Here is a 68738-nt window from a genome sequence, read left to right on the forward strand (position 1 = left end):
CACCATCATTTATTCATAACCATCGTCACGATAATTATTGCCTACGATCATTTGTCTCCAACACCACCAAAAGCCTTTTTTTCCCTTTTCACAGACACCAGATGGGTTCATCAACTCCCGCCCGAGGAAAATAGTTTGTCAAGATCAAGACTTCATATCAAAGATACGAATTCTTGATCAATGGAAAGCACATAACCTATCATTATCACATTGACATCAGAGTTAATCTCAGGAAGGGCGGGCGAGCATACCGTATTTGGGCCAGAAATCTCAGGCGATGAACTCACAACAGCATAGTAGTACCATCAACTGGGCAAAACTGACCAAATGCCACACCCACACAGCATAAGCTGCCATTAAGTTCAACATCTGACGTCCACAAATCTGCAAAAACAGAAGAAAAACCAATAACCTAAAGAGATCTCATTGCCATTCCAACGACAACAGACATCATAGCTCTAAGAGAAAAGCAATTGTTTCTCCATTTGTCAATCAAAGCCGCCAAACAAGCATGTAATCCAAGATTAATCTAAAGAAAATAAGGTATTCTCGCCTTGTAAAATAACCTCAGATACCTGTACATATTCCTTCATCGAGAAAAGAAGTTGTAGCTTTAATGGCAGAGACAGATTGTTTCACAACTGCCGGGTACCATGAATATAACAGGGCAGCGTACATATATGTAAGGCAGGTATATCAAAGTCTGGGTTGGACAACTTTAACAGTGATTCCACTAATTATAGTGCCAATTAGAGTAAGGATCTCCATATTACAAGTTGCTTGAGTTGGAAATTGAAGGACTTTTTCTGAGGAAAAAGTTGTGGTTTAGCAATTTCACCATCGAAGTAAGCCTAATCAACCTTTGCAACCTTTCTCTTCTCAACTTGGCCAGTCAATGGGCATTGCATCTCCGTCCAACTGATTGGAACCATGGTAGCACCTGGACAACATCGCGGAAAAAGTTCATCAGCTAAATTTTGTATGACTCCTGGCTTTAATGCATCATGCCACACACAACTGTTATTTATGGCATCAATTTATTGTAGGGATTGAAAGAGCATAGTTTCTAAATAGCAACAAATACAATACAACGAAGCATAAGTCCCAACAATTTTGGGTTGACTATATAGATCTTTTGTCGCCACTGAAACCTATAAAAAGTCATATATTTAGTTAAATTCAAAGTATTTAAATCTTTATTTATAATTTTTATTAAAATCATTTTATATCTTCCTCCACCTCTCATTGTACCACTAATATTAATCATTTTACATCTTCTGACTATCGCATCCGGAGATCTCGTAAGCTCATACCATCTTAAACGATTTTCTCTTCTTTTTCTGTTTTTCGTAGTAACTTTACATATTCATCTTAACATTCTCATCTCAGCAACATAAAATTTTTGTATATGTTATTTCTTAATTGTCCAACACTCAGATTCATAAAGCATTGTTAATCTCACAATTGTCTTACGAAATTATCTTTTTAATATCAAAAATATTTGATGATCACTTAAGACTCTTGACGCTCCTCGTCATTTTAACCATCATGTTTTTTATTTTATAAATAATATCTTCATTACTCTTTATATCTTGTTAAATAATTAATCCAAGATACCTAAAGCTTTTACTTTAAAAAAAATTTTATCCATTCAACTTAACTATATTTTCCTATTTATTCATATAATTATTAAAATTACATCTCATACGTTCAGTTTTAGTTATACTTAATCTAAAACCTTTAGTTTCTATGGATAACCTCTATAACTCAAGTTTATAATTAATTTTATTTAGACATTCATAAACTAAGACAATATCATCAGCAAATAATGTAACATACATCAGGGAGGTCTATCATGTAAATACCTAATAAGTTTATCCATTATCAATATAAAAAGACAAGGACTTAATGCAGATCCTTGATATAATCCTATACTAATAGGAAATTCACCAGACACACTCTCTATAGTTTTAACACTAATAACTATATTATCATATATATCTTTAATAACATCAATATAATTAGTGGATACACATTTCTTTTCTAAAACAATCATAATAAATCTCTAGGAACCCACCATATCATAGGCTTTCTCTAAGTCAATAAAAATCATATGTAAATCTTTCTTTTTCTCTTTATACATTTTTCATTAATTGTCTTAATAAATACATAGCTTCTATAGTTGATCTTCCAAGCATAAAACCAAATAGATTTTTAAAGATATTTATTTCAAATCTTATCCTACTTTTAATAACTCTTTCTTAAAGTTTCTGGTTCATGATTTAATTCCTCTATAATTTGAATAATTTTGTAGGTCACCCTTATTCTTGTAAATTGACACTAAAAATCTTAAGAGTATAGCCATGCAAGTCATGTGTTACATATATAAATCTAAATCCTACACTCACCTGCACCAACAAATGGCAGCAAGTAGGTAAAGTAATCATAATAGAAGTGTTCCATATCTAGTGACAACATAATTTGCTACATACTTGTCATTGAAAGTATTTATATAAAATAACCTTTGGTGCAAAACCAAATAAAAACAGCCTACGAGCATGTTTTGAAGCTAATAATTCGCACAAAAGAAGATAAATTTAAGAATTCCCTTAGGCTAGTTGACCCCGTGTATATATATATATATATATATATATATATATATATATAAACACACACACACAAAAACATCCTTAATTATTATTTTCTTGCTTCTGATGTCCTTTTGAGATCTTCGACTTGCTGTCAGTCTTCATTCCCAAACTTTTATTATCATGCTATCCTAAATCATATAGCTTAAGTAATCGAATGTGATTATTAGGCAAAGCCAGTCTTTGACTATTATGATGAAGGCCCAGCAAGAGATGGGGTCCCCAGCTTACATCATTTTTTTTCTATAACTTCAAATGACATTGCTTTAGCATAACCATGATAATCATGGTGTGACCTTTGTACTGTATCTAGATTTAGGCTAATTATATATTACCCCTTGTTGTTAGACCTCCTTACCATCCTGATCTCTAGACTTAAAAAATTTATATTGGAATCCCTATAGTTACGAAAATGAAATATCTAGCTCCATTTATCTTAACACCATCAGTTTTACTTACGAAAGCAGTGGCACCGTTCCGATTGACAATAGGCAAAAAGATAATTTCAACGTTCCGATTGATGATGACATACGACATCGGTGGTGGTGAACAGTGGCACCGTTGGAGGCCACGGGTGGCTAATGTAAAATATACAGAGCGGCAACAAGAAGTGAGGGTCACTCTACATCTACGTCGACGCCGACGCAATTGCCTAGCGATGAAAGAGTCACTCGACATCTACATCAGCACTAACGCAAATGCAGAGCAGTCCTCACCTCTCGTCGTCGCTCATCTCATCCACAACATCCACCTGTGACCCTCAGCGATATCGTCGTTCGCCATCACCAACTAAAACATTGAAATTACCTTTTTACCTATTGTTTTCATGTTTTTGTCGGTAAAACCGATGGTATTAAGATAAATAGAACTAGATGTTTCACTTTCATAACTATAGAGATTCCAATATAAATTTTTTAAGTCTTAAGGACCGGAATACTAAGGAGGTCTAACTACAGGGGATAATATGTAATTAGTCCACTATATTTCTATATAAGATTACATATTGATTACATACTGGTCTAATCAATTAAACTAAATTATTTCCCAAACTTGCATTTTCTAATTCTTCAACAAACAATTTTCATAATGCTCTCTTGTGTAAAACAGGACATTAAAAAAGTACAGTAGCATGAACACTATCAGTTTAATTGATTAGACCAGTATGGAACAACTGAAATATAGCTCAATACATGTGAAAATTGTATCTGTCCAATAGCTTGTTGAAATTAGTACTAGACTGGAAATTGAAACCAGATTTAACATTGGCATACATGCCTAACAAGCACATGTTAGGCTAATAGACAAATAAATGTCAAACCAGAATGAAGAACAAAAACATCTTCCAAGCTTTAATACTTGCTAATGATTGAATATACCATATGTCTATACACCAAAACGGACTAGACTAATAATGGTCCAACCATCAACATAGGTCTTGTACCCGAAATGAAAACCATGCTTGAATAATTCATTAATTTGGCTTGATTAGTTGATAGAACCTGCATGGGTTCAATAATTCATTGAATCCAGAGTAAATTAGCTAAAATGTCTTTAATATTCAAATCAATAACATTGGTTTCCAATTGGATTATCTTTTATTAATTACATTTCCAATTAGAGGAAATTGAATTTTGTCAATTGATTATATTAGAAAGTAATTGAATATAGGCAATCACATATGTGAAGAAAAGGATGCGATAATTAAGATTAGGGAGCAAGATAACTGCAGTAAGTGATTGTTGTCAATTATATATACAGCCAGCTGAAGCAACAGAGATTTGCAATCTAATCAAAGTAATATTAAATTTTGGTAGCTAAAATTAGCTTCATATTTATCTAGAAAAGGAATTAAATCATCAAATTAAAACAGAAATTCCCTTCTAGAGTTCTACATTGTACCTGCTATGCTTTGAGCAGAAACTACTCCCAGTTCATTCTTTGCAGTAGAAAGGTAATATGCCCTTGCATCTCCAAGAGAAAGCTTAAAGCCAGAGTTAATTTTCATGTGATTTTATCAGAAAATGATATAAAAAGATAAGTGCAAGTAATTATAATATAGTGAGACAGTTATGATATCAATAAAAACACAGAGCGCTATCACTGTGGTCCGATTCAAATGAACTCATAAAAATAGAAGATCTAGCATAAGTTGGATTAACAAACAAACAAAATTGTATAATGCCATATGAAACTGCTGAGAAGTTCTTAAAACATTCTACCAGCAACAACAAATAATGCATTAGATGATCTAAAGGAGTTGTATACCTTGTGTGACTATTAGGATAAGAAAAATCCAACAATGGCCATAAACCTAACTAATTAAAAATTATCCACTGCCCTCACTTCTTTTACAATATAAAATTCTACGAGTTGTTGCATGCACTGTCTCTCTGATAATTACCAAATTACCAGCAATGTCATAAAAATCTTAGGTAATATAATTTCTCTAGTTATTTTTTTCTAGTTGACTCGTACTTGTATTCTTCGGAGTGTTTTACAACTGCTAATTCAATTTTCACTGTCAAACCTGTAAATTTATCTAAAGACCTCTGATTCCAAATGCCATCTAACTAGTTACCCATAACATTTATTTATCCTCACTAAAATGAAAGGCAAGAGAGATTTTGTGATACCCTGGCTGCTATAGGTGCAAGAACTTCTAGTGCATTTTATATTTCTTTAAGATCAAACTCTTCTTTTCATTGAGTAGTTTCTTTAACCAATTAGCTAATGTAATAGTATTAAAAGATATAACCAGTAGAATTTCTAAATTAATCACTTCCTAATAACATCTGACACTGCTTATAAATCTATAATTCAATCTACAGCAGAATAAATAAAGTCAGGACATAGAGCTGACTTCAAAATTGTCAAGAAGTCTATCCCTTATTTCCCACATAAGTAAGATCTATTACTTAACTAGGTGAAGATGCCTGTCTCTTTAAATTGATCCACTGTACCGTACAGAATTTTGTTTCAAAGACCACCACAAAATTTTGTGGGGCAATGGGCATTTACCAAGTCAACAAGGTCAGCATTTGCAAAGTCTTTAGTACACAAAATGACTGCATACACAGCAATACCAATACTACCAGAAAGAAGTATCCTGGACATCATAGTATAACAAAATAAAACAAGACAAATGAACTAAAAATGATTTGCATAAGTAACATGAGATGCAAAGTGCTTCAGGATACAACAAGAGCTCGAATGATGTCACCAGGATGAAAAGAGAGGTACATGTCCACCTTATCAATTTCAGTTGCACGAACATCTTGTTGCCTGTTACAGCAAGAATTAATAACACTGCAACAATAATTGAAGTCTTATTATTGTGGTAGCATATATCAAACAAATTGGTACACTGTTATTGCTGTTATGTTACAGAGGCACCTTGCTACCTTTCATATGATAAATCATGTAGCATCCCTATCCCAAATCACAGTAATTACACAATATGATCATATATCTGTAAGTAAACCTCCTGAAACATTTTCTAAAATTATTTAAAACATTGATAATACATATATATATGTAGTATTTTTGATTGACTTGATATTAGCAAGGTTGCTTGTCTATCACCTACATGCCTAGGCCACCTCTTGTGCATTAGGTTAGACCCATCACGTAATATTGCCCAGGCTAGTTGATAACTAAGTTGTCACAGAAGTTCAGATCACAAAATTAAGTGAACTTTGCTCAAAAATAATTATGTGACCTACATTTGCTTGAAAAAGTTTCCTTATTGTTATCATCCATACTGGATATAAAAGTTCAAAACGAAATCAGTAGATTATAGAACAGGCACAACTACTGCTCAGGGGGAGAATATAACTAAAAAGAAAATAACAAGAGATACAAGTTACTGCCATTGTATATGCTTCGCACAGAATAAACAAATACTTAACTTAAGGAAACACAGGAGAAGAATAAAGTCAGTGGCTATCCTGATTGTCTCTTCTAGTTGCCATAGATTCTGGACATTCAAAGTTGAAATGAAAAGTTCATAAGAGGATTACCTTAATCTATCTTAAAAGTATCATAGCATAGCAAAGTGGACAAGCATGCAAGTTCTGATGACACTAAGAAGGAGAACAAAACAATCAATAATTGTGAAATGAAGTTGACTTTGTAGATCAATCAAATAGCAAAAGCAAAGATCAGTAAGAATTAAAGAGATATTGCAGCTATTAGCGAGAAACTTTAGGAAAAAAAGTTGTTAGCTTTAGCAAGTATAGAACACTTAGCTACCTAATTATGCCAGTAAACTTTTCCCTCACAGCTTTGGACTCAACACACATTATATCAGCTGATGCCATACGGGCCATCACTTTTGTTACCTGCCGAAAAACAGTAACATACTTGTGAGTGCAACAAAAATGTGTACATCCACATATAAATAAATTTTATTTCTTTGATATGCAGCTGGAATAACAGGATGATGAACTCCTGTAAGTTAGTTTGGAATTAAAGCAAAATATCACAAGGAGAAAATAAAATATGGATTTTCCAGTCAGTAAAAAGGCAATACAACTAAGCTGAAACAGAAATATCACAGTTTGCAAAACTTGATCTGACAAACTTACTTACATTCCATATTATGAGGAATGGTTTATGTCTAATAAAATTTAGCATCAGAGTTCTTTCGAATAGATTACCAGAAAGGTGGTGTTGTGGTGCTTTCCACTAAGATTGTGATGTTAATAGCCTAAATGGTAAGTGACATTTTGCATCTTGCCAACCACAGTTCAAGATCAAGTTCCAGACAAATGAATATGCAAATATCTGTAAGAGAATTTGGGTGTAAACTGAAGAACTTGTATGGAGAGCTAGATGGATACAATAATAAAAGTCCTTGTGTGTTTACCCTGTTTTCTTTAATCAACTCTACACATGTATAACCTGTTAAGTAGACATCCTAAGGATCAATGATCATTAGCAAATAACATGAGTTTTGGATTGAAAAGAGGTAGCGGGACATCATATCATTGATTTAAAAATTAAATATACCAGATATATGATCATGGTGAAAATTCAAATATACCAGTGCTTTATCAGTAACCACAAATGTACAGTGACAAAAAAAGTTCGCTTTATTGCTTCAATACTTACAACCACACCTTATAATATTCTTTCATTAGAGTTATCAATGACAAACTATGCTTGTGAATAACTTCAGTAACTTGACCAATCAAGTGCCGCACCTTCTGCAAAGTCTATCTTGGAACCAACCGCTGTCATGCATGATATGCAATTGAAGGCTAATGTACCAAGTATAACGTTTCTACGTCTAATAATTATTACCCAAAACCTGAAATCTATACTATCCCATTGCGAATCCACCGATTGTGCCTCTGACAGAGTAAAGAAGAAGGGAAGAAAAATCACGTCTAGGAACTTACGATGATAAATACACAAGAAAAAGGAAAGGGAAGAAGGCTTACTCGAGCAATAACCACAGAACCGGGCTGTGGAACAGCACCCTGGGCCTTGTGCCCGACAACTTCCACGGTCGATCTCTGCGAAGCAAACGAACCAAGAACAGTAAGAACTCCAGTAATAGACCCAAACCCTAAATCCCTGACCACCAAAGAGGATAGAAGGGTAAAGAAGGAGAAGAGAGGAGAGGCGACCTGGTCGGCAGCATCAGATTGGGGAGGGGTTATACGGCGGATGCCGGCAAGGGAAGCGCGGATAGAGCGACCGTTGGGAGCGACATAGGCTCCCGTGCCGGCGATTAGTCCGCTGGAGTCGCCGAGCAGCTCCCCAGGGGTGACGAGTTCGTCTTCGCCCTCGCCGCCGCCTGCCGCCATGCTGCTCATCAATTTTGTTCGTGCTCTCTCTCTTTCCGCTACTGAGAATTATAAACAAGGGAGGCGATAACAGGTCGGATGTTGGAGAAACCATAACCATATCCATCTTAGGGATTGGGTTTTCCCCGTATCAGTGACTGCGTTCGGACCGGACTTAGGAACGCAACCCTACCCGCTGCCCTACTTGAATATCGCTAAATTAATGGCACATCATTTATTATTTTAAAGAAGTACTTCTAAAATTCTAGAATAAAACGTGGTAACACTAAATTATCTTATATAATTAGTTATTTTTAATCTTTAATATTTCGATCTTTATATTTAAAAAAAAAATATTAACATCCATATAATTATGTATATGAAACAACTAGATCTATTTATCCTAACGACATCAGTTTTATTGACAAAAATACAAAAACAAAGGATTGAAAAAATAAATTTAACATTCTAATAGTGCCAAACAACAACGTTGGTGGGTAGTGGACGACGACGTAATTGTTGAGTGGCCCTTTCTCCCTCGATGCCCTCATCGTCGGCCTCCGCCTCCTCTTCCCCATTATTGCAACCCTTTATAGCAATGTTTTCACCTTGCTTTTCCCTCTCATACTCACCCCGTTGTCATTGTTACTAAACTTGGTAAAGAGCGATAGAGATGAGTAGTGGGGGATGTTAGGAAAGTGGAAAAGGCGAAGGCAATCGTACTAATGGATGAGTGGTCATTAGAGCTCTGGCTGCCGCCTTCTCTCCCGATCGTCTCCTCTCCCACTCGCGCTCACTCATTCCACTGCCACCATTGGCCAGAGACCTCACGGTCGCCTCGACCCCGTACACCTCTCCCCCTCGCACTCACTCCTCCCGCTATTGTCGTTGTTGCTATCAGCCAAAACCCTCACAAGTGCCTCCGCCCCATCCACCTCCTCTTCCCCTCGCGCTTACCCCATCCGTCGCCTCCGATGTCGTCTAACACCATTCGAATATTAAATTTACATTTTACTCTTTATTTTTATATTTTATTAATAAAACTGATACCATAAATAGATTTAAATATTTTACTTTCGTAATTATAAAAATACCAATGTAACTTTTTAAAATATAAAAATTTAGATATTAAAAGTGACTAACTAAATGGTAATATATAATTAGGGAAAAGTTATATAGAAGCATATACTATCTCTCTGCAATTGCATGCGCATCGATCATACATATAATAAATCTAACAAAATATTATTCAAATTATATTTGATCGATGCAACTCTAATAAATTAATAAATATGAAACACTGTTGTCTCCCTACAAACAATGGGATTTGCCAAACACTAAATGTCGTTTCATCCTCCAATTTGTTTGTTTTTCTTCCAAACACAAAGACCATCGTCTTCCGTTCAATGAACTTTATCATGATATTATATTACCATAATTTTCACTTTTATTGAAATGCATATAATAAAACTGTAGAGGCGAGAATTGTTTATGAATCTTAATAAAGAAAAAGCACATTTAAATCCATAACCTTACCGAGAATTCAACTTCTAATAAGAAAGGCATCCGACTTGCTCATGGTAGGAAGTTTTGTTAAGATCAGATCTATATTGGAAGAGACTATATTATTAACTGATCAACTGAGACTTCTTTTATTAACATTTAAATATCTATAACTATTTTAAAATCTATAGCTTCTGATACTTTTTTCGGAATTCACATACACAATCAGTAATATAACACAAAATATACTTGAAAATAAAACATCAACAGTATAAATACCTCAAAGATCAAATATTGAGAAAGAATAGGTGCAACACCGACTCATACTTGGGAACACGGCAAAAACATGATTTTGGATCTGCTGGTAAATATTTATAAAAAAATCGGCATCGTAAGCCAACAATCGATACAGCCCACTTCTGCAGAAAGCATACCATATGTCACGAAAACACCACACAAAATCTAAAGCCAAAATGGAGCTAATCTTGGATCTGCACGCCAGGGCAAACCACTTCTAGCGCCCAAAGCCCGGCAATTTGCAGCCGCCTGCAATAGTTGCACACTAAATATTAGATGCATGTGGCTTGCAAGGAATTTAACAATAACCAATACTTGTGTTTGTCAGAAGGAATGCTGGTGTTTATGATGCCTTGAAAAGAAAGTCTTATTGACAGAAAACTGGAGTATAAAATAAAGAGGAATAGGAGACATACCACTTGGGAGGCAAAAGGCAGCATCTTCTCAGGTGGCATGCCAGCACAAATTGCTGAAAGGACAATAAAGAAACAGTAAATCATATGGAAGAGTATGGATAACAGCAGCTCAACAATATAAAACCATGAGAACTACTATAATAAACCCAAAGCAGTGTATTGGCAATATAAATGAGACCAACAACATGGTTATGAAAAATCATCACTAAGCATCCAGAAACCCAGATCCATGCCTGTTCTTTAGTATCTAAAATATGTTTTTAACACAAATTTACCATTAGGTTGTGCTAAGCAGACAACCCAATGTACACTATAAATTGATGAATTGACACATTATTTCTTTCCACATGTTAATGTTTTCTTCAGGCAATATAACATAACAATTCCATTCCAAAATTTAAAAATAGAACAAACTCAAATAATTTCAACCATAACTGGAAGGTGTCAAATACCAGAGGATAAGAGAATCAAAGCAGCTTGAATTAATTAGTAAAACTCTAAAGAAGGAACTGATAGAGATGAAAATAAAGGATGAGATATATGTTACATGCTTTTATACGACAACGACAACAAAACTGTAATATCCCTACTGTTTTGATCTGCTATATGGATCTTTTATCATAAAAAATTTAAATATTTTAATTAAATTAAAAGCATTTAGATCTTTATTCACAGTTTATAAACAAGGTCCTTTTAGGTCTCCCTTTTCCCTGTTCGTATCACTAGTTTCACATCTTGTAAGCTGTGATGTATACATTAGGTCTCCTTAGCACGTCCACAAATATTAAACGAATCTTCAATATTAATATGCTTTTATATTTCAAGTTATCTATAGGAAGTATCCTAAAAATTAATACACACCATAGAGAACAGCTCCAATAAATGCATCTCCAGCACCAGTCGTGTCAATCAGCTCTGTAGGAGATATGATCTCTGCGGTTCCTACATGTAACCGCCCATTTACTGCACCAATTCCTCCAGCACTAATTCTCAGGCTAGCCTGGAATTGGAATAGAATATACATCAGCAACAAAATCAAAGGATATTGAATGCTGAAAAAAATTAGTTCAGCAGGAAATATTGGAGATGAACTAAAATTTCCTGGTATAATGTTGTAGAACCTTAGAATAATAATATCAAGCAGAAATCAAAATTTTGATTATCATTAGCTAGCATCTCTTATGCAGGCAAGATTATTGATGGTGCCAAATCATGAAATATTTCAGCATAATTGCTGAAAGATATGTAGACAACTGGATTTATTAAATTTGAGAGAGCACTTGTGATAGCAATTGTCAGAACCATAGGAAGTGCTGCTGGAGGTCCACCATATATGTATATATGTATATATGTACATATGTATATGTATATATATAAATAAGTATATATGTATGTATATGTATATATATACATAAGTATATATGTATGTATATGTATATATATATATATATATATATATGCATGTGTGTTTTTGAATTATTTGAAGTTCCGTGTCATCTAGAAGGAACATACCTCGGATGAAATGCAAGTAGGGATACCAGAACTTCCACCAACTTTGGTCCTTAGAGACTCCAGTAAGCTGTCTACTTCAGTTTCCTCCATTTCAGAAGCTTCTGTTCAAGTAGTAACAGAAAAGCGTATAAATGGTGTCACTATCTTCAGTTCCACAATGATCAAGATCAGTCAAGTTTGTCCAAACTTGATATGATCTTTCAATACCACTCAGCGAGAGGCCAGTGTCTTAGTTCATGCACTCACCAGTTGTGCTTTTCTCAAGCAATATGCAACCTTTCTCTCCAAGAGTCACAATAACAAATTTCACATTGGGTAACCTCACAAGAATTGAGACCAGTGCACTGGAAACAGATGGCGCATTTGTCCACACCTGAAAAAAAATCAGAGCAGTAGTAAGTACCAAACTTATTCTTATTATCTAGTGCCTACTGGTTGCACCAACTTCAAGTGGTGGTGCCTTATTGTTATTATCTAGTGCCTATTATTATCATTCAAATCATAAAATGCAGTGGTGCAATGTGCATGTACATTATAGACAAGAATTTTACAAGAAGCATTCTACCCAACCATTTCATGTATTCCTATCATCAGCTACAGTTGACATGAAGTTTTGCTACATAGCATCAGGTAGCCTGGTTAAAAAGAACAGTTAGTAGCATTATCATTATAAAGTGGCAAGTTGTGCTAACGCATGCAACAGAAAGAAATTGAAAGATAACAATAACTTCTAGGCTGCCATTGCAATGCTGTGCACCACTATGGTGAAGAACATATTGAGTTTTGTCAGGTAGAGGGGGGATGTCTACAAACAGAGAGATGAAATTATGGTGAGGAACATATTGAAGCTATATGTTTACATAAATAATCAAGAATACAACAAGTTGAAATAATTTACTCTCTAATGTTATCACGAGGAGTTCATGATAATCAAACAAGATGGCACATGCAGAGAAGTTACTCATCCCAATTATGACATGGCAAAACCTAATACTACAATCTAAATCTACTGAGATGAGTAACCTACAATCAACCACAGATATTGAGTCAGCTGCCAACAGTCATCTTTGCACAGATGTCTTCAGCAAAAAGTTTTCAAACAAAAGAAAATCATAAAGGATCATAGCAAAATAAGTGAAACAATACGAGCATCACCAGAATAAAAAGACCCAGAACATGTTTCAATACTTCGCTCGAGAAAACTAAAATAACTTGTGTTAATCAGACAGTGGGGATGTAATTGTTTGAGCATATTGAGAATTCATTGAAGTTGAACAAACATTAGATTTCGTAATTACTGGGTTGTTTAAGTTTGCTTAAAGAATATGCTTACCTGGGGAAATTTTTCAGAGCATACAACATAAGTTGCCAAGTTAAGTAGATCGTCCAATCCTTCCCTAGGTCGTTCTGCATCAATTAAAATAGGAATTCTCCTTCGACTTGCCTGTGCTGAAAATTATCATAGGAAACAATTAGTTGGATTCAGCAACAAGAAATGCATATTCTAGAAACTAAAATAGAGTATTGACGACCATGTTGATGACAATCATGCATGTGCATTTCCAACCTTCTGTAGTTCAAAAATCAAAATTTCAATCATTTATTTATGCATAACAGTTATTTCAAGTCAATCTTGATCAGGCCAGGTGTTAAAACCCAGAAAGCTATTCACCTTAACTATATGGAACTATATGAAAACTGTACTTGCATAGTTAATTATAACAGAAGGGTGAAACAATTAGGCTAAATTGAGCACACCAAGTATAATAGAATCCTTGATTTGAGGTGCGAGAAATAACCAGTCTATTTCATTTGTGATAGTATTAACAGTGAGAGAGATTTTTTGCATTCTGCAGGAATTATGCATGTCAACTGCATAAATGTATACAAACATTAGTTTGAGTCTGCAACAATAGCGTGCTAATATATGGCAAGTGGCATGGTTTCAGCTGAATAGGTCTGTCCATGCATAGGGAAGAAGCCAAACTGTAACTTTTAAGTGAATAGATTGGAATGAGCAAAAAGGACCACATGAATGTCCACTTCACCATCATGTCATCATAGTTATATATATAGCTTTGGATGAGAAATACGAGGACTATGGTTAAAGGGGAACTGGAACCCTTGGTTAGCAAGAAACGAAGGCTTTCAGTTTCATGAGAAACAACTGGATATCACGTTCTAACTCCAACTGCATAGAACTTTACTTGACAGTCACACTTACCCTGATGGTAACATGGATCCATTTTACATATTTTGGAAGTGTTAGATTCTTCAGCTTGTATCATGATGGTATGAGTTAGAAAGCATAGACAGAATAGAAACTTAGAAAGTACTGTAACCACAATGCTAGGACGCTGATGATTACCTCTTGAGCAACAACCAAAGCAGTTTCCCATAATCGTCCATCAAAGTATGCAAGACTCGCACCATCTAAAGCAGATGAAAGCTTCAACTGGGCAAGCTCTTCTGGCACCATTGCAGGATTCCCAGGGGTATGTATACATGTACGGGTTTTCCTGAAAAGATCCAGAATTATCCGCCATTCATGCTACAAAAGAAAGTAAACTAAACAATAATTAAATTTGAACATATCTCCACATAAACATTGTATGTGCCTCTGGACCACATAAACATGAAAGGTGGCCACATATACAACTACATATACTAATGTGATCACATGTACGTTCAACACAAGCATTGAATGTGGCCATATATATAGTTTAACTTTCCTCCGTATTATTGCTAGTTTTAATATTATATTATCTTAACATCATAAAACTATGGTCAGTTGTAATATAATATCAATATCCTACAGTTTTAGATAATCTCATATCACTAAAAAAACTTCTAAACGGTATATATATCATTCTTTAATTCATGTTTTGAACCTAGGATATACTATATCTATTTAATTTCTGAATATATATATATATATATATATATACATGAATTTTTAATATATGATGAAGTGCTTGTATGTCCAGATATGCATTCACACACAAAATATATGCTACGTGAGACTTCTATCCAAGGTTTTTAATTTCAGATACTGGACCCATATGGGTCCAAGCCATACTAGCATACCATGTCTCACACATGATGCTGAAGAAAGGGAAAAGCAAGGTCAGGCATTTAGACATTCCAGGATTAAAGCATTAGTTTCACACTGACCCACATGAAAGAACTGAAAATAAGTGAGGCAATATATTCAGATGTGTATTCTACCATGTAAAGTCAACACACTCATTCAGTGCCATCAACCATGGAAGTACTGCATATATGATGAAAATACTATTTAAGGATTATGTACCAAAAGGTCATTTAGCATACGTAGAGCTTCAAATACAACATAAGAGAAATTCATACGTTTGGTTGTCGACTATTATATACGTGAATGGTGAATTTCCTTCCTCTGCAACCTGAAAAATGTACACGGAGATGTGAAAGACATCTTTCAATAGCTTAATCTATGACAAACGTATGCTCAACGGACCACAATATAAGAAGTATCTACTCCATCTCCTTCTAGCTCTGCGAGCAAACTTCTCCCTTGAGCATCATTAGCCACCTTGGAGTGATAACCAGATAAAGACAGTTAGGAGATCAGACGATAACAGAAATGTTCTCATGGGATATCATAGTATAATATTTAAAATTAATTTCTTCTTCAGAAGATGGGAACAGATCAGCAAATAAATGCATATTGAAAATTCCAGCCTCTTAGGACAATGGCACATTTTTTTTCTTTTACATGGAAATCACAAAATCTAATACAGCAACATATATGTGAAATAGACAACAGAAGGCAAAAAAACCTTTGAAATCACCCTAGGTTTTAAACCCAAGCGACATGCACCAGTCAAAGCATTTCCAGCATTTCCACCTCCTTCTACCTGTACAAACAGATGGGACTAAGGATTTATTATTTATTAATGACAGATAGAGTAGGAATAGTGGAAAAGAAAAGTCAGGAACTTTTATGATCAGATCATCATGCACATTGTCTGATGAAAATGGTGATATTCAGAAACCAATAAGGATACACTTGAGTAACAATTTGAGAACATGAACAGTTAAAGTTAGAAAGAATATACAATTCTCCCATATCATTTATCTTTGTGGCATTGAGGGCGGGGGTTTTTATTTTTATTTTTGGGAAAGAAAAATAAGGAACAAGAGACCTGGGCAGCTGTTGGTCCTGCTTGATTGGCTTGTGATTTCCCAATTCAAGACAGTTTGGTCTTGCCACATTGCAGTAGCCCAAACCTGGCTTGACTGCATTTGATAAGACCACATTATTAAAGCCATTGATCATGACATGAATGGTTAGTTTCTAATTAGATTTGTAGACTTCCACTAGTTCCACATTCCCAACAAAAGAGTAGATTAAAGTGTGACCCAAAATAAAATGTCAATATCCAGTGTTACTTATCTTAGATTTGGTATCATGAAATCTGCTAGTGTGGAGCAAATGAATCAGCTGAAACAGAATTTTGTAAAGCAAATTATCAGCATGATTTTCAAACTCAATTGAGCCTTCAGTGGGGTTTCAGACAAACTCCACAAAAAATTGCAGTTTGCTGAGCCACACACCCACCTATTATGGTTGTTCATGCATGCATCCATAGAATCTGACCACCTGGAAAAATCCACGATGTTTTACTACATGTTGCAGATTCTTCCTCTTCAATCTTATGCCTACTAGGAAAAGGCATTGGCAAAGGTCAGTTCCTTCTCTGTTTCACATAGCAATGTTGCTTTTCACTATTATTTGTTCTTTCACATGACTACTTTTGGAGATGCACCACAATGAATCCTACATCCATTAACTTAGTCCATATGTTGCACCTCTATAATAATACAATTTTACATAGAAGTCCATTCTAACAGCTCTTTATGAATTAGGCCATTATTTCCAAACATTTGCTCAAAACTTTCATTTAGATCTATGCTTTGAGTTTCATGATATCATCACCTGAATTAAACCACCATGTATTGCATCCAGTAGCTACCTCCTCAAACAATGCTCTTCCATTACCAATATAACATTCTTTCTGTTAAACCAGATAGCAGTAATTATTTGTTATTAAGGATTGTAATTTCCAGGATAAAGACCTGTTGATACCTTTTAAGCATTCTCTTGAGCCAGCAAGCATATACTAATAATTGGCTTGGATATAGTGCTAGTATCTTTGGCATGAGTAGGCATGGCACATACAAATATATTTCAGGGATGATATGTTGAAACCAGTGCAATTGTGTTGATCACAACAACAATACTTACTAATAACAAGATCATATTTGTCAACACGGATTTAATAGGTTATGCTGCTGATCAATAAGACTCCTTCACATGGTTGTTTCATCACTTCTTTAGAAGCTAAGGTACCCAATCTTGACTACAAAACACAAAGAAAGTTGATAGCTTCATTAAATCTTATGTATATGCTATACTCATAAATCAAATACCTAATCTCAAAAAATACCAAGGAAGCTTGGGATGCTCTTGAATGACTCCAATAACAAACTATAGAAAGGTAATCCTATCTTCAAAAAGTTCAAAAATTTCGAAAGGGAAAAAATGTTACAACAAACTATCTTAAAGAATCAAGAAGGTTCCTTTAGATGCTTTTGCAGCGTTCAGTAAATGTGTGTTTAACATTAATTTGGTCTATTTTGCACTCAATGCCCTTGGACTGAAAATGGGCCCTATATCACTACTAATGAAAATCCATAACCACATCTCAACTTTGACAAAAATCAAGCTGGTCTACTTGCTCATTGACAATGCTTAGCTCGTGGTAGGCCAATGCTAAAAGCATGTTTTCCTTAGGAAATTAGTAGGCCATTAGATATGTTGAACAAACAATCTGTTATCAGGCTAGGATGGACATATTTCTGCTGTGATAGATAGAAAAACAGTCCAATAATATATTGAGTGTGTGATGTGGTCCTTCTCGATAAACATATTGCGAGAATGAATCCATCCCGAGTGATCAGGCATCTCGATTTATAACCACCATAAGATGAGGAACGGACTAAACGAAGGAATTGATGTGATGAGTTCTCCATCTTCATGTATCTTTTCCACTGTTCAGTATTTAAAATACTGCACTTCGATATATGGTGCATCATTTCTTTAAGAGAGGCATTTCCAATTTTAGGGTTTCCTACTCAACAATAATTTTTCTTTTAGCAAACGATAAGTGACGAAGGCGGGATTCGAGCCTACGGTCTTACAATATACTCTCAAAATCTTTATCAACTACGCTAGCTGGCACCTTCAAAATACATCGGATGATATTTTGAACCCCCTACCTTTGGTAAATGAGTTTGGTACACCACCACCAGACCAGTGTTTCAGATATAAAAGTTGTTTTAAGAATCATTTTTTAGAAGTACCCAACAATGTTACTAGAGTATATTGATTATTCCATAGTTACAAAGCAATAGTGGACATCGAAGAGAAAGCTAAAGTGCACAAAACTCTCATGTAACATCTGGTATCAGTTTGATCTCTGTAAATTTAAGACTAGCAAAATTATCATTTTGTTAGAGTTCATCCGTGTAACTATCAAAATCTAGTTCTCTGTCAAATATCGTTAATGGCCATGATTATTTGTGCCTTGTATATTTAAAGGATATGCTTGCAGGTATATCCACTCTGGGTTGGGCACATCACCTCTATTACACCTATATGAGTAAAGATCAATCATAAACGACACCCTACCACACCTGCCATCATCGGCCAAATGTAACCTATGCATCAATTTCGGAATCAAATAAATTAATCTACAAACAAACTCCCAATGCCAAGCAAGAAACTAAAAAGGAAAAAAATATCAGCACTTTATCCGTTCAAGTCTCAACCGGCATAATTTGCATCCAAGTTCAACAATAACTCTACCAACCGATTGAAGCATTCAGAAGCACCCATACCTTGAGGCTGATGCTACGGATCTTGTCATCGGGGTTGGGGAACGCGGCCACCGTCGCCAGATAGTCCACGGACACCGCGCCGCAGCCCAACTGCCAGGGAGCAAAACGAAATCAACAGATCACCAAAACATGCTTACCAAAGAAGCAAATCGGGCGTTCGCCGATGCAAGGAAAACGGAAGCCACACCACGATTAGGTTGTCAGGAAGCGGAGGGATAGTTGGCGAGGCTGCTGCGCGTTGCAAAGCCGAAGACGACATCTGAACCCTGCCGACGCGAAAGAACGAGGAATCAAACAAGGAGGCGAGACACTGACCAGCGATATTACATACCTCGGGAGAAGCCTAGCTGCAGTGAGAAGAGAAGGGATGGGGGGGAGGGAATGAGGGTAGTTGGGGAAATGGATGGGAGATGGCTTCATTAGGTGTTGGGAATCCAAACTATGAAGCGGAAGGAACTCGGTTGCGGAGTCCACCGCTTAGCGGCACAACAGTGAAGAGATGGAGAGATGGGAGGCTTGTGGTGCGTGCGCGTGCGTGCGCGTGCGTGGCGAAGAGGAACACGTGGCTGCGTGAGCCACGACGATAATTAACCGGAGTGCGTGAGCCACGAGGATAATTAACGGGTCGGACTCGGAACGGGTGACCCGTTCCGAGTCTTGATTCGTTGTCCCTCAATACAAGCTTTTTCTTAAGACAAAATTACATATAAAATTTTAGATTAATCATTTTTTGGGAGGCAAAATAGGCGTGTAAATGAAGAAAAATTCTATGCTAAGTAATTTAAATCGGATTATTGTGTGATAAAAATTGAAATCTGGATTGCACCCAAATTATATTGGGCCAAGATGGTGCCGGAGCTCGGCCCAAATCATGTTGGGCCTCATCTTTCAAGTTGGGCTCTTTGTTTTTTCTTTTATTTTAATTTACAAAAAAATAAATTTTGATGTGTAACTAAAATTAAGAATTAATTATTTAACAAAAAAATGGCATATATCTTATGCTTATTGGTGAATTCAATTGAAAAGCTATTGTAATTAGTGGTATGGAAGGGTGGCCTAATTAATGCAAATAACGTTTACAAACAAATGTAATTAAAATTATGTTACATAGGAAAAATGAAATTGAAAAGAAAACTAATTTAAACAATTAGCAATTTGATGTGCATGTCCCCTTTAGTGGATAATTTGGGAGCAAGTTGGTGTTTAGTAGTGAGTTAAAATTAGTTTCATTATATCTAGCAGCATATTTATGAATATTTTACTATCATTTTTATCATTTGGCTTACAAAATAGGCACTAAAATACTATCAATTTTAAGACTGATTTTCTAATTTTTAAATATAATGTTCCTAAATTGAAGACTTATGTTAATGTCTTTATCGATTTTCAACCCTTACTTTTCATGCCAATAACAATCAATGTTTTAGGTATATGAATATATTTTAACTTAATTTTAAATCTTTTAGATGGATCTTTGATCATTAGGTCTAGTAAACCATCAACAATCAATGTTTCAAGTGTATAAACATATTTTTACTTAATTTAACACGTTAAAAGATGAAATTTGTGCCTACCAAGATCTAATTAATACCTCCGGTATAATGAATCCATGTTTGTGGTGGAGCCACCACTTTCCTCCGCAATCGGTGGTACGAGTCGTCGACGATAAAAGGAATCCCGGTATTAAGTGTTTGCGTCCATCAACGTGCATGCAATTGATGGAACGAGTACGAATGCAATGGACCACACGACTCGTCACACTCATTTCGGATCATGTTTCGATGGTTCCCACCAAATTAATGAGATTTTTATATATCTATTCTTGCAAGGTTAAAAAATTATATTCTGATGGATGTCATATGATAGGATTGCATTCTAATTACTGATAAGATTATATTAGTCCTACATTAATAGAGGAATAGGAGAACCAAACGCTTATAAATCCGTTTGTCAAATTTTTTTTTACTTTCAAAAGTATTTTTTAAAATTTATGTGCTCCGAAAGGGTAAACCTATATGAATACGCTCATCTGCCCAAAGCAAATAATTCCTTGTGAGCTCATCGCACCAATAACTATTGATTAAATAACTTATCAGATTAGTGCTAGAAGAAAAGCCCCCGAAACCTTAGCTCCCCTACGGGAGGGAGTATTGATAAAGCAGTATTAATCTCACATCGATTGAGTAGGGGAATTAAGGACTCATAAATATATCGGGCCTCTCTAGATATTTTTTTTGAGCTCACATGCTCCAAAAGGATAAAACCATGTGGATACGTTTATCTGTCCAAAATAGATAATTCCTCGTGAGTTAATTGCACCACTAAGTGACTTATCAAATTGGCTCATAGAAGGAGGGCCCATGAGCTCTTGACTCAGTTACTAAGCACTAATAAGGTCATGTTAGTTCCACATTGGTTGAGGAGTAGGGAAATCAACTCTTATAGGCATCTTTTAGAACCTATAGGCTCCAAAAGAGTAAAATCATGCGGGTACATTTATCTATTCAAAGCGAATAATTTCTCATGAGCCAATCAAACAAATGACTATCGACTAGGTGACTTATGGCGTTAGAATGAGAGCCCTTGGCTTCCTTACGGGAAGGAGCACTGATAAGAATATGTTAGTCTCATATTTGTTGAATAATAGGAAAACCAATAGCTCATAAGTTGATCATGTCTTTCTTACCTTCGAATGTACATTGTAATGATCGTCGATTAAGTGACTTATCATTAACAAAATCAATAATACAATTATCTCATCAACATATATATAACCTAAATATAGAGAAATAATAAAAAATATTATGTGTATATATATAAATATATATTCTTAACTAATTATGTTGTTTTATCGAGAACAGTTGAGTTTTCCTTGCAACAGTTATGACTAGTATAAGTCCTACCAAATCACTAGTGATGATTAGTGAGAGTAGGCAGATTGCATAGATTATTATTTGGGTTTGGTATCCCTCTTTCTATCATTCCTATCGGTGGACACAAAATGCACACACTTGTTATCTGAATCCAAGCCATTATTGATCCACAGAGAGACTTGCACTAGCAATGCAATCTACCACCGACACGATGTTGCGTCTACGGACTGAAACGTATGGGAAGAGAAGATATGGGGTCGTCTGTCTGCTTCCCTTGTACCTGCAATTATAGCTTGCTCATGCAGAGGGAGAAAGAGAATTCATCCACATGATCATTGAAGGTGATCTTTAAAGCTAGATTTTTGTACGATCCAAAGAATATTATGTTTCGATTACGATTTGCAAGTCAAACATTTGCATACATCCAATTGGTCCACATCACTTTTTTTTTTTAATCTCAAGATTATAGTAGTTTTAAATCTTTCATAAGCAAAAAAAAAAAATTCGTAGGGTTCAAAATCTCATTCGATCAATTTTTGAAAGATATCAGTTAGTCTCATCGGTAAAGATCTTAATAATTTATTATAAAATCCTAGGCTCGAATTTATAATATTTTATTTTAATATATGAGGTAAGAAATTTTTTATATTTTTTAAATATATAAAATAAAAATTAGACCTTTCTCAATTCATATATGAAAATAAAATACTTTCGTCAAACATATATCAAAGTATCTAAAATAAAATGGTAAGGGAGAGAAATCAAAATTCTATATATTTAAATTATTTTTTAAGAAATTTATATATTTTTTCAAACGATACTTTAAGGTATCTTTCGATGGATCAATATATGTTTTCAACTAAAACAAACAAATAAGATAAAGATGTCAGGTATGAATACACACACAAGTAATCAACTAAAACGAGTTACGAAGTTGAGTTTGAGTTAATAGTTACGTAAGAAACAAGTGCATTAAAGAGTTCGGATGTTGTCGGTTCGTAAAGCGGATAAAGTAACCTAACTCAACAAGTAATGGGGAGTTATAGCGAACAAGTCAACAAGTAACTATTAATTTTTATATTTTATAAAAATCATTAAATCTAAATATTATAATATTTATGTTATGCACTATGATATATTATTTGTGTTAATCCTTTACATGAATTTAATATTTCATCTCATAAAAGCTTCATCCCAGCAACTGTGTATTTAAGATAATTTATACAAACTTGACATCCTCGGTAGTATTTTCTTTTGAATGACTGACTACTAAATGGCTCACAAATTCATCTCGATCAAACTCAACATCTATTTCAAATTCTGAGTGATCAAAATCGATATATATGATGAATTCGATCTAAAGCAACGTAGAGAAGATTTAAATTTAAATTCCTCACGGTGACAAAAAGTGTGAGATGCCTGTGTCAGCACTCGTGGCAGACAAGATGGGTGATGAACGGGCCATGGCATTTAAAAGCAAAGAAGAACATGACATACGATTGCGTGTGCCATCAATGCCCTTTGTCCGCCATGAGATCCACGGCGGACGGCCATTTCACCCGCCTTTGTAGGGCGAATCACCCCGCAATTATTGGACCTCGTTCTGTAGCTTCTACAATGAGCCTCCTGTAGAGTTTGAAGGTGAGCATGCAGCCAAGCGTCGAAGTCTCGCCCTCCACCGCTGGCTGCATGGCTGCTTGCTCCACTGGCACGACCCTGACATGCAAGCTTCCCCTGCGCAGAGAACAAATCGCATTCGAGTGTTTCTCGCAGCAGTGAGAGTTTTCTGTGAGTTTGAGCCTCCTCTCATCTCGTAGGTAGCGTTTGAGACTTTGAATGACGGAACAAGCTCGAGTCTCTATCAGCGCAGGAATCCTAAGAACGGATGAGGGACAGCAGCGGCCACTGCCAGGCCCCACCTGGGAGACCTTGGTCGCTGCCTCCCATCAGTTAAAAGAAGAGAAAGGAGCAGGAAGTCATGGCCTGGTGCATTTGTCTCAGCAGTAAGTATTGACCGAGCACGATGAGTCATTCATTGGACAGTGTGTGCAACGAGAGGAATGCATGGTAACTCCATGGTGCAGACATGATGGTCTGCCAGCAATGATTCATGACTGCTTCATTGTCCTCGCGTATTCCAAAGTATCTCATGGACTATTGCTGGGATGGATTTGCCCGTTGCTTACATCGAAAGGGGAATGGAAAACACAAGAACAAGCAGAAAGAGAGTGAGGTGATGATTGACTGTTTGGCTCAACACCGACTGCTTGTTTGGTTGCATGCATGTTTTCTGGTGTGAAAGATGAACTGGATGAAGACTTGTGTGTGTCTGTGCAAGTATGTGTGAGGATCTGATCTAAGCAACAATGAGGAGAATATGACCTGTCATGCATTCTGATTGTTAGGTTCATCCAACTGTACAGCAAAATAAATATATTTTGGATTGATGCCAACATATACTGTAGATGTAGCTGCATTGATGAAATATCTGCAAGCATAGGTATTGAGGAATATGGAAAAGGGGGAAAAGACCATGATATCAATATGTAAATGTTACATATTCAACAACTTGTTGATGTTAAAGTCAACTCTATGCATCTTTTTCCATCACTGAACAAATTCAAGACAAATAAAATGCATGGATGATATCAACATGTTCAAAGGAGATGTACAAATATACTAGTTAGACAAAATGAATCAATGTCTTGAATTTATTTGTCTAACATTTGTAAGCTATGCATCCAAGCAGTGCATGGCAGAAACATTTTATAGAATACTAAGACATTAACAACTGTATACCTTTTGGGATTTATGAAAACAGGATTTAGATTGTGTTAAAAAGGACATGCAACTTGGTCTCATCATTAATATCATCAAGTGGCATGGTGCAAGTCATTTCTATGGCATCCAGTAATGGTCCATGATGGAAGGGACCCATTGAGAGACCTATAGATATGTTGTTCTCTCTCCACTGTATCCTTGAAATATCAGTGGTACCCCCATATTTTTTGGTGTAGACAAAAGAGAAGGAGACCAATGCTGCTCAATGTGCTTACCATGAAAGATATTACAAATAGGAACATGCTAAAAGCTCATTCTCCATGATGCAGTGTGTTCATTTTCACAATAAGGAAATTAATCACTAGAAATTATTATGGGTTTCTTACAATTATAGTGTGATGGGATCCACATGTATGAGCCTCTCACTCACAAGTACATGAGAAGTGATGTCACCCAATGATTCAATTCACCTAAAAGGTAGTGCTTACATATCTGTATATGATAATGGAAAGGTTAACAACTCATTTAATCTATATTGTATGCATTAACAATGTCTATATAATTTGGATGGTGATTGTTATCTAATTTCCTTGTTATTCATCAAAATCGAATTATACTTCTTTACAATTTATGACCTCAAACAAAGAATATAGCACTGATGATTGCTCATATAGGTGTTCTCTTTCTGAGAAATTGAGAGCAGAAAACTTTTCAGATATGGAGAACTAACTTTGATGGAGGCTTATAAGATATCATTCATGTAAGAAAAAGATTTACAATAGAAAAAATACATTTAGTCTCAAATGACCAAAGCAAAAGGAGAATTAGAGATACATTATCTCCACCTTATTGAATTAGTCTTAAATGCCAAGTGAGTATTTTCAGTATTCAAACAAAGAAAAGGATTATTGGACTGATGTTCTAATTTCACTAGAAAAAATATGAGTCAAATCCTGTTGGTGCTAAAAGTTTATTTCATCAATCTATCTTTTGTCTGCAGACATAAGGAGAATGTTAAGAGTATAAACATATAAATTATACCTATTAGCTTTCAGATGTAAATCCATAAAAAATTAAGATTTCCTGTACAATGATATATAAAAGAAATGCCTCAGAACTGCAAAGCCTACAACTATTATACTTAATCATATTAATAGTCTTGGGTCTGAGAATAGTGCTGAGATTTGTCAGAAGATGGTAAGATGGGGACAAACAAGAGGTGGAAGATGTCATGCTTAAGTTTGATGGCTCACGAGTTGGGTGTGCAGACTTGGCTTCTGTAGGAGGATTCTGCCACTTAAACAAGGCAGAATGTACCTTCACTAGAAGTAAATCAATCAAACTTACAGAGTTCGGCACTTTCTCCTAAAGAGGAGCCACAGGTTTCTGGTCATGTGAAGTCCAACGTTGACATATAAAAACCAATGATGCAGTCTTGCCTCAGCAAACAAGTACAGCCTCTTTGGGCTATTCTCAATATCATCAGGGTTATACCAAGTCTTTCTACTTTGTTTTGCTGAGTTAAGATTTAGCCATGTCTCCAAGAAATACTTGTCCAAATCATGTGGACAAAGGGATTGATCGTAGGGCGAATTATCAGAAAATAAACTTCATTTTTTTGAACTCTTCTCGGAAGCATATCTCTTTTTTTTATGTAATATCTTTATACTTTATTATATTGTTTTTAGTTATACTAAAAAGATATTATAATATAGTAAAAAAATTATTCTATAATAATTTTACACTATATTATGTATTGTTAAAAATATTATAATACTTTATAAAAATACTATATATTTAATATTTATATGAAATTTATATTAAAATATCATGTTATAGTGTTTTTGTAGTGTGCTATCATGTTTTTCTAATATTACTAAAATCACTACGATTCCTGAATGAGGTTATTTTGAGTATTATATAAAAAATATTATTAGAAAATTTTAGAAACGAGGCACTCTAAAAAAAAAGCTCCCCTATGCTCTCTAAGGTGAAAGTCATGCGTAAAATATGAGCGAAAATGATGCGCAAGGAATACGATGACAACGACGAATGTAATAATAATAGTCAGGATAAAACATGAGACAGATATCGTACATAAACATGGGATAGAGGTAACGAGACAGATATCGTACATAAACATGGGATGGAGGTAACGAGGGCGACCGACAAAACAACGGATGAGGAAGAAAAGAAAAAGGTATTCATGAAATTTTGACAAATTAGAGATGTTATCATACACATCTTCGGAGAAAAAAAAAATAGAAATATTTTCAGGAAAATCGTCTTATATCCTTGAAATAGACAATTAAAGAGGAAGAGGCGGGTAGTGAAAAGAGGATTAGATTCCTTCTCTCACCACTGCCACAAGTCTACTTCTACAATTTTCCCCCGCAGAAGCCAAACAGGCAGTCGAGTGCGACCCTTCATGCACCTTGTCACCTTCCCTTACGTCACCCCTCGGTCCTCTTTTGCACATTGTTTCTTCCTCCTCCAAGCTTACATATGTCTCTGATCCATCACCGCCACCACCACCGTCACCATACCACCAGCACGCTGCTGCCCCTACCCCTCTACCGCTGACCGGAGAAAGGGTTAGACAAGCATGGGCGGTGTCACCAGCAAGTGCTCCTACGCCAAGCACCGCAAGAAGACCAAGGAACTGCGGGCCAAAGTCCTGGCTCTGGAGGAAGAGATCAAGGAGATGAAGCGGGTGAGGGAGCACGAGGCTCGTGCCTTCGAGCGCCACGCGGCGGCCTTCGCGTCCAAGGAGGCGGAGTGGGAGCAGGAGAGGAGGAAGCACAGGGAGGAGGCGAGCAAGCTGGGGAAGCGGCTCAAGGAGGAGGAGGACCGGATCCGATGTTTGGAGGAGGAGATGGCCGCCGGCCGCGGCGACAAGGAGTGGTTCCGCCTCGGCACCGACTACCTCGTCGAGCACATGAAGGAGGAGCAGGCGCGGCGCGAGGAGGCGGTGGAGAAGTGGAAGCAGCTCTATCTCGCCATCAAAACCGAGCTTGACGATCTCATCCAAAGAACTCGACAAGGTAAAATTAACATTCCCATTCTCTTGAGATCAGAGCTGAAACAGAGCAGTGTCTTTCTGGTTCATACAAGGAATACAGATTAATGCATGGATGATTCACAAATGAATGAAGGGGACCGATCATCGATCTCAGTTGACATCCGCGAGGAACTTGTGGCTCGACCTTCTCGTCCGCTCTTCTGTTTCCCCCACTTCATAGCAGGATAAGGGTGTCCACTGCACATGAAGGAATATTGTATGCATGTCCACTGATCCTGTTTCCTTCGTCTTCTCAATATGTAGGCCATATGCTCCATGATTCCCAATGGACCACATGGAAGCCCTCAATCATGCCCCTGTTTCTTACTCCTTACCTCTCTCGTGGCCACTGACGGATTTCCATTCTTAGGGGAGAGGCTCTACCTGGGGGATGAGGAAGGCGGCACGATCGAGCGGCTACAGAAGGAGGTGAAAGCCAAGGAGGAGACGGCGGAGACGTTGAGATCACGCGTCGATGAGATGGAAAAGGAGGCGTGCAAGAGAGACCGAGAGATCGACATCTTGAGGCAGAGCCTGAGGATTCTGAGCAACAAGAAGAGGGGACGCATTGGGAAGAACCAACTCAGAGACTTGCATTGATGAGGTGCAGGCCATCTCATCTATACCGGAGAACAGGACTTGATGGAAATGTTATTGTAGCAGAAACATAAGTAAACCTTATATCTTATATATATATATACCCAATAAAATGTAGTTCTTGTCGTCGTCGTCTTCTTCCTTCTTAAAGGAGCAGAGTCTCTGTAGTTGCTCCAATCGAGTATGTACTGAACACTGGCACTTCACCAGTTGCTCTCATCCATGTCCTTTGAGATGGCTGTGGTGGATGCACGACGAAGCATCAATGAAGTCAGTTTCCACGACTGGAGATTTCTATCGATCGACGCCATGACTGTCAATGCATCATCATAAGGAGCAGATGTCCTTTCATTAGGCTAAGAGGCATCAAGAGGGATGAAAGAATGAACTCCTTCGGCTGCATGGAGTGGAATGATACCACCTTGAGACAATGGCTGCTACACATATCCAAATCATGCTGAGAAAATGCATATGAATGTGTTGGTATCATCACATCCATTAAATTTCATGGAGGAAGTATTAATAAAGTATGAATAGGCTTCTAAATTTTTTTATGGGCCTTTATTTAAGACAAGCCCATTGATAATCAAGTCTTATTTTGGTGCCTGTGTTAAGATATTCTGATGATTAATACATACGTTGCGTAGTCGATAAGGCGATTACAATGTTTATAAGATTAATGTATCTTTTGAATGTACGGGTATAATACAACGTATATTTATCATACATCCACTATAGTATTTCTCGTACTTACAAATAATAAAAAAGATAAATTTAAGGGAAAAAATAACAAAGGATATATAATTTTTTTTTAAAGTTTTTACTAATTAAATTAATTAATATCTTTTTTATTTTTGATCTATGCTAATTTATATTTCAATCCTTATTTTATTTAATCGTTTATTTACCTATGAAGAAAACATAAGAAAAAAATAAGATTATTTAATAATAAAAGGGTGTTTAAATTATAAATAAATATATTGGGTAAAGGTCGAGAAAGAGAGAGAGAGAGAGAGGAACACTTGGTTGGAGGGTATCGTTTTCTTGCCGTGGAAGCGACGTAGGACCGTAACCCAACGAAAGTGACGGTCTTGATGCCGTTTCACCACCCAAGGCGGCTGCGTCGGCCCGTGCTTCTCTCTCTCTCTCTCTCTCTCTCTCTCTCTCTTTCTCCTGCACATATATGGTTCGTCTGTGGTCTTCCATCGACTGTTTGACTAAATGTCAAATTTGTTTGCATTAGTAGGTCTTAGTGGCTATTGAGGACCAGTTTTAGATAAGTTTACAGTACATCCAATCGCATTATTGTTTGTATTAGGAGTAGCTCTTGTCATCTAAACCAAGGCAGTGACTTAACAGTAGCTCATAGGTTTCCTTGAAGCAGGCTTGACTTGAGGAAGCGGTAACACCGATCGTCGTATAGACTACGAGACATCCTACCGCCATGATGATGACTCCAAGTTGCACATAAACTATATAGTTTGCATGCGGGACCGCATTAATTGGCAGATAACAGCTGGTACTGATGCAATTAAAAGGCTGTCTGCTGTGCTGTCCCCGACAGCGGAGCCGAATCGTGATTGTTTTGGGTCATGGCACACGCGGAGCACAGCGTGGCCCCATGCAACTACACGACGGTCCACGCAGCACAGAATAGAATAGAAGCCTCCTCTTCTTTCTCTTCCCTGTCGGCACAGGGAAATGGGGAAGAGGAGAAATCAAAGCTTAGCTTTCTACGCCTTCCACTCCGGACTCCCAGATGCCATGGGAACCAATAACCTAAGCAGGTAAAAACAAGGCCCACACCCACCAAGGCCAAACGATGCTGTCACAGAAGAAGAAAACCCTTCTTTATGGGTTATTTATGGCTTGCTTGTGCGTTGGCAGATGGCCAATTCAAGTTGTCATTAAGGTCTCCAGTGTGGTGGTAGGTCAAGCCTTTATAGAGTGACTTCAAGACACATCCTCTTCTTCGGCCTTCATCCCCCGCCTCCTCTCTTTTACTGAAGCGACTACTGGAGCTTGATAGAGATGGTGGTGGTGGTGGTGGTGGTGGTGGTGGTGATGCTGTGCCTTCGTCTATAAATGTCTAGAGAAACCAAAAGGATGGTTCTGACCCGTGTGGTTTCGTCGGTATTAGCGACTCTGATTTAGAGGATCCTCTTTGGGCACTAAAACAAATGGAGGTTGAAAGGAGGAGGAGGAGGAGGAGGATAGGAGAGAGAGATTGTTCTTGTGCTTGCACCACCATGTCTTCTTCTTATATTTGCCCTCTTGCTTTCTCTCTTCTTTTTCTTCTCCTTTCTTGCTGCGACGAGATGATCGGCACCTCGGCCTCCAACTACACGACGCTTAGGTTAGCAAGGATTCAAAGGCACTTGGAGAGAATCAACAAGCCTGCAGCGAAAACCATACAAGTAAGGAAGACGCCGAAAGCGTTTCTATCTCATGCCATTAGACTTGCGTGCTTTCTGATTCCTTCATGAACTCATGCAGAGCCCGGATGGAGATATCATCGACTGCGTTCCCCGGCACAAGCAACCGGCTCTCGACCATCCCCTTCTAAGCGATCACAAGATCCAGGTGCATGTCCTCTTCCATCGACTGCTTCTCCTCTGCGTGATGCTCTATGCTAATACCTGTGGATTTCCTTAGAGAGGAGCCCCACAGAGGCCGAAGTTCAAGGTCGAGAGGGCTCCCAGAAATTACAGTGCGAGTGATGCACCGCGAAGGGCATGGCAAGCATGGCACCACGTCGGCCATTGCCCCAGGGGGACCGTTCCCATACGGAGGAGCTCCGTCGATGATGTCCTGAGAGCCAAGTCTCTGTTCCACTTCGGCAAGAAGCAGATGCGAGTTCCTCTCGCCAGGAAAGTAGATGCACCAGATGTGGTCAGTGGCAATGGCCATGAGGTACATATTCTATCGTCCCCTTGGGTATGAATTAGATTACTTCCACAAGTTCTATTGCTCTTAGATAGACAACAGTAAAGCTGTAAGCCAGACGGGGGAGGGTGACAACGATTATTAATGCTGCTGTATATTTCAAATGGCAAGAAGGAGATATAAATACTCTGCTTTCACATCTGAGATGATAGCATCTCACAGACGCATGCATCGAATGACCTCAAAGGCATCGGCCGGGCAGTGGTGTGGTGGAAGCTATCATGACACCATTTCTTTACGTTCAATGCTTGTTCATTGCACAGCCATTGCATGAAGACCAGAAAGCAGTCATGAGAAACGTGAATGACCGCTAGGGAAGCTGCGTGCATGGATCTCAACAGCCATTCGCCAGTTTCCTATTCCATTCAGCGAAACTTCTCGATGCACTTCCCATGTGTTTCCTAGTTTTGAGAGACGTAATCGATTAGATCTCTCAATCTGGTTGACTGACGCTATCTATATCTATATATATGTGTGTAGCATGCAATAGCTTACACTGTGAACAACCAAGAGGTGTATGGGGCCAAAGCTACGATGAACGTATGGGATCCCTCCGTCCAAGCGGAGAACGAGTTCAGCCTCTCCCAGATTTGGATTCTCTCGGGATCATTCGACGGCGCAGATCTCAACAGCATCGAAGCTGGCTGGCAGGTACATATTTCTTGAAGTCCACTCTGTATCAGCTTCAGCCTTCTTTGAAATGCCAACATCTTTGTTTAAAGTACTCAACAAAATTTGATGGGCATTCAATGGAGCTTTCACTAATTTCCATGACTGTACAGTATTCGAATTGAATAAGAAGTGTGTGGAGTTCTGAAGGCCGCCATAAGCTTTGACTTATAAGCTTCCCAGCGAGGAAGAGTAGATCGGTGTATCATCTTGATGCATGTTACTCGTTGGCAGTGTGACCGGAAGAAGTCCACCATTTGACTTCCGAGGGCACGCTAAAAGCTCAAGGGAGGTGGGTGAGCTCACGATAACATACCTTATGTGTTACCGTGGAACTTCGGCTGTATGATCTCGGTGGTGTTCTTCGGATTAGGACCACCCAATTTATTCTGCAGCTAATCTTTTACATTGCCATTTAATAGCTTGTCGGAATGTTGAAAGCACAATAAAGGTTTACCAACCAAACGTACCTTCTTCATTGAAGGAGATGGTCCGAAATGATAGCCATGACAGTGTCTGTGAAAGCATGAGTTCATCTTCTTGGAATGGTGATCTGAAGCTTTATACTTTGTTCTAGTCAGGTCAGCCCTGAGCTCTATGGAGACAGCAGACCGAGGCTGTTCACATACTGGACGGTGAGACCCAACATTTCTGAGCTCTCACTCGAGTGCCAATCATAAGCTCCACTCCTTGTGATGCAACAGAGTGATGCGTACCGAGCAACAGGCTGCTACAATCTCCTCTGCGCAGGATTCATACAGACGAACAACAGGATCGCCATCGGAGCAGCCATATCGCCGGTATCGTCCCCTGGAAGCAGCCAATACGACATCACCATCCTCGTATGGAAGGTAGGAAGTTTCGCAGGTTAAGAACAGTGCCGGTCCTATGCATGAGAAGCGTGTGTTGGTCCCTCAGGATCCGAAGCTGGGGAACTGGTGGATGAGCTTCGGTGAGAGCATGCTGGTGGGGTACTGGCCGGCGGAGCTATTCACGCACCTCTCCGACCGCGCCACCATGGTGGAGTGGGGAGGGGAGGTGGTGAACATGAGGCCCAACGGCGAGCACACCTCGACGCAGATGGGGTCGGGCCGCTTCGCCGGGTCCGGGTTCGGGAAGGCGAGCTACTTCCGCAACCTGGAGGTCGTCGACGCCGACAACAGCCTGGTCTCAGCTCAGGCCATAACGACGCTGGCGGAGAACACCAAGTGCTACGACATCAGGAGCTTCTCCAACGCCGACTGGGGCACGTACTTCTACTTCGGCGGGCCAGGGAACAACCCCCAGTGCCCTTGATCTCCTCGTCCTCACCACGCAAACTTAGTGCATCTCTGCATTGTACAATCGGCATCAGTGCCCTGCAAAGGCTAAGGGGGGGTTTTGTTGCTACTGAGGTGCCATAGTTCCTCATATAGTAGTAGTAGTAGTCGTAGTAGGCACCATATTCTTTGATGGCTTCTACTTCTCCGTGTACTCTGTTTGCTATAATGCAACGATCTTGGCAGCTACCCTTTGCACTTTGGAGATCGATTTGCCCTTTTTCTCGGCGAGGAAAAATGCTTCGTGTCTACTGAGCTCATCATATTTTATAGGTTAAAAATGGCTTATGGGAGGTGAGAAAATAGAGGTAGGGGAGGAGGGAGAGAAAAAAGTCAAAAAAAAAAAATCAAGATTAAAAGTGAATTTAATAAAAAAAAACCAAGATTAAAAAATCAACTTAATTTGATAACTTCCGTTTATATCACCAAAACCTAATTTTTCGATAACTCTCTTTTTATATCCTCTCGTATAGACCTTCAATAATTTATATATTGTTTTTATCTTTTGAAAAGAGTACCCTTGAGTATACATCCATAAAGGTTAGTCTTTTCGAAATCTCCTATAATCTTATAGGACTTACAAAAGAAAAAATAAGTTAGAGAAATCATTTTCTCGATATCCACAAGTAATTATTTCTGCAAACACTTCATAGCATTCATAGCCAATGTAAATTACAAATATACTTCGCAAGTTCTGAACGAAACTGATAGTTGGAGTCTTCAGCAAAAAAAAATGATTGCCAACTCAAATCCACTCAAAACAAAGAAAAATTAATGGATCAGAATGTGGCATCCAATAAATTTAAAATAGAACGATAAGTAAACACAAAAGCTCAGAAAAACTTAATCGATATGACACATCAATAGCAGGTTGCAAAAATTTTGGGGATATTAGCTAAGTTAATTGATAAAAAATATAATTATTGATAATAAGATCAAAATATGAGGTTTGCTTATATTTAGAACAACATAGGAACGGTTTGATGATAGAGAAAATATGTGTTCCCAAGAAGGATTTATTTGAATTTCAAAAATAATTTAGATTGACATGAATGAATAAAGAACGGTAAATTCATAAAAAAAAAAATCAAAAAAAATTATTTTCTAGCTTCTTGATTTATTCGAGTAGAGTGGCTTTTACTTTCTAAATGACGTGAGTATTTTTACCCGTGGGTTACCGTCTTTATTTTTGCTCTCATCCGTCATACCCTTTGCCTACCATTACCTTCGTCCCTAGTTCGTCATTGTAGTTATGCCGTTGCGACATTTGAGACTAAACGTCAACATCTCACCCTTCTCTCTCAGCTCCAAACCTAATTACAAAATCTCCGCCTATTACTAGATGTGGACGTAACACCACATCATCATTAGCCAGTCACATAAGTACTATTGGTTATCCTCTCGAAACATTGACCACCTTAATAGCTATAACAACAATAAGAAACGAGTGACAAAGGTGACGAGACAAGTGCATGACGGATGAGAATAAAAATACAATATCAGACAAAGGATGAAAGCACAAAACAAAGATATAACGGTTGCGATGGATGAAAACACAAAGACTACGACGAACAAAGGATAAGAACAACAATCGACAAAACGAAAACTATAAATAATCTTATTTTTTAAAAAAAAAAGATATTGACGTGTAAGAGAAAAATGATACACTCGAAACTGAATTGAAATTTCTTCGTAAATGTCCTGTTAACTATAGGCTTAAAGTTCCTATCAATATCAGTCCCTTTAAAGACTCAAATCACATTTCATGTTCTTAGCCACAAACAAATGTGATCATATTCATAATAGTAGCTTGATTCCCACATTAATCGATGAACCCAAAACACAAAACAAAACACGGTAAAATCATTTATTGAATCCTAAACAAAAGTCCAGGAAACCCAAAACATGAGAACAAGAATCCAAACATCGTCTTGCTTGTTGGGACTCGAATGGCTCGAACCCTTAGCCATCCATTTATTGGCGAGCAATCGGGAGAAATCAGCCCACCAAAAGCTCTCTATAACAGCAGATCCTGAGGGGCCTGGTTAGTGTTGGTGCTGGTGGTGGTGGTGGCGCCGCCGCCGCCGCTTCCAGCGTCGGCGTTCCCCATTCCCACTGCGTTCTTCACGGCTCCCGCCGCGTCCTGCGCCATCTGCTTCACTTGTACCCCAGTCTTGCAAGGAAAGCCAAACTCAATTCGTCAACAGAGATCGCCGAGGGAGGAAGATGAGGACGGATGGCGATGTCGGGAATTAAGCGTTTGTGGGTGGAACGTACCTGCTGCAGGAAGCCGGCGGCGTGCTGCTGGCTCTCCTTGGCGGACTGCATTGTGTCCGACGCCATGTCGCGGACGGAGCTGGCGGCGTCCTGGACCGACCGGGTCCACTGGCCAGCCTGCGCCTGCACGAATCAAGAAGCAACATCCGACGGTCAGATCCCACCGCTGGAGCAAAGACGACGACGACGACGACCCACCTCTCCCTCGCCGTGGGCTTTCCCGGACTGGAACATCTGGCTGCTCGACATCTTCCTTGCCTCGAGTTGCCGAAACCGACACCTTGTTTACCAGAGAACAAACACTGAAAGGCGAATGAGAGATGGACCGGTGGTGGGGGGTTTATAAAGGAAGCCGAGAGCGATGCGAGGACGACACGTTCGTGGGATCGCAGGCAACGACGGAGGTGGAGTTTGGGGAGAGCGGGTAAGCATGCCTGCTGTTGACGACGCGATCAGTGGTAACGACTTGGCCTCGAGTGTTAAGCGGAGGGCGTTAGGTTTGTGGCAGCAAATGTTGCCCTGCACAACGTTCATCAACGTTATTGGAGTTCCTCCTATCTGCTTGTGTTTCAATGTATGAATTATATGTTAATACGGTCTCTTTTCGTTAATAAAAATCCGATTTCAAAGTGTTGTTATGTTTGGAAGATAGAAAATGTTAGTATCATATGTCGTTTGTTCTGTTCCTATAGAGGACTATACTTTCGACAGAACTCTTCCATCGATAAGTCAGATTCAGATTTATTGGTTGCAAAAGAAAAATATATAAATATATGTTTTTTTTTTTTTTCCATAACAGTATAAACATTGTTCAAATTCATTGAAATTTGAAAGAATTATGTGTTGTGTTTTAGAGGATAAATTTATTACATGCATCAAAATACACGATAGGCTGAGGAATGATTCGTATCATAGAAATTGCAACCTAATTCTTTTACTATATATGATCAAATGATAATGGATTGGATTTTGTTAATTCCTTCGTCACTTACCCTCGACTTGAGACACTTCAAACATGAATGCAGTTTGAGCTTGGACTCAATGATCTCGATCTTAGGAAATCTGACAATTCAATGAGCTTTCTCTCAAGGTTACGAGGAAGAGAGGAGGATGGAGCTGTTCTTGCAAGAGAGGAAGATGGTGTAAGAGGGTGGGCTTCTTCTTCTAAAGCTTGACAGCTTTGTGAAGCTCCAACTCCGCCATGAAGAGAGGACACAGATAGATCAGAAGCAGAGGAAGGAGACTTGACGATTTTGGATCTCTAATATGTTGTGTAAGTCTCCATTCATTGATTCCTCTATCAAAGATCCTCAACAAATGAAATAAAAACTAAAATATACTTCAAAAAAATACTTCTCAATGTTCAAGTTTTCAGATGTGGTACTGTGGATAAGAAAATGACTGACGGAAACACAGTTCATGAGGCCTCAATTACAGACAAACTCAGGACTCTTTTCAAAATCATGAAATACGGTATCAAAACATCTATGTTGAGATATGCTATTGAACATGTGAGAACGTGTTTAATTTGATAAATAAAAATTAACTTTTAGAAAACAAAATCAACATCAAAACTACTAAATGTTTACACCGATATTGGTGTAAAAAGATGTCGAAATAAGATTCCGACTGACTTAACTCCAGGTGCAAAACATGAAATAAAACATAGGACATTTCAGGACCCCAAAAAAAAGCGTGTTACCATTGTCAGCAAGTTTCCTAAACAATGTCATGTTTGATCATACAAGTTCAGGCTTCCTAAAGTCGCTCGAAAATTAGTACCTCAGGAAGCTTAAGAGTTGCAACTCAGCTACGACACATGAGATTTTATGCGTAGCTAATATTTCGATCAAGATTGAAAGGCCATGCTGATGATCAACCGAGGTCAGGTTGATCAAAGCAGCACAGCATAATAAATACAAAAGGAATTTAGCAACATACGGAAGAAGATGATCTATGTTGTTTGAGGTGGTGGCATTAGATCGAATTGGGTTTCCAGCAAAGAAAGCACTTGAGAAAGCGAAGACACCTTGAAATCCGGTCTTGTATCATCGGTGTAAGAATGAGGAGAGCCATACCTCCCTGTTTCATCAAGCAAGCATGTGAAGGCTCCTGCTCGTTTCCCACAAACCACCTGTAAGGGAGAGAAATATCAGAATTGTCAAACGACCAGACATCGTGATTGTTGGTATCAGCACGTATTTGCTGGAACTTCACAAACCGTACCCCACCGAAATATTTATGATAAGCAGAAAAAGGAAAACACCAATTTAGCACAAGGTTATGAGTTGTTTGAACATGTCAGTGGCAATGGATGCAGTGGACTCGTGATTTAAAATGGTCCCATATGAGCAGTCCTGTAACAGTCATTTGCCTGAAAGCCCCATGTGAAGAGAACAGCATACAAGACTACATGTAAGATATTCCCCATTACCAGCTCTTAGTCCAAATTAAAGGATGAGCAACAATGCTATTGTTCAGGGATGAGCTATAACAATTAAATTGATCTTTTACTCAATCGAGTCAATAATAAACTGATAGGGATTGGAAATGATTGAATATTTAAACAACCATAGCCACTATTCACTTTACACCAGCAGATATGAATTCGGATATTTATATATGCCTATTAAATGGATACTCAATTTTGAAGCCATATTCACTTGTGATTAGTATGACTGTGGATTTAGGTTAGATTAAAACAGATCAAGATGTGAATATTACATAAATAAAATATCTGTTACATATATGAAAGAAACTAGCTCAAATTTGTCAATGATATTTCTCGATGGGAAGCCGTTAAAGGAAATGGGAAGAGCTAAATGAATGAGAAAAAATAACTATGTTGCAATTAAAGAAACTATATATAGTTCCGTAGTGTCACGGACAAACTTTTAAACAAGGTGTTTGATGTAATGCTTATGTGTGTCCGTGTCTTTTGGCATGTTCATGCCTTGTACAACATGTAGAGGGACGGCCGAAGGCTTAATAGTCCCATTTTAGTTGGGTTAGTGGCCTCTTTAGGCTTGTAAATAAAGGTTGTGTCATGTGGACACGTGCGAGAGATTCTCGGTCTGTAATGGACCATTTTACCCTTTGTTGTGCAACTGTTCAGAGCTTGTAAAGTCTGTTTGTAATTTGCATTGTCTATGAAGTGTTTTTCGGAGATGTTTGCTTGTGGATCCCGATTGAGGCGTTCTCTCTAACCCGTTCTCTCTTTTGTTGGTCCTAAGAGACAATGGGAGGCTTCGGGGAGGCTGACCTTTGCGGACAGACACGCAAGGGTGCAGCACGACTTAGGCAAAACCAGCTAAGTCCGTGACAGATGGTATTAGAGCGGGACAAGCACTCATAAAAACACTTAGCATGCAAACGTGAGGGACCTAGCGGGGCTGCGTTGAGGGCAATCAGCACACACGCGACCGTTCGGGGGAAAACGGGCATGGAGATGTAAGGAAAAGGAGTCGCTCGGAGGAGCGGGCATCTGACATTGGCATTCAGAGGAATGACCAACCCTTCGCGCAAGAGGCACCACGAGAACAGGCAAGCTTGGAAGAATGCGGAGCGCACAAAGGTTGGGATGGCTGAGTTTGAGCTACGGCTCAACGTTGACAACTATACTTGATGGTGCTCAAGACAAGCGAGGCGCTTGGTAAAGGATGAGACCATGCAAGGTGGAATGAGTTGCTCAACGACCAAAAGAGTTATGCAAAGCTCACAGAGGTGAGGGGAATTGCTAACTCAAAGAATTTGGTACTCATGCATGGGCTTGTATGTGGACGATGGAATGTTCGTGGCCATCCCAAGGCGACCGAAACTCGGCGCCATGGAGCATTGAAACTTTCTCTTTGGCATGTGAAGGATACGTCCGTATGAGGCTGAAGTGTGCAATGAGTTCAGCATGTTGCAAGGCCTTGAGTGGTGCAGCGGGGGCTGTATTGACGTGGAGTCGCAATCTAGCAAGTGCGTTTGCAGGAGGCAGAACAATGCACAGTTTGTTCAGCAGATCGGAGTAGTCCAAGGGGATGGTGGTATCCGAAACGAAGAGAGATGTTGCTCCAATAGGACAGTTATCCATGAGGGATAAGTCCCGGCTCTCCAGAGGGAGAATCATGTGGGACGGACCTCACATGTTGAGGAGGAGTACCTCAACAAACAACGACTCCACGAAGCTCAATGGACTGAGCAAGCGGCGAGGAGTCGTCGCATGATCTCGCTTGAGAGAATGCATTGGTGGATGCATTGCGAGATCAAGTGGGGGAGCGACCCAAAGCAACTTAAATGAAGGCACACTTGGAGTCAATGTGGAGATCGGACTCAAGGGAGGGCTGACCCGTGGAATGGTGGGCGCGAGGGCCACCATCGACTCAATGCAAAAATGAGGAGCGGAGCAACTTGGGTGTAACTTGGCGAAGTACCCAAGCTGTATGAAGGGAGCCAGCATAGAAGTTGGAACATGGAGCGGAGGCACAATGCTTTCCTTAGACAGAGGTCAAGGACATGAACTCTTGCAGAGGCAAGAGTAGAATCATGTTGTTCCATGGGTTCTTCATTCTGACGGAGCGGACTCATCTTGCAGGGTGCCAAAGACGAAAGGAGCTTCTGGGCACATGCACCTTATCTCGGAGAAGCATTTGATGGAGGAACTAAGGCGATTCAATTTGCGGAGGCGAAATTGGGTTCAGAAAGCCTTAGTACGGGGCAAGAGGACTCAGAGGCGGGTACTCTTGAAGAATATGCCACAGTGTTGCCATTCAAGTTGTCATGAAGGAAGCGGTGCGCAGCGGAGATTGTGTTGGTAGGGGCAGAGGCCCAGGATCCAGACAATGGTGCACAAATTACAGTGAAGTCGGTGGACTTCGGGAGCTACTAGGCGACGGACTATCCTAGAGCGGTGCTTCATCAGGTGTGACCCAAGAGTGGGTGGATGAAGGTCGATTGCCAAAGGAGCGAACAAAATCGAAAGTGGAAGAGACCCTGCGATGTATTGGCAGAGGCCACACATGGAGAGTTCACAATTCGAGTTTATTCCACAAGGATCAGAATGCAATGGAGATGTCACCAGGAGGCGACATGGTGCAGCGGATCGTGGTGGAACAATTCGTGGCAATGCGATACACACGACATAGTCCCGTAAGGGACTAGATCATATGGAGGTATGATCGGGAGCTACTGGAAGCTCCACTTCGGTGAACAACACGACGGCAAGAAGGGCTATGGATTCAAGGAGTGAAGGCCATGGTACCGCAGAGGCGGGTCTTCCGTGCGTGCATCGAATTTTGCATCGGATGAAAGCCTTGGTCATCAACATATGGGGGCTGGGTTCCACCAAGGGAAAAGTTCGAATGCAAGTACCAGTGAGTCCCATGGGAGGGACTTGATCATGTAGAGGTATGATTGAAGCAGCTGGAGAGTTGGACTGCTCCAGAGCTCATATTCGCTTAAGGGGGCCCGACAAGTCAGAGGACTAGGTCGAGTAAGCGAACGTTGCTGCCAAGGAAGCTAAGGAGAACAGAATCGATGCAAACCCTATAATGCGATGGTAGAGGCCATGCATTGGAGTTGCAGTCTGTCTTTCCATCGATCAAAGGAGAGCTGCTTGGAGAACATAGAGGTGTTGAAGCAGGGGGTCGAAAGGGGCGAGGAAGCAACGACGAGTCCAGAGGGACTTAGCTACCCAAAATCAAGCATCAGTTAGAATGGAGGTGGACTCGGAGGAGTGCCACAGAGGCATATCTACTGATCGTGAAGAAAAGGGATGCAGATGCGAGGCGACGGATAGTAGGGCCATGGGCATGGCAGCGCCATGGTACCGCAGAGGCGGGACTTCCGTGAAAGTCATTGATCCCTTGCTCTCATGGAGGGAGAGCGCTTGGTCGTGAAAGGGGCCGAGGAGGTGGAGAATGCAGAGGCAATCTATAAGTACCGAGACAAGGCTAAAGGGCAGAGGCCGAGGAACTTCGTAAGACCGGTGTCAATGAACTTCTCATCAAGATAGCCGAAAGTGAAGGACTTCGAGTCATGCAAGAATGCATAACCAAGGAACGAAGCAAGCAGTACGCGGTGCTGTACCTTTGCTACTCAGTGGAGTAGGCGGCAGGGTTGATGGAGAAGACGGTACAATCCCAGAGGCGACCAAACCTATGAGAGAATTACTCCAAGTTGGGGTGAAAACTTCCTGCATTCCAGAAGTTCGATGGCATTGAGAAGGTGAATCACAGTAACTAACTCAACGCAAGAAGTGCAAACACTTCAAGTGCTTCAGAAGTGTGAGCAAAGAGCAGGCGAAGGCTAGTAACCAGCTCGATGCATGGAGTACAACCTCGAGGAGACGGGCGAAGTCAAGTAACCTTTGCCTTCTCAACCCTTAAGAGAATGGGCGAAACCGAGTACCCCAATTCTCTTATCTATCCAGCAGAGGAGCTCTGCACAAGTTCAAAGACCCTTCGAAGATAATGGAAGACAATAGTTGTCAAATCCTCACCAACGGTGATCAGTGCTACTGAGAGTAGATTGTCCACTTCATTTCCCAACGAAATGTCAATTGAAAGCGGAAGTGATGCGAACCTACTTGGATATGACAACTAAGTGAAAGAAGAGTCAATGAGCAAATGTTGTGGAGGAAGGACCCAAAACTTCAGAAGTTGGCGAGACGATGCTCGTTAAAGCTCCAACAAGCATCCACCCAGTTCAAGCAGCATGAGGCATTTGAGAGACTGGCGCAGTAAGAATGGTCTTTTCCTTCATTTAGAGGATCCGCATGAATCAACTATGATCAACACAACTCAGCCAACCCCACACCAGAGTCAGAGTCATTGGTGAGTTGAAGCAGCATGGCGGATCAAAGGTTCGACTACTCAAAAACAACAGTGGAGAGCAGCTAGGAGCCAAGAGGCGCATTGTAGCTGGAGCAGAAGATCAAAGACTCAACAAAGGCGAGGAGTTGCAGTGTCGACAAAGGCTTCAACGAGGACGTCGAAGGAACAAGTGGGGGAGAATGTCACGGACAAACTTTTAAACAATGTGTTTGATGTAATGCTTGTATATGTCCGTGTCTTTTGACATGTTCATGCCTTGTACAGCATGTAGAGGGACGGCCGAAGGCTTAATAGTCTCATTTTAGTTGGGTTGGTGGCCTCTTTAGGCTTGTAAATAAAAGTTATGTCATGTGGACACGTGCGAGAGATTCTAGGTCTATAATGGACCATTTTACCCTTTGTTGTGCAACTGTTCAGAACTTGTAAAGTTTGTTTGTAATTTGCATTGTCTATGAAGTGTTTTTCGGAGATGTTTGCTTGTGGATCCGGATTGAGGCGTTCTCTCTAACCCGTTCTCTCTTTTGTTGGTCCTAAGGGATAATAGGAGGCTTCGGGGAAGCTGACCTTTGCGGACGGACACGCAAGGGTGCCGCACGACTTAGGCAAAACCAGCTAAGTCCGTGACAGTAGGTCAATCTACATAATTTCACATTGTAAGATATATTTATATCCTTAGATATTCAGATATAGATAAAACTGAATCCATATCAATATTCATATATCAGATAGCAAAATTTATACATGAATATGGATGCATGAGAAATGCACATTTATATAACCATGTCTAGGTCCAATGAGAAACTGAAACAGATACAGATGATACCTAATTTCTCTCCAGTTCTGAATGTTAGCATAGGCTGATCGATTGATCCTGAGTCAAAATGCAGACTCTTAACCTTCAAGACCTAACAAACTTTTAGTTTAGTTCGACTAAAGACGACAACAGTTGAATTTTTAGCTACTTTGAACCCGGGTTTGCAAACTTTGATTGATAAAGGGCCTTTACTACTAATCTAAACATGGAATGTCTGATAATGGAGAAATCATGTGTTTTACTTGCCTGCTGAAATGACCAGCAGATATCACAAGATATAAAGAACAAAAGAATCTTAGTTTTTCTTTAATTTTTTAACTGCAAAGACGATTTGTTGTTATGATGAGCATCTCTCATCAAATTTAACTCTCAAATTGACATATGGTTAGCGATGAATATTTTTTTAAAAAAAAGTGATGCTCCATGCCCTTGCCACTATTCTAACACCAAAGGAGTGTCACCGATGTCTTCCATAAGATCTATAAAGTGAGCCACACATGTTGTCCCAAAAAAATAAACTTGTGTGTTCATCAATTGTTTGTCATTAGTATTTGTGCCATATTATCAGTCACCACCTAGACTGTATAATGCTCCCCAGCCTCATCCACAGCAGTCTCCATTGGACCTTGAATCTTGTGAATCTGATCTGATACTTCAACTGACATATGAAAGATGATTTGGTCTTGGCCAAATCCAAACGGATATTGATCCAAGTGGAATTGGCTTAAAGGAAATCTACACTAGATTGGCATAGATTCAGTCTCACTTCAACAAGAAAATAGAAAAGCAAAACACACAGATCTACAGCTAATGCAACAATATAAGAATGGAAAATTTACCTTAAGGTGAAAATTACACAAACAAAGCTTCCATAACCAAGATATTTTACTTCAGTTTCAGATTCACGTTGGTTAGGAGAAAAAACAAGGACGCTTTCTTGAGTTCAAACCTTGGTTTACTAGACATTGACATATTTTAGGATGATAAAGGCTTAAAAGAGAGAGATTAGAGTGAGTTGAGAGGCCTTAGGCAGAAAGGATGGATTGAATCAAGTCACTGGATAACAGACTTATCACTTGATAAGCTTGTTTATGCTAAGTAGTACAGTTAGTATGGTAAGTATATCAGGTGATACAATACATGCTGAGTCTGATTGAGATGTTGAAACTGTAAATACCATTCCATACCAACTGGTATTGCGAAATTTCAATTCTTGATAGAAATATCATGAGGTGATAATCTAGATATATATACAAATGCTACTTTTTATAGTTGTGATAAATGATTTTTAAGATGCCTTCACGACGATTGTCAAGTCACCTCATGTAATATGTAATATATAGGCAAATGTTTAAAATCCATGCATCAAAGAGAAAAAAATAGTTAACTCCTTGAGCTAAAATAAAGGAGGAAACAATATCCCCTAGATAAGTGAACATCCGAAACATGTGACATAACATTCCCCATCGAATTAAGTAATGCAAAAGTGGCATGCCAAAGAATCATGATTCTCCATAATATCACAATACACGGTTAAAAACATTTGAATCAACTAAATTAATTATGGAAAATGTAGGGGTCAGTATGGTATGCCCTAGATTAATAATTTCACCGTCAACTTAGGCACTCATAGTAGAAAAAAGACACTTCTCAATAATTCTACATATGAGCAATACACGCAAGAACAAAATGAGGCTTTAGGTACTACTAGCAAATAGATTTGTAAGATATAGGATGATACATGCAAATTTAGATATTGAATAAATTCACTCACATCATCTCTAAGGCTGTCACCTATCATCATGACTTGACTTGGAGGAACACCCCAAATTGAACATATATGTAACAACGGAGCTGGGTCTGGCTTATAAGGACGAAATTCCCTACTTAGTGCTGGGATGAATTCCATCTACAGACAGCAAATTTGTAACATAATTCTAAAAATAAATTACAATTTAAACTAGAGGAAACAAATTAAACAACAATAACAAACCCCGAAACCAACTATCTGGAAACAGTATGATACATATGAATATATCAATAAGCTAAGAAAAAGCATAATCAGCTCCCTAAAAGACATAGTAAGTAACAATCATAAATAAATATCTATACCCAAAGACAAATTGCACCCAACATTGTCAAAAGCATTAACAAAAGACCAGTTAACTTCTATTTGTCAAAACCCAGGCCCACTTTTACCAAATTCTCAAACCTGAAAACCTAGAAGGATAAGTATAAGAATACATCTCTTTCCCTTCATGATAATTACTCCACTGATGGTAGTGAAGATCTAAAATAGCTAGTCATTCAAAGGCATTGCCACTTCTATTGCATCCCCAATACTACAGCTTTGTTTCGTCAACTATATGGTTTGTGCATATGGCTTTGTCTCCACATTAGCAGTAGCTTTATTGCTACACCAGAGTGAATATGAACTCTGGAACCTCGTTGGTGTCTGTTGAAGTCCCACCATGGGTGAAATTGGTCTGACAACTTTTATGATCATTAAGTAAGCATTAGGGAACATCAACAAAGCAAAAATGAGAAAAAAAAAGAGAGGATAGCAAGAAGGCAATGAGGGGATAGCTAGGAGCAGCTGGCAAGGTGGCCATGAATCAACCAACAATTAAAGTTTCAGTTATACCAGACAGTACGAACCAATTTTTATGGCCTGACAACTGACTGGTATAGAAAGGGGACAATATCACCCAAACCGGTCTGGAACCAAGCTTATAGCCTGCTAAGTTTACCATGTCAACCTTTCTAGGTGATAAGCTAACATCGAATGAGTAGTACTAGATGCTAGGCCTCCTACTTCATGGTACCAGCCATAGCTTTTTTCAATCCTGTTCCTTTTTCCCTCTTCCTTTTCTTCTCTTTTGTCGTTGTTAATTCTTCTCCTTCCACTACTCTTATGAATCATCACTTTATTATTTAAAACCCTACAGCAGCTTCTCCTCCTCATCCTCTTCCATTCATCTGTGTTGCCACTGCCTCATAGTACCGTTACACTCCTTAACCTCTGCTTCTCATAAGCAATATATAATCACCTCCTCCTCCTCTATCTCTTTCTCTCTACATGTAATGGTTTGGTTGATAGCATTGATATTATATATAATGGTTGATAATTCTAAGTGGCAATCACAAGTATAGTGGCAATTGGTGAACTTCATAGACATGACAGAGGAAAATGTGGAATATGAACCGAGAAAAGAAATGATGTGCAGTAAAATAAATGGTTGGGTTACCCTAATCTTAATTGTAGATGGTCTAAACTTTCATAAACCTTTACAACTGCAAAAATGGCCCAAAACACAATAGTCTTAACACTAAGTTCAAATATTTCAGTAGCCAAACCCCAAGGGCCAGTGAAGGTTCTAGGCCATCAAACCCAAGTTCTCGCACTTAATAAGTTTCAAAGATTTTCATTCTCTCTTGTCATGCTCATTCTAAACTTTGAAATACATAGTCAATTATTTTTTAAAATAATAAAGAAATAGAAATAAGAATAAACTTGTAATTTACCCCAAATCGCTGATGAAATATGTCAACTGCAGACTTGACATTGCGAGTTATTAAACCTCTCCTGCAAAAGGTTAAACTCATAAGCAGGCAAGCTAAACCATGCAAACCAGCATATTTGAAGGGTTGCAAGCCATAGAGTAAGAAGATAGATTTTCCTCATTAAAAAGAAAATATTGTCTCTACACATTCTATTAATAACATGGCAAATTCAATGTGTTATTTCCACCAAAGTCCTTAACGTAAAGCTGGTGAACTTAGGAGTGTTTAATGCAGAGATGGTAATGCAAATTGTTTGAAGTTCCTGGTGCTGATCCCAGAGGAACAATAGACGCAGGTGATATTAGCAAATTAGAGATTCTAACCAAATGATCTGCATAAGATGGGACCCGTTGCTACTTCTAAAAGGCAAATGAATATACTACCTTATTTGCCTAGAATCCAGGTATCTGCAAAGTTCCAAAGCACCTGAAAAGTAAATTTCCTTTATCAGAAATAACAACACAGCTTGAGAGGGCCATTGGAGTTTAATCTAGTACTAACAACTGAAATTTAGGCACAACCACGAAAAACATTTTGCATCAGTATAAATCAAGAGGAATTCATAGGTACTATTTACTATCAAATTATATTTGTTTTTGCAACAATGTCTCTCAACGTGAGAAAATTATCAGCCCTTCGATTCAAGTTCCTAGCAGAAGAGAAGCAGATACAACTACCACAAATGGAAGAAGTATAAGGATGCAAGTTAGTCTAGAAAGAAACTGATTAATATAATAAGATTTGAATTACTACTTGATCTTTATAATCTATTAGGTAATCATATATACTATTGTCTTCTCAACCATAGTGTCAGTTTCTAAAATGTCAACTTCTCAACGATAGTGTCAATTTCTAAATGTTGACTAACTTAAGTTGTCATAATGATCATATCATTTTCAGTCTACATTGAGCAAGACAGTGATGATCAATCACTTATCTGCATAAACCACAATAATTATGTACACACATACTTCATATACCTATATGAAAAGATAGTGGAGATCGTGTATTGAGTTGTATATGAAACCATAATGATTATATTAAAATAATTTTCTTTTTAGCAAATAGAGACAAATGCTCTCGAATTATGTATCATGAACCTAAGCAGTATTGCTTCTCCGACTTACATAAGAGATCCACATGATGCTACACAAGACCCTGGGTAACTGGGGAGAGAGCATTCAGATGTCTGATACCCATCAAACAACAACCACGGAAACCTTCGCAATAAGATCATGATCCATCGGACGCCTATCTCTGACCAATCAAACGATCATACAGTGGTGAGGAAGAGAATGGTGGTACGGGACGAACCGGGCATAATCTGGAGGCGATCAAGGCCCTGGCGCTCGAACCGAGCGATGATCTCGTAGGCACGCTGCTGCTCCGGCGGCGGCCACGCCTCGATGTGGTGGAGGATGTCGACGCCTCCGCCGGAGGCGCTGGCGGCGCGGTAGGTGGCGTAGCCCTCCTCCCCCAGGACGGCCTTGTACATGGCGCCGAAGTCGATCACGGGCACCGTCAGGGTCCCATCCATGTCGAACACCAGGCCGCGCAGCCGCCCCTTCTTGGCAATCCCATCGCCGCTGTCCCCGGAGGGCATCGAGGCGGGCGACGACGACACGGCAGCGAGATGGAGATGGCGTGGAGGTGAGAAAGGGAAGGGGAAAAAGAAGAAGCGGCGGAGGAGAGGCGGGGAGAGGAAGAGAGGCATAGCATTGGGTAGAGGAGGGAGATATTGGAGATTGCGCTTTTTAATGTCTATTGTCGACGAGAACGGTACGAGTTTAGTGTTTGTGTACAGAGGTGGAATGGGTCCCACATTTTGATATACCGAAGCGGAAAAATTTGTAAACCGATGGAGGCACATACACGTATGCGGTTGAGCGGTCCTGATGTCCTGCTTCGTTAAACGACACAGGATATGGTCGATCGATCGTTGGCATGTTCCCCTTGATGAATGTGCACGGTAAGTGATACACGATGCATCGATTACAAAGCTTTTAATTTGTAGCATTTGGAATGGTGGTTTAGTACATGACCGTAGTTTTAAAAACATTAGAATACATTTCTCATTAGTTTATTTTTATAAATAAGTAAATTATCAAACTATTAAGTTATAAGTTCACAAAATGGTGACATTTATATCTTTTATAATTAAATTATTGTTATGGGAAGTGGCGGGCTAACGAATAAACAACATGTTACAGTATAAAAGGTGAAGTAATGACAAGATTTTACAAGTGCACGGATTTCTCAATTCAATGTTCACCATAAACATGCGGTTTTTGTACCTTTTGCTAAAGGTGTGTAGCCATTTTGACTACCGACCATTCATGCCATCTCCAACTCCCGGGATTTCTTTGCCAATCTCTCGTGCCGAGCCTGCCTTGATAGCAGCAGCTATCTTCCTCTGTAGGTACAGCAGCCCGATGCGCTTTGAAACAACATACAGCACCGCAGATATGAACACGATAAAACCAACCACTAATATCACCCTGTTTTGATACAGTTGAGCATGATCAGATGTTAGTAGGACCAAATGTTCAGTCACTGCCTACTAAAAACCTAATCCTGAAAAGAAACATACTATGGCTATGACGGCAATTTTTTTGGCACTCCTAAGAAGAGAGATGTGTCAACAAAACAATTCTGAGAAAATTAAACATAAGAATATATACTAAGAGAACCACACATGTTATCGGTGATTATATTATTTTGCTTAACAAATACCCAAAAACAACCATAACAAAGGCCAGTACCTATCAAGAACATCCTGCCGACGCATCGTTGAAAGCAAGTTGCGGGTACGCATCAGCAAAGACCGGTGTCCTTTGTATTCACTTTCAGCCTTCCTCAAGACACCCGTTGATTCCTCTGCATGACAAATCACATTCAAAGGAAGGCCATTGCAACCCAGCATATTACAATGATCGAAGTTGTAAGAAATATTGCTAGAAATTACACGTAAATAAAAAAGAAAAACCAAGGTATCCACAGATAGCATCACACGGCATGCTACAAACAAGAGGCATGAGCAGCGGTAACCATACTTAAATTCTGATTAAGAACAAAGCCTAAGGTGGCCTTCAAAACCTACACACTGAGAAAATATTTTCAGAAAAGAAGGAAACCTCCACGTTTGTAAAATTTTAAGATAGGTAAACCATCGACTGTCTAAGAAGACATCAAAGTGTTGAACATTATGAAGATATTTTACAAGAAGTGTTGCTTCTTTAACTCACAAATAAATGTTATAACCAGCGAATAGCAAAAATGGATTTACAACGAAAATCTGAAATTCCAAATTTCAGATAACTTTTTATTTTTTTGAAACTAGACTAAGGATTTCATGTAATGCTAATGACTTGAGAAGAACAAAGACCTAGTAACCTTCCAGTGGAAACTGTCATTCCAGCAAACTGATCAGACTTAAATGAAGCTCAAAGCTTCTCATACAGCTTTTTTCTTCACTCCCTTGCCTCTCATTTTATAATCCAAACAGAAACATGGAAAAACCCGGAAGCCCAGATCATGCCTCCATATAAGAATATATGAAACTGAAGATCTCATTCTAGTTAGGAATCTTAGAGTAGTGCTTTAAGAATTTTTCCAGCAGACATATCAGAAACCAAACAACAGAAAAAGGAATTCAACACTATAAATAAAGGAATTTCTGAAAAGAAACAAAAATTTGCATGGGAAATATTATAGATTCAAAATTCTAACAATAGATTAAATCCCATACTTATACAGGAACTATCTGAATTTCAATAGTTATGATATGTTCTAGCTGAAATGTTAACAAACTGGTTCCAAATGAGACAATAAACAATGTTTTCTAGGCCCAGTTCTTGAATGCTATCAGTTGAAGTAAACATTAATGCATGCACAAAATTGAATAGTGGATTAACTTAAAATATATTGACAATTTAGAATAACATATAACTAGAATCTTATTTTGAGAGATATGAAAGAACGATAATGTATACCAAAAGTTGCCAAAGTATTTGCACTTCTTTCCACCTCCTGTAAAAATTTAGATGGTTAATGTGAGAAACAAAAACTACAATGACAAGGTAGCTGGATTCATAGATAAATTGCATAAATAATCACCTGAACCATTATTTGACGAGTCCGGCGAAGGCTCTCCGTAATGCTTTCTGCAGCAGAGGTCATGCCAACCTTTGTCCTACAGTCATGCAAAGGTAAACACATCAATGTTCATAAGAATCTGGTCAAAAGAGTAAAACACATCATAGGTTCAAGAGTAAAACTAACCTAATTCAACTGAAAATATAGGTAAAATATATGGAGAAAATACAAGGGCCCAAAATAGTTGAGCAACACCGAGAGACTCACTAGATTATAGGTGAAATCTGCTTCAACATGTAGAGATGAGAAAGAACCAACAAACGAATACCAGGTCAGATCAGTGCTTATGGCTTGGTACTAACATTCCAACCTATGATCAATTCGCAGACTTGGTACCGGTTCATACCAGGTGTTCGCTGTATCAGATGATCTGCCTAGATTTTACTGGTATATATACATATACCAGATAGTAGGCAGTCTGATACCCAGATCCAACGCGCCTTCCACCCATTTAAGCATGAAACCAGTTTCCAGAGCCCGTTCTCATCTTTCACTCTACACTCTCAGTTGTTCACACTCTCATTCTAAAATCTTTTTTCTCAAATCAAGTTTCGATTTCAAGCAAATCAAGCTTCAAGTTAAAGAATTAATCCTTGTTTACTCCAAAAAAGGTAAAAATGAAGCTAAAATTCAAACTTTTATTCCGAAGCAACAAAAATGACAGTACAAATAACTATCACATCACATCATCCATCGGTTGCAAGCACCTTCTCCCTTATACACCTGCAACAACCATTCATAAAAAGATTTGGAAAAGCTGGTTTACATCCACTGTAATTTGCAAAGCTACTTACCTAGGGCTGGACAAAAGAGGAGGTCCGTTAGATCCATTTGATACACAGTTTTATCATTAATGATTCGAATCCAATGATAAGACTGGTTAAGCCCAATAGAGAGTTACGATGATCCACTGCTTGATGAGGATGGAGATCTACCATAACCATCTTGATTCATTCTAAAACAAATCAAGGAGCACCTACAGTATGAGATTGTTCAGTATAAGGAGATCCAATGTTAGGATGTGGTTAGGTTACCAATAGTCAGTCCTCCATGGACCACACATAGTGAGCCAATCTTAATCATCCAGCTAGCTTAATGAGAGAAGCTGCTCATCGCATTCATTTAATTCATTGGATGTTATCAATGAGCAATAACTTGATTCGAATGATAAGATTAATTCAACATGCTATTTTGATCAGTTTGTAAGGTCAGCAATGATGACAGTGAGATGGATAGTAGGAAGGGACAAAGGTCTCATGGTCTTATATGCAAATACAAATTGATAGAGTGTGGACTGAGGTTTACATGTCACTCAAGATAAAAGTTATAGTGTCATATTATCCACCAAATTAATTAATGGTCTAAAAGCCATAAGCTAAAGGGAAGATAGTTGATATTTTCCACAAATGAGAAAGAGCTAACATAAGAACCAGTCAAATATTTCATATGTCACCCAAGATAAATGTTATAGTGCCAAATCATCCACCAAATTGATTTGTGGTAGCAAAAGGGAAGATAGATGATATTTTCTAGAACGATAAAGAGCATAAATGTGAATGAGCCAAATGGGAGGTCCTCAGTATCGCAACATTCCTACCAACCCGGATTTCATGAATCACGAAAAAGAGACTTCATACAGTTCTACAACTTCAGTATAATGATGGTAATTCGACTGCTCAACGGCAAAGGTAGTTGTACTTGTACTAACCCTAGACCTACTATGCCTTTAATCTTCATAGTGGCATGTACTCCAATTGTATTTAATCACGATGTCACAATTATCCTTACATCATCAGAGCAGACAGTATCAAATGTTATGACTTATATTGTGGACAAAAGTATTCTTCAAAAGTATAATCTTGATCAAACAACTCATATTGTGGACCTGATCCACCTCCCGCTCTGGCATGATAATCCTTTCGGTGGAAGTAACAACTAACAACATAACAATTTTTAAGTCTCTGTGTTTAATAGTATGTCACCTATATATTTCTAAAGTCCACAATAACATTTTTAAAAGCTTTTTATGCATGTTTTCTCAACATTGTTTTAAATAGATCATAAGAATATTTTTATCATTACTGAACCAAAGAAACAAAAGAGACAAAATTTAGATTAGATTTGATGCACGCTATAAGGTCCGATCAGTATTGCCGACAACCACTGGTATGAGACTGTTCTAATTTATTTCTCATTTAAATAAAACTAAGTAGTTTAGAGAGAATTATACAAATGTCATGAATTGCCACTTGACAATATCTTCAATGCTTATAATTTAGTTTACTAGATTACGCAAGAATATAAAAAGGAAGCAAATGATTCAAAAAATGGAAGAAAACAAAACTTGATTTTGGTTAAAGACCATAAATCTTAATTAAAAATTGTTACCTCTACAAAGAAGTTTCAGCATCTTGTAGATGAAAAATCTAATAATCAAATATATCATCAAAAAAGGAAGATTATACTTCAAATTAAATATAAAAATATATCTTCTTCACAGAAGGAAAGCTGTAATAATTGATATGACATATATAATGTTATCATATCCTCATTTTTGTAGCTTTTCCTTTTTTTTCCTTGTCTTATAAAAAGGGATAAATAAAATGTAAATAAAGATACAAAAATGTATGAATGAACGAATTCCCACATTACGTAGTGTGAGACCACATCTTTTTCCAATAACATGATTCCATTGTCCACGTACGAGATGTGTGAAGACATATACTTTCATCTTGGTAGTTTCTCGTGCGAGTAAAATAGTTATTTTGTAGTTATTTTCTATTATTATCCTTTCCTTCCCTTCTCTCTTTCCTTCTCTCTATTCTCACCTGAAAAATAGAAAATAAGATCATCCTCCATTGTGGACTCATCCTTCATCATCAGACTTTGTATTAGAGCCCGTCCTATATCAACTAGTATCGATATTGAATTGAGATTTTAATTCTTCGAAAGCATTAGGCCACCCAACAGACAAATAAATCTTAATGACTTTGAATGTGTCAATTTCAAAATATTTTTAGTCATTGCAGGCACATGAAACATAATTTAGACTGTTCATGCAACAAAATCCTTAGACATTAATTTTCAGCTATTCGAGATGCAGTTCCAAAAAAAAGGAGCAGAATCATCATGTCCTTTTTGCATCGTGACATAAACAAAAAATTGAGTAGTAATAATCATTTCTTTCTTTAGATTGTCCTAACGAATAACAATAGCATGACCACTGAAAGGAAGAAGGATCGTACATACTTCCAAGTCCAACTCTAGGTTACATAAGAAATTAAGAATTAAAAAATATAAAAATAGTACTAACAAACTTAATGCAAAATGAATATAAAAAGCATATATAAGATGAAGGTTATGGAAATATAGCTTAGAATGAAAAAAGAATATTCTTTAAAATGCCGCCTTAGAAGTCAACAGTCTCACTAGATAGACAGCTTACTGCAAATTACGCCTGCGAATTGTGGACTCTTCACCACCTCCTAGAAGAAGCTCCCTCTACAAATAAAGAGAAAGGAAAACAAGGATGATTAACTTAGTTACTAACCTATAGGAAATTTAATACATAATCTGAGATATAACAATTAGATATCTAATGACTGGCTTCCTGGATTATCCATTACGAACATAAAAAAAGTACAAACATAACCAGAAATCCAAGTTGAAGAATGGTCACCTCTTCCTGAGCAGCTTTTCTTATGTTGCTTTTGGCTTGTAAATTGGCATTCCTCAAACTCGAATGCAAACTGGTAGTAGAACAGGATATGAGAAGGAAAAAAACAAAAATTAAGGTCAGTAGAACATAATAGATATTTCATATCAGAATGCAAAACCAAATCTAGGCAAGTTAAAGAAATCTGCAGTTGCATGTTCCGGAAAGAAATTTATTTAGAGATTTACGTTTGGTACTGTTCCTTCCAAAATTCTAAAGTTAGCTGGGCAGATTGCATTTCTTCTTCCGTGGAAAGCTGCTGGGCAAGAAAATCAAGTTTAAACTGCAATGATCTAAGCAGTGCGAGTGCATCTTGTGCAGCACCATTTAATCTAGGAAGAGAATTTGCTTCTTCTGTCCCTCTTCCAGATGTTCCACAACTTTCAATGGACTTGATGTGCTCTTGAATCTGCAGAATCGACTGATCCCATTCCTTCTTGATATTTGCAACAGCTTGTGCAACCTCATCCATTCTAAATTAGACAAAAGTAGTACTTAAGCAAACAAACTAGATGGAAAGAGAGTAATCATATTGAAGAGCAGACAAAAACCTCAGAAAATAAGCATACCTTAAACTTCGGCCAAACTATAGTTACAGATAAACTATACAGAAAGCCTAGCAAATGCAATTTTGTTATAGAGCCTCCACTCTGAACAATAATAAAAAACAAATAATACAGATTAGAATATGCAAAAATTCAAAGACATTAAATATATCAGAGTGGTTCATTACAAGTAATAATCACGCATCCAAAATGTCCAATATGATGATGTCCAATTAAATTCCATTTTATGCATGAATACACACAGAACTAATAGCATTCTTGCATGTCTGGGAACTCTTTACTACCAACCGAAGGTTCAAGTTTTTTATTCCGAACTTATAGGTTGTCTTTTCAAAACAGATTTGCTAATTGTCCTATGAAGATACTGGTTCACACAAAGTGAATGATTAGTGGTAAAATAAGAAAATTTTACAGTGTGCTTTACCATCGATAGCAACACATCTATTCTATGCAGTGTAGTCAATGGTGCTAGGTGCTAAAAGAAGCGACGGTGCCAAAATGCCCAAGGCGAGTGAAGCGAGGCGCAACCAGATATTAAAATTTAAGAAATCTATATCATGATTAAATATAATTAGTAGATCTGAGCTCGACGGAAAGGGGTGCTGTCGGGGTCCAGGAAGTGTGCAAAGGCGGCAGAGGAGAAGGAGTAGGAGAGAGATGCCGAGGAAGAGCCCACCTGAGGAAGACGCCGCCGTCGCCGATCGCCGATAGAGAGGAAGAAGACGCAGCCGATTAGGGCTCGTCCGTGCCCGCTGGGTGGGAGGGGTGAAGACTGGTTGATCTGGTTTAATCGAACCAGAATCAGTAGATCTGAGCTCGACGCCAGCTCAACCAAGGCTCGACTTGAATTAGACGGGCCCGGCCCGGCCCGGCCCGCCCAGCACTAACCCACTCACCACATTACAGTACGTCAAATGGAAATCGCTCGGAAAAACTAATCGGAGACTGTTCTTGGAACTCATCTATCTAATCCAAACGAGAAGAACAATCTCGTCAAGACGAACAAAACTGAATGAGACACCGTCATCCAAATGATCATCACAAAACTGAATGAGACGAACAATCTCTTCATATCTTAATCAAGAAACAGTGATCCACGAGATCTACGACATTTCTGAGAAAATTTTACCCATTACGCAGCGATCTCTTGATCCAAGCAAACAAACGAAACAAGCATTTAGGGTTTTCAGGGAAAGATATTTTACCACAGAAAGAGGGCAGGCAGGAAGGCGTCCTGATCTGCTGGGTGAGGCGAAAACAAGGGCGGGCGTTAGGTAGAGACGAAGGCGGTGCCGCCAGAAGCGTGAGGCGGAGGAAGGGATGGCGATGGGCTGGGCTGCGGAGTGAGATCGAGAGGAAAGCGGCGCAGCCCGCGGCGTGAAGCGGCGAAGGGGTCGAGCGGCGCCGTCTGCGGGTTAGGCGGAGAGCAGACCGGCTTTCGAGTGAGATCACTTCTAAGAAATAGCCCTATGAATTGATTTATTTATGCATATAAACTAATAAATTAATTTATATATTTTTTACATCTTAAATATTATTTTGTTAGTAAAATAAGAGTTCAGTCATTGACGAAGGAGACGCAAAACACAAATCTCATAATAACCGTACAAGTGCTACATGGACCGCTAACTAGTGACCAATGTAATGTAACAGCTGCAATTACGCTAACCCAATCGATCAAAGCACATGACTCGTCTACAAGAACCTATGAACACCACCACATTCCAAGAGGCTAAGCAAACACCACAGTCTCAGTACTAAATCAAACCTATGGACTAGATCGAACGAGCTGAGATCACAGACGCTCGCTCAGGTGCGTGCATCCATGGCGAGAATGGAGCTCAGGTTCATCGGGCTCATGTACTCCTCGAGCCCAGTCATGAACTGGCTCACGATGATCCTGTTGGCTTTCTCGGTGGGATGGAACGCGTCCCAGAACGCATAAACGTTCCTGTTAGGGCACAGATTCGACAGAATGGTGCAGAGACCGATCCCGTTGTAGGGTCCCTGGCCGCAGCATGCAACCCTCGACGTGATGAACCCTAAGAGAGAAAGCAAACACGGCATCGGTATCAGGCAGTGAATGAGCCAGCCACATGCAGTGTCATAAACTTGTTGCCTCACCGTATGCTCCAGGGTTGGTGATGAAGTCCATGTGCATCTTGTAGGCATTGACAGCGACGAAGACGGAGGAGCCATATTGAGTGTTGAGGTCACTCAACAGCTGCATCAATTGGGGGTTGTACAGGTCGGGGACTCGTTGCAGCTCGGGGTCGCAGGCGCCGGTCCTGCTCCGCAACGCGAGCTCCGCCGGGACGCAGCCGAGTGGGCCGATTCCGGTAACTAGGACTCGCCGGCTGCCCAGTTCATACAGCCTCTGCGCGGTTGCGAGTACAGAAATTAACTTCACGGTGGAGACGGAGGAAGCAGGAGGTGGAGAAGATGCGTACTGAAAGAATCTTCTTGTACTCGGAGACGAGATAGCGGACGTAGTCAGGCAAGGCGAACTGTCGAGATCTGAGAGAGAAAGGCACGAGGTAGTAGTTGTTGACGAAGTCGTTCCCGCCGAGGGTTATCAGGACGAGGCCCTCGTTCACCAGGCGTTGCGTCTTCTCCGGGCCGATCAGGGAGCTCAGCCTCTGCTGGTACTGCTCGAAGTACTGCAGCTGCTTCGTGATCCTAATTATGTTCGCCTGCAGACATACGTACGGCGGAGATGAGTAAACGCCCGGCCGGGCGCTTGGCTTCCCTCGTAATGTAGTGCGCGAGGAGAGACTTACGAACTGGATTCCCGTGTCGTTGAGGATCCCGATGCCGGCCGATGCGAAGTTGGCGCCCACCAGAAGCCGCTCTCCGTGGAGCTCGGGGCTCAAGTACGGCAACGTCGATTCGGCTCCGAGGTATTCACCTGAGAGACACCGGCACGGTTAGCTCAAAGGCGAGCAGAAGGGAGTAGAGACTCGTTATGCCTCCCGAGTGTTCGTTCAAATGCGTTTTCGTCGACGACGTACTGACGATATCAGGGACGTTCTTGCCATTAGAGAACCGGCCTGTCGCTCGGTGAGAGGGCGTGTCGATGCCGTAAGGGGGTGCATCGGCGCGTGCCGTGGTCGCCAGATAGTTGTTGTTGCCGTTGTCCACCAGAGAGTCTCCGAACACGAAGAAGGCGCGAGCCGCGGAAGACAGCGGGAGTGTCCCCAGTGCAAGCAAGCCGAGGGCCAGAAGAAGACGCCAAGGAGCGGCCATGGCTGTGCAAACTGAGCTTGGGTTGCAGGGTTTGTGAGTCTGCAGCGTGGTAGGTTTATATAGTAGGAGTCATGGACAGCTTTTACCTTCCCTTCCCAGTTACTGAAGGCCATGAAGGGGGGACTACAGGAGCGCAGGAAAAGCCATGCGAGTTACCAGAGAAGAGCTTAATTGGTGCATTCTGCTCTTTAAAGTGTTTGGTGGAAGCTCTAACTGCTACTTGCTCTGTAGAACACACTGTACCAATGATCAATCAATGTTCTCTTCATCTTTATTGATGAAGAGAATGACACTCGAGAATCTAATCCAAATGCAGATCATGCATCAACATCATCTGTCATTGTTGCTATGTATCACTGAAGTGCACTCATTTTTCTACATCTTCTATGATTATTGCTGATCACAAATCTATGCTGATGTATAATACAACGAGGTTGCCTAATTTATGAGCAGGTTTCATGTGATGCTCATAACTTGGTCTGGTCCCATTTGAGTTTTCTATTGGACAAGAAAGTCCTCTCTGGTTCATTTATTTTGATGTCTAATTCATTCTCCCTCTCTTTTTATCTCTCTTGAATTTGAAGGTTTATTAGTGGATTTACTCATTTTATATTAAATTTCTTGTTTAATGTTATAAAACTAAATTAGACCATCCGATTTTTTATAGCGAAATTGATTTCCATCGAACGTTCGAAAATTTTAATAGAATAAATAATTAATAAAACATTACAACAATCAAAATTCACATATCATTAAGAATTTTAAGATGAATGATTTATATTAATTAATAAATTAGACTACTCAATATGTAGAATAAGTGTATGCATGTTAAATATTGAATATTTTTTATATTTAATATTTGAAAATAATAAAATTATTAAAAGAAAAGTAAAATTCCGATAGAAATAAAAATTCTTTTGGATCATTACCGATCAGTACTAACCGATGGAACAAAATTAAGAACATACAACTTAGATCATTAACTATGTTAAATTTCAACCTGAAACTTTGAGAATAATATTCTTCCCGACGTCTCAAGAACACTTCGTTACTCTCTCTCTCTCTCTCTCTCTCTCTCTCTCTCTCGCCATTTTGTCCTTGCTGAAAGTTCTACTTACTCGACGAGACTACAAATCCTGTCAAGGTCATGAAGGCGCCAACGCCTGAGATCTCACCACCTTCCTCCTCATAATAATGGAGTGAGAAAGAAGGAGACACATGATATAAAGGCCAAGGCAGTGTGAAATGAATAAATGAACCTACTTTCCGGAAACAACACCAATCTACTAATAATTTGGCATTTCAGTCTTTAATCCAATCATGGTTTGATCTAACCTAGGTTAGGTGCATCATCTATCTTATTCAGATAACCTAACTTATTCAACTAAAGATTTAAATTATGCTTTAGTGTATCGCAACTTTCAATTATTAGTGATACGAGACTAATCTCGAACTCGAGTTAGAACACGAAGATCGTAATTTTTTTTGTATCTACATAGAGGGAAATAATTATGCACACTACTATACTAAGAAATGTGCATAAATAATTATGCACATTTTTTCTATAGTCTCATAAATTTGAAAAAAAAATATGAAACTTACGGACTAATCGTTATATTATATGGTCCTGATTAACCTTGTTAAGATATATTGAAGTTCTAATTTGATATCGCTTAATGTTATCATCCAACAAAAATAAAGTCTATTTATATTACGAAGAAAGGATAAAGATAGTATAATTTCCTTCTTGCATATTTGTAATCAAATAAAGACATTCTATTATGACATCAAAATATATACAAATGTAACCTCGATATATGATTGCTTGATTTCAATCATCACATTTTGTTATTTCATATTATAAATTTTTAATCTTATAAAAATCTCATAATGCCAAATGTATACATGCCATCATTCGGGAGGCGAAGCAGCAAATCCATTTCTTTTAAGCATAGACTCGATAAATTCAAGTAATAGTATGCATATATATATATATTAGTGGCAAATTAATGGTGTATATTTTTTGGCATGTAATATATCAAAGAGGAGATAATTGATGCCATTCATCACCAATTCATGTATACCTCTCAGCATTTGAATGTAATGATCAAGTAAAATAAAATTTTTATTATATTTTTATCTGATTTTTTTTATACTCATAAGTGATAAAAATGAGATGTGTAGATCAGTCAAACTAAATCAAATATTGACAATGCATAAAGACCGAAAACGATGAATATTTTTTTACATCGATCGATTCGATGTATTGTTTTATTATCGATCATGAAAAATAATATTTTTCTTGTTAAGAAAAGGTGAGGTAAAAACACAACCTTGGACTACTCACTAAATCACATTACGGTCAATTTCGTGATCCAAACCTTGATTATTTAGATCCTAAAAATAATGATTTTACCATGATGCCAAGACTCGTTATTTACCCATCAATAATGTTTGGAATACACTGATCTCTGAGTTCTTACTAAGTCGAGTGGCGACAATAATGCTTGGAATAGAACACCACCTGTTCGGCCACGGCAACTTTGCATGTGATCCTGCGCCGGTTGACCGGCAGCCATGAATGGGGGGCGGGACCGAACGTACCCGCCACCCCGGGTGATCGTAAGCTATCGTCGATGCGCGTCGGATGACCCCCCGGCGTAATTGAGATGGTTACACTCGACGGGAGATCAGTCTGCTTTGGGCCCAGCATTCAATGACCTCCGGTGCGTACACCTAATCCTGGCGGGACCCATGGGGATACTTAATTGTTGGCATAAATGTCGGTGTGTAAGCGTCCAGCTCATTGCCGCTTCGTTCTATTGGAGCCCACCGCCATTGATTCCTCTGATCTCTCTCTTTCTCTCTCTCTCTGTGTTTCTATTTCTGGTCGATTACCCGACGTTCACGTATGACGTACCGTATGCTTCGCCCTATCCTTTTGTTGAAGGTAAGGGAAGAAGTGGGATTTGATTCGAGTGCGTAGAGGTATTTGGCAGCCAACTTAGCTATCCTGAACATAGTCGATCCAATCAGATTCTAAGTTTGCAGCTTGTTTCGATTAGCCATGATGACATTTTGATTGGAACCAAATTAGATCGATGATTCGATAATCTGAAATCGAACCAATAATCGAGGTTTAATAATTCGATTATGGTTCCTATAGGAGGAGGAGAAATGATGTGATTAAACTAATTCATGGAATCAAATTTTGAATTTTGGATGAATTTCTTGAAAAAACCTCATAAATTTTTATATAACGTCTCGACTTACAAAATTTTATATCAAGAGTTATTTTTTCATAAATGATGATTTTACTCATGGCTATCTCCATCATTAATCTTCTCTATGCAACATCTACGCTTACATTTTTATCGATAGCTACCCTAATCCTAATCTTCTTCGACGTTAGTTGACTCCATGTGTTGTCCATGCTGGTCTTGCCACATTTGCAAAGAAGAATGAGGGGATTGTACGTGAGGATAACGAGGAATACGAAGGTTGATGGCCACAAAATGAGATAGGAGGGGTCAAGGGTGGACTAGCCCATGCATGAAGGCGGCCAAGGGTATTATGAACGATTAATGACTATTCAAAACAAAGGGAGGTAATTGGTAGGGTAAAGGCATGTAAGCCAACTCGCCCATGGAAACACAAGTGACCAAGGACTCACGTTCGCTTGCGGCCCTCCACCTTATCGTAATAAAGGAGAGGGAAGGTAGGGTGACAATGCAAGTGGAGACGATAACGATTCCGATGAAGATACGAGTAAAATAATATTTTTGTACTAGAAGAGGATGCTTTACGAGAATTTTTGAAAGTTCGAGACAATCCACAAAAAGTTTATCAAAACTAAGAGATTTTTTTTAGAAATTTATACAAGAATATTTTAAAAAATAATTAGAATAGGAGGTTAATAATTGAATATAGAAAAAATTATTCCTGCATAATTTTTTGATATAGGCTCTCATCTGATAAAGACAATTAGTAGGGTTTTTATAAGTAAATTGCCAAAAAATAATAATTTGTAGTGGCCGCCCCCTCCCCTCCTTCCATCTCTCTCGAACACCTTAAAATCCCTAAACACTGTTCCCCAAACCTCGCTTTAACAGCAAGGAGCGGAGCCGATGTCGGCTTGTTGATCGAGCGGGCTCAGTCGCAGCAAAGGACCGGAGCGGCATAGGCAACGGTAGCGACAACGTAAATTCTCTCTCTATCTCGCTTCTCTTACACTCCCTCGATCTCTGTCTGGTTCGAAATGCGATGCATGTGGAATTTTCTCTTTTCAGCGAGCACTGTCATTCTTGATCCGAACTGGAAGTAAAAAATTAAGTAGTCTCATCTCTTCTATATGTATATGACCCTACTCTTCTTACAAAAAGACACTTATCCCTTTTATTTATACTAAGACTAGATGATGCTCCTCGTCGCCAGTCATCATATGCAATTTTAGCTGGGATTGTCTGTTCCTATAGGTTCAACCTAGAATTAATCATGCCAATTCATCAAAATATGCTGTTTTGTCTCAATGTGGTTTCAAATTTGAAACATTGTTCGGCATGCTTGTATTTGAAGTAGAATTATCAATACAATTTATTGGTTGTCTAGATGAAAATTTCTTTTCTCATGAGTATTTGGTTTAGGTTGATTCAAGGGTATAGCTACTGGTGACTGAAATCATTGGTTGATCCTTGTCAAACATGAAAATAAATTAAAATTCAATTCTTTAGTTTTGTCCCAAACAAGGGATCATAGTAATTGTCAGTTAAATTCAACTTGTATTTAACCTTGCTTGTTATAAATAAGTCGTTCCGAGGGACCATAGTAGTAGTAGGTTGATTAGTTGATTTTAACGAACATTTACTCATCACAGTCGAAGGAAAGAGAGGAAAAAAAGATAATATTTGATCAACTTCCAAGAAATAAAATGCAAACTCATGACCTTTCAAAAAGAAATGCGAACACATAAAACTAATCCTTTCATGATGATTAAAACTAATCTTGATGATGGATTTATGTTGTAAAGAAATCAGAACACATAAAAGCTAATCCCTTTTTGATGAAAGTAATATATGTTGTACCATGTGCATATCTTATAAAAAAATAATTATAAAAAAGTAAATGTAAAATCACTTCTCTTGAGCTATATTTAACATATACACACTAAATAGAACACCAAACCAGATAGTGTAATCTAGTGAAAAAAGATATTAAACAATGGACAACTCTAGTCTATTGAGTCATTACAAGTTTTAAACAAGCAGGTAAACTGCAAGCATAGCTGGTAGTGATCCCATGTTAAAGAGCAGGAAACTAAAGGTCTAACAATAGAAAATAAGCAATATCGAGGGCAAAAGGCAAAGAAACCATTAAGATAATCTCAGATAGTAAGGCTTTTGCAGAAAGAAGTTGATCATAAGTGCTGCATCTTTAGTATTATGGATGAGCTTTCAGGTTGAAGTTATGTTAGACATATTTCTCATGCGTGGCATCAAGTTTAAGATTGCAGGATTTAGATGAATAAGCATATATTTTTTAGCTGTTAAGTCTTGTTTCATAGATTGCTGCATCTTTGGTTCATTACTAATTTGTTATTGTCTACATGGTTTAAAAGTTTGTGACACGAGGTGTACTAGTATATGCTGGCAAAATGATTGTCAACTGTGATGGATGATCATGGTGTGTGTGCTAATGATCAAGGTCTCTGTTTCCAGACACAAATGTATGCATGATCTTGTCGTGACAGGAAATGCTATGCCAACGCAGATTGACTTTTAAATCGATGATACTATTTTACAAGTTAGTAGCACTTGTTTTGACTTCCTCTTGGTCTAACCTCTTGTTCATGGTACCAACTGTGACAGATCTTGATTTCTTGTGATGCCCAAAAATCCTGTATATTTGTTCCTTTCCTTCGTGAATCTTATTGCATACTCTTTATCCACTGGATTCTTTATTCTTTTCATTCATGAAATTGCTATGCTTGACCAGTGAGATGTACAGAACTTTAACATATGAAAGTAGTTATTCAGATTGGTTGCAGTTGTCAAGGTGCTGCTGGTAGGCATAACTACATGTCTTATGTCCCAACCTTGTTCTCTCTCTGTGTGAAGACAATTACAGCTGCATTAGTACATGGTTGGTATTGAAGATAATAAAATTTAAAATTTCGCTGTTAAATTATGAATCTTCAGAAATTAACATGCAATATAACAATTCATTTTTTAATTGCATACCAAAATCATTGCATGTCACAGGAAATGAGCATGTGGAGGACATCGTTGAACTTCCTTCGGAATTGTTTGATGGCTTGGCGACAAACCTGCCTCCATTGGCATTGCAAAATATGCATGAATTGCTAGAAAGGTGTTTTGCCATTGAAAGACTAAATGCACTACTTACTACTTCAAAATCTCTACTCTTCTAATGGTAGTTAGCTTTCAACTATTTTTTAGCTTTTCACAACTTTCTGTGTTCTCTGCATTCATTTTCAGTATTTCTTGGATTTAATTCTTTGTATCCCTTTATCCATCACATAAATATATGCTTTTTGCAGTATTTGTAATACCTCTGTGAAGCTCACTTACAGTGATAAGTACAAGGAAATGCTTCATATTTTGTCTTACATTAAGTTAAGCAAGTTAAAATATCATTTAGTTCATGTGGATAGTTTGGGTTGATTTTCATACTACACAAATGTATGAACACATTTATTTTTATGATTGCGATACTATGGAATAAACTGAAAGTTTCATGAGTAACTACGCTTCTCATCTAGTGATTGTTGCAATGTTGGACAACACTATAATTTGAGTTACCTTGAAAATAATATTGGACCATATAACTGTAACATTGTGTCCCTTGTGTTGCTCATCACCATCATGCTGCAGTTGATCATCCTGTTACTCATCTAATTCTCCGCCTCTGTCGCTTCTGCCATCTACTGCTCCTCCCCTCTTCCTTTTCTCCAATTCCTCCTCTTTCTCTCCACCTCCTCCTCTTCTTCTCCTCCTGCCTCTCCTTGCCGTCTTCTTGCTACTGTGGTCCATCACACGGTATGCTGCATGGGCTGGATTGGCAAAACCTTGGTTATTAATATTTTTATGTCCTAAATTGTTGCTGAGGGATTACCTTAACTGGATAAATTGACATGTCAACTTATGTTGACAATTGTTGGATATGAATTGACTGTAAAAATCTAGGTAACATTTAGTTTCTAAGATAACCTATAGATGAACTTTTTAGCTAAGTTCCTTTAGCCCAATATGGTCCAAAAACAATAATCAGGTAAGTAATTGTTGAGTAAACCATATTGACATATTTTTTTATTTGTCTTTATTAATACTAATGTCTAGCTTTTTCCAATGTACATCTAATTTGCTCTATGCTTAGGTTCTTGCTTTATGATAATGTTGAATGTTGATATTATGAAGCTGGTATGTTTCATTGTGGGTTAGGATGTAGTCTAGGAACATCTGCTTATGTAATTTTGGCTATTTATAATCCAAATGGAACTTATAATTTTTTGATACAACTATGTCTCACATTAGAGATTTAACTTGTGGAGCCACCTTTTGAACACTCATTAGCAAGTAAAATTCAGTTGTAGTATAAGCATGCAACATTTTGTCTTTTAAGTTGTTTTTATTAGTTTCAGTGCTGCATATCACGTGAATTCCACTTTTGAGGACAGCCCTAGTGGTGTGGTGGAGCTTTTAAGTTTTAACAATCTTTTGTTGCATACTATATTACATGCTAGAGATCAATTGTGTGGCAATGACTCTTCTGAATATGTTGCTGTGAGCCTTTTTGGTGATATTTGGGTGCTTTGCTAGTCTATGCATTCACTTGCTAAATCAGTAGTATCTCTGTGACAGATTACCTGATAGTTGTGGTGGAGTAGGATTCACAAATGTTGGTGTTGACCATGGACGAAAACGTAAAAGGTTTGATTAGCATCATGTGTTTCATAAGAAATGGATGAAGGAAAATATAGTAAGAGAGATACCTATTTTCAGGAAAGAAGATTTTAATATGACATGGAAGATGTTATACATGAATCGCTGGCCTGAAGATATCACTATAACCCAACAAATTGGCTGTGTGGCAACACAAGATGGTTGTGAAATAGCTAAATTGTCAAATCAAAGTGTTGACTGGCAGCAACTATATTGGGAAAAGCATCTACAGAAGTATGCCTACTAATATGGTGTTACTCTGTGCTTCTTGCTTTATATTAAGTTTTAGTTGTTCACATAGAGACTATGACATAGTCGTCTGATTGCTATTGGTTATGACTGAGATTTTTGTGTTGGTAGTTGTCTAGATGAAGCTGCAGAGACGGCCTTACTTCCGTCTTTTGATGGTTATATTAGTGACCTAACAATTTCAGGTAAAATAGCATTTGATGTTCCCTCATTTCTATTCATAGATGCTTCCATATTTATTTTTTTTCCTTATAGAAGCGTGACTTACTCTAATTTATTTTTCTGAAACTTTCTTTAATTATCATGACTCAATTCTTAAATGATGTAGTACTGCACTTGGACAACTGACATAATGAAATTCCTTTTTACTGGAACAATGTTTTACAGGACTTCAAGGTTTCTTTATATTTTTTTATTTGTTGTTTTGTCAAGGCAACTTTTTTTCTCTTTTTCCTGGATGTTGTTTTCTTTTGTTGCAGATAACATCATGGATGTAATTGGTCATAGTGGAGGCACATTTTGTACCTGTATGAAATTGTCCTTCCATTGCAACAAATTTGGACAATACATTAGGTATCTTTTGTTTCAAACTTTCAATTATGATGTTTTAATCTGATTGTTGATGCCAGCAAATTCAATAGCTGGATAATTTAATTATACTCCTGAATTTTTTGGTTGTTTAATTGATTATTTCATTGAATATGATTTTAGGATATTGAGTTTAAAAGATTGAATACATTACAAACAGGATTTATTTGTCAACACCAAGGTTTGAAATACTAGTCGAGGCTGTACATACCATCCAACATTTATGTCTGACCAAGTACTGATACCAAATATATAGCCCGATGCTGATACATATACGTCCATTTTTGTTTCTTATTCAATGATATAGGGTTGTACAGTTTGATATATCGTCCAATATACTGTTGATATACTGGTGCAATAGATTATTGATACCGCTATTTGACTGGTATTTAAAATTTTGAGGTTTACAATATAGGCACAAAGCACTATACAGTGTTAAGTGCATTCAAGCTAGCACTGGCCTGAGCAGTGGCAATGAACACTTTCCCGACTTGTGGTGTTCAATACAATGTCCAATCATGTATCAGGATGAGAACTTGCCACAATCCCTGTGTCATTAGGTGATTTTAACCACAATTTTTATTTTGTAGCAATAATGAATGTTGTTCATTCTGTTTATTGCTTTTTCCACTCAAGAAGATGATGTCCTCTATCTTTTGCACACGTCTTTGTAAATATATTGCACTTATTTTTATTGGATTACCTATATCCAGCCTTTGGGAATCCTTTCTTTTATTGGAGATTTTCTTTCGGTAAAAAATTCATGTTAGAAGAGTTGAAAGTACATACTGTATTTTGCATCAGTTATTTCTGAATTTTGGTCCCCTTATATTGTTGCTGATCTTGGTTTTCTTGTAAATGCAGATACCTGAGACTTCAAAATGTGCTTTGTGTTGCAGAAACATGTGTAAGTGTAACAATAGCTGCCTTGAATTTTGTTGTTGGATTAGATTATGTCATTCTAGTGTGATTTATTGTTTGTTATTGGTATCCTCATTCCAGTTCTATTCAGAAATATCAACCAAAGAAATTGTTCCTTTGCATGTATATTTTACAAATATTCATGTAGGGATGGGACTGTCTTCTTTCATTTGTTCTTTTGATTGTTTCACTAGTGGGATTTGTCTAACAGTCAGTGTACCAAAATGATATTTACACTGTCTAAAGACTGATTTCAAATTGGTTTGTTTTGATTGGTTTTGTTTATACTTTATACTTTATACCTATCAAGTTTCAATTTTGTTTCAAAAGAAAAGGGTTTAATATCACTATTTTAAGATCCCCTGGAACTTGGCATTCTGCATCTCAATCTCCAATCAAATTAGTCCTTACTGTTTCATATAAGTAGCAAGGATTGTTATGTCAATCAAGATAAATTGACATTGGTTTATGTACCATGCCAGGGAGGTATCTACACATGTTATGCCAAGTT

At 38.4% G+C, this 68738-nt stretch overlaps 9 protein-coding genes across 19 annotated transcripts in view; 3 read left to right on the forward strand and 6 right to left on the reverse strand.

Moving 5' to 3' along the window:
* Window positions 1-588: 588 nt before the first annotated feature.
* Window positions 589-8510, reverse strand: LOC135598323 (uncharacterized). 2 transcript variants are annotated; one of them, XM_065091925.1, is made up of 6 exons: window positions 8282-8510; window positions 8093-8167; window positions 6900-6988; window positions 5846-5954; window positions 4548-4629; window positions 589-940 (listed from the first exon to the last, which is right to left on the reverse strand). In XM_065091925.1, exons 1-6 carry the CDS (start codon window positions 8468-8470, stop codon window positions 852-854), a joined length of 633 nt encoding a protein of 210 aa, XP_064947997.1. In that variant the 5' UTR covers window positions 8471-8510; the 3' UTR covers window positions 589-851. The 2 variants fall into 2 exon arrangements, with proteins under 2 accessions (XP_064947997.1, XP_064947998.1); XM_065091926.1 differs by having other exon boundaries at window positions 5846-5930; window positions 8282-8506.
* A 1696-nt stretch (window positions 8511-10206) lies between these two features.
* On the reverse strand, window positions 10207-19617 carry LOC135598324 (uncharacterized). Of its 3 annotated transcripts, none has more exons than XM_065091928.1 (13): window positions 19442-19617; window positions 19298-19376; window positions 19111-19200; window positions 15987-16082; window positions 15665-15739; window positions 15538-15590; window positions 14537-14687; window positions 13502-13612; window positions 12415-12541; window positions 12169-12266; window positions 11518-11656; window positions 10657-10709; window positions 10207-10489 (listed from the first exon to the last, which is right to left on the reverse strand). In XM_065091928.1, the coding sequence occupies exons 1-13, from the start codon at window positions 19528-19530 to the stop codon at window positions 10406-10408; spliced, it is 1245 nt and encodes a 414-aa protein (XP_064948000.1). In that variant the 5' UTR covers window positions 19531-19617; the 3' UTR covers window positions 10207-10405. The 3 variants fall into 3 exon arrangements, with proteins under 3 accessions (XP_064948000.1, XP_064947999.1, XP_064948001.1); XM_065091927.1 differs by having other exon boundaries at window positions 12169-12269; window positions 19442-19611; XM_065091929.1 differs by having other exon boundaries at window positions 12169-12269; window positions 15987-16064; window positions 19442-19602.
* A 7511-nt stretch (window positions 19618-27128) lies between these two features.
* Window positions 27129-28721, forward strand: LOC135598325 (uncharacterized). Its single transcript, XM_065091930.1, has 2 exons — window positions 27129-27808; window positions 28196-28721. The coding sequence occupies exons 1-2, from the start codon at window positions 27370-27372 to the stop codon at window positions 28423-28425; spliced, it is 669 nt and encodes a 222-aa protein (XP_064948002.1). The 5' UTR covers window positions 27129-27369; the 3' UTR covers window positions 28426-28721.
* A 1687-nt stretch (window positions 28722-30408) lies between these two features.
* On the forward strand, window positions 30409-33545 carry LOC103988868 (protein neprosin). The gene is made up of 7 exons (XM_009407541.3): window positions 30409-30839; window positions 30919-31005; window positions 31078-31335; window positions 31849-32019; window positions 32619-32672; window positions 32742-32888; window positions 32956-33545. The coding sequence occupies exons 1-7, from the start codon at window positions 30603-30605 to the stop codon at window positions 33331-33333; spliced, it is 1332 nt and encodes a 443-aa protein (XP_009405816.2). The 5' UTR covers window positions 30409-30602; the 3' UTR covers window positions 33334-33545.
* A 1654-nt stretch (window positions 33546-35199) lies between these two features.
* Window positions 35200-35999, reverse strand: LOC135597986 (late embryogenesis abundant protein 29-like). The gene is made up of 3 exons (XM_065091500.1): window positions 35832-35999; window positions 35634-35756; window positions 35200-35529 (listed from the first exon to the last, which is right to left on the reverse strand). The coding sequence occupies exons 1-3, from the start codon at window positions 35880-35882 to the stop codon at window positions 35374-35376; spliced, it is 330 nt and encodes a 109-aa protein (XP_064947572.1). The 5' UTR covers window positions 35883-35999; the 3' UTR covers window positions 35200-35373.
* Window positions 36000-37306: 1307 nt separating this feature from the next.
* Window positions 37307-48597, reverse strand: LOC135598326 (haloacid dehalogenase-like hydrolase domain-containing protein At2g33255). Of its 2 annotated transcripts, XM_065091931.1 has the most exons (5): window positions 48144-48595; window positions 47213-47255; window positions 46791-46851; window positions 45040-45174; window positions 37307-37767 (listed from the first exon to the last, which is right to left on the reverse strand). In XM_065091931.1, the coding sequence occupies exons 1-5, from the start codon at window positions 48541-48543 to the stop codon at window positions 37588-37590; spliced, it is 819 nt and encodes a 272-aa protein (XP_064948003.1). In that variant the 5' UTR covers window positions 48544-48595; the 3' UTR covers window positions 37307-37587. The 2 variants fall into 2 exon arrangements, with proteins under 2 accessions (XP_064948003.1, XP_064948005.1); XM_065091933.1 differs by lacking the exon at window positions 45040-45174 and having other exon boundaries at window positions 48144-48597.
* Window positions 48598-49015: 418 nt separating this feature from the next.
* LOC135582995 (uncharacterized) lies at window positions 49016-56702 on the reverse strand. 2 transcript variants are annotated; one of them, XM_065091935.1, is made up of 9 exons: window positions 56471-56702; window positions 55269-55349; window positions 54888-55172; window positions 54664-54733; window positions 54430-54485; window positions 50946-51021; window positions 50822-50858; window positions 49592-49706; window positions 49016-49327 (listed from the first exon to the last, which is right to left on the reverse strand). In XM_065091935.1, exons 3-9 carry the CDS (start codon window positions 55169-55171, stop codon window positions 49153-49155), a joined length of 813 nt encoding a protein of 270 aa, XP_064948007.1. In that variant the 5' UTR covers window position 55172; window positions 55269-55349; window positions 56471-56702; the 3' UTR covers window positions 49016-49152. The 2 variants fall into 2 exon arrangements, with proteins under 2 accessions (XP_064948007.1, XP_064948006.1); XM_065091934.1 differs by lacking the exon at window positions 56471-56702 and adding an exon at window positions 55942-56080.
* A 224-nt stretch (window positions 56703-56926) lies between these two features.
* Window positions 56927-58555, reverse strand: LOC135597987 (GDSL esterase/lipase At5g33370-like). Its single transcript, XM_065091501.1, has 5 exons — window positions 58277-58555; window positions 58046-58173; window positions 57716-57958; window positions 57390-57642; window positions 56927-57307 (listed from the first exon to the last, which is right to left on the reverse strand). The coding sequence occupies exons 1-5, from the start codon at window positions 58509-58511 to the stop codon at window positions 57075-57077; spliced, it is 1092 nt and encodes a 363-aa protein (XP_064947573.1). The 5' UTR covers window positions 58512-58555; the 3' UTR covers window positions 56927-57074.
* A 3982-nt stretch (window positions 58556-62537) lies between these two features.
* LOC135598327 (uncharacterized) overlaps window positions 62538-68738 on the forward strand; it is an 11574-nt gene continuing 5373 nt past the window's right edge. For 3 of the 6 annotated variants that reach the window (XM_065091936.1, XM_065091940.1, XM_065091941.1), the window contains exons 1-8: window positions 62538-62711; window positions 64544-64649; window positions 64769-64877; window positions 66389-66457; window positions 66530-66703; window positions 66830-66903; window positions 67198-67291; window positions 68171-68213. In XM_065091936.1, the coding sequence (XP_064948008.1) occupies window positions 64586-64649; window positions 64769-64877; window positions 66389-66457; window positions 66530-66703; window positions 66830-66903; window positions 67198-67291; window positions 68171-68213 (627 nt within the window). In that variant the 5' untranslated portion in view covers window positions 62538-62711; window positions 64544-64585. Of the gene's footprint in view, window positions 62712-64225; window positions 64311-64535; window positions 64650-64768; window positions 64878-66388; window positions 66458-66529; window positions 66704-66829; window positions 66904-67197; window positions 67292-68170; window positions 68214-68738 lie in introns of all 6 variants that reach the window. The other 3 variants (XM_065091938.1, XM_065091937.1, XM_065091939.1) reach the window with 3 other exon arrangements.

This window comes from Musa acuminata, chromosome BXJ2-1, assembly GCF_036884655.1.
Source record: "Musa acuminata AAA Group cultivar baxijiao chromosome BXJ2-1, Cavendish_Baxijiao_AAA, whole genome shotgun sequence".
NCBI classification, from domain to species: Eukaryota; Viridiplantae; Streptophyta; class Magnoliopsida; order Zingiberales; family Musaceae; genus Musa; species Musa acuminata.

Bases quoted from the DNA above. Each gene is read 5' to 3' on its own strand.
- LOC135598323 (XM_065091925.1), bottom strand. From the start codon at position 8,470: ATGAGCAGCATGGCGGCAGGCGGCGGCGAGGGCGAAGACGAACTCGTC. The intron at 5,955-6,899 runs GTAGCTAAGTGT...TTATTGTTGCAG, and splicing joins AAGTTTACTGGCATAATTAG to TGTTATTAATTCTTGCTGTA. The intron at 4,630-5,845 runs GTATCCTGAAGC...TCTGGCTTTAAG, and splicing joins ACATCATTCGAGCTCTTGTT to CTTTCTCTTGGAGATGCAAG.
- LOC135598324 (XM_065091927.1), bottom strand. From the start codon at position 19,530: ATGAAGCCATCTCCCATCCATTTCCCCAACTACCCTCATTCCCTCCCC. The intron at 15,740-15,986 runs GTTTTTTTGCCT...TATCACTCCAAG, and splicing joins AACCTAGGGTGATTTCAAAG to GTGGCTAATGATGCTCAAGG. The intron at 15,591-15,664 runs GTCCGTTGAGCA...TACATTTTTCAG, and splicing joins TAGATACTTCTTATATTGTG to GTTGCAGAGGAAGGAAATTC.
- LOC135598325 (XM_065091930.1), top strand. From the start codon at position 27,370: ATGGGCGGTGTCACCAGCAAGTGCTCCTACGCCAAGCACCGCAAGAAG. The intron at 27,809-28,195 runs GTAAAATTAACA...TTCCATTCTTAG, and splicing joins CATCCAAAGAACTCGACAAG to GGGAGAGGCTCTACCTGGGG.
- LOC103988868 (XM_009407541.3), top strand. From the start codon at position 30,603: ATGGAGGTTGAAAGGAGGAGGAGGAGGAGGAGGATAGGAGAGAGAGAT. The intron at 32,020-32,618 runs GTACATATTTCT...TGTTCTAGTCAG, and splicing joins GCATCGAAGCTGGCTGGCAG to GTCAGCCCTGAGCTCTATGG. The intron at 32,889-32,955 runs GTAGGAAGTTTC...TTGGTCCCTCAG, and splicing joins TCACCATCCTCGTATGGAAG to GATCCGAAGCTGGGGAACTG.
- LOC135597986 (XM_065091500.1), bottom strand. From the start codon at position 35,882: ATGTCGAGCAGCCAGATGTTCCAGTCCGGGAAAGCCCACGGCGAGGGA. The intron at 35,757-35,831 runs GTGGGTCGTCGT...TGATTCGTGCAG, and splicing joins AAGCCCACGGCGAGGGAGAG to GCGCAGGCTGGCCAGTGGAC. The intron at 35,530-35,633 runs GTACGTTCCACC...TTTCCTTGCAAG, and splicing joins CCGCCGGCTTCCTGCAGCAG to ACTGGGGTACAAGTGAAGCA.
- LOC135598326 (XM_065091931.1), bottom strand. From the start codon at position 48,543: ATGCCTCTCTTCCTCTCCCCGCCTCTCCTCCGCCGCTTCTTCTTTTTC. The intron at 45,175-46,790 runs GTAAATTACAAG...TGCTGTCTGTAG, and splicing joins TATTTCATCAGCGATTTGGG to ATGGAATTCATCCCAGCACT. The intron at 37,768-45,039 runs GTGAGTGAATTT...TCTCCCTTACAG, and splicing joins GTGACAGCCTTAGAGATGAT to GTGGTTTGTGGGAAACGAGC.
- LOC135582995 (XM_065091935.1), bottom strand. From the start codon at position 55,171: ATGGATGAGGTTGCACAAGCTGTTGCAAATATCAAGAAGGAATGGGAT. The intron at 54,734-54,887 runs GTAAATCTCTAA...TTCTACTACCAG, and splicing joins TGGAAGGAACAGTACCAAAC to TTTGCATTCGAGTTTGAGGA. The intron at 51,022-54,429 runs GTAAGCTGTCTA...GCATGACTGTAG, and splicing joins ATTCGCAGGCGTAATTTGCA to GACAAAGGTTGGCATGACCT.
- LOC135597987 (XM_065091501.1), bottom strand. From the start codon at position 58,511: ATGGCCGCTCCTTGGCGTCTTCTTCTGGCCCTCGGCTTGCTTGCACTG. The intron at 58,174-58,276 runs GTACGTCGTCGA...GGTGTCTCTCAG, and splicing joins GAACGTCCCTGATATCGTCA to GTGAATACCTCGGAGCCGAA. The intron at 57,959-58,045 runs GTAAGTCTCTCC...GTATGTCTGCAG, and splicing joins ACGACACGGGAATCCAGTTC to GCGAACATAATTAGGATCAC.